Source organism: Triticum dicoccoides, chromosome 3A (genome assembly GCF_002162155.2).
Source record: "Triticum dicoccoides isolate Atlit2015 ecotype Zavitan chromosome 3A, WEW_v2.0, whole genome shotgun sequence".
In the NCBI taxonomy this organism is placed as follows: Eukaryota; Viridiplantae; Streptophyta; class Magnoliopsida; order Poales; family Poaceae; genus Triticum; species Triticum dicoccoides.
The window spans coordinates 668,693,613-668,765,701 of record NC_041384.1 but is presented as its reverse complement, the minus strand read 5'-3'; the positions used below and the strand labels follow the sequence as shown (position 1 = coordinate 668,765,701).

Sequence of the window (72,089 nt, the reverse complement as noted above, 5' to 3'; positions counted from 1 at the left end):
AGCTCCCAGATCTCCTCGGTCCTTCCGTAGTATCTGTCCTTGTCGTTACTGGTGTAGGATTACATCGTTACCCCGGAGTTCTGATAACCATTGCTCTTCATGCCCTTGTCCTCGGTGTAGAATGTGTAGCCGTTGATATCGTATGCTTCATAGGTCATCAGGTTGTGCTCGGCGCCCTGTGACAAGGCAAATATGAGTTTTTCTTCCACAGAAGAATCCTCATCTAAAGGGTACAATAGAAGCTTCTCCTTGAACCAACGCGTGAAACATGAGTTGTGCTCTTTGATTATATCTCCTTCCGTCCTCTATTGGCCTCGGTCATTGTACGTCTTCTCAATAAAGGTTTTGTGCTCTACCACCCAAGGATCGACCACATCTATGTGTTGTAGCGCGAATAGGTTTTCTATTTCAAAGTCGGCGAGTAGACCCTCGAAGTCGACATGCATTTCGCGGCGACCCTTGCGGTGACCCCATCCAGCGAGCCTGCTGAGGTGCCTATTGACGGGCAGACCGACGGGGTTCTCGATGCCTAGATAATTCATGCAGTAGGAGATGCACTCTTCGGTCACAAAGCCCCTGGCTATGCTTCCCTCTGGACGTGACATATTGCGAATGTATCCTTTGATGACACCATTCATCCTTTCAAACGGCATCATGTTATGCAGGAACGTCGGCCCGAGTTGGATGATATCCTCCACGATATGGACCAGCAGATGCACCATAACATCGAATAATGCGGGTGGGAAGTACATCTCAAGCTCGCATAGTATCACCACGATCTCGTCCTGTAGCCTTCTGAGTTGCCTCACGCCAACCGACTTCTGAGAGATGACGTCGAAAAAGTTGCATAGGCCAAATAGCGTTTCACGTACGTGCACGTCCATGATCCCACTGATTGCAACTGGAAGTATCTGCGTCATCAGCACATGACAGTCGTGAGACTTCATCCCGCTGAACTTCTGCTTCGCTGGGTCTAGGTATCTGCTTATCTTCCCCGCGTAACCGTAAGGAAGTTTTACTCCTACGAGGCAGGTGAAAAACTGCTCGATCTCCTCCTGACTTAGAGTGAAGCACGCGGGAGGGTAGTCATTTCTGGTCTTCTTGGCCTTTTTGCCTTTGCGACGACTTTCCGTGTCCTGCTTCGCCTCATCATCATCATCATCATTAGCGTGAAGCTCCTCCCTGATGCCCATTGATTTCAAGTCTGCCCTTGCTTTCGGCCCATCTTTGGTCCTCTCTGGCATGTTGAGCAGGGTACCAAGCATACTCTCGCACATGTTCTTCGTGATATGCATGACATCAAGGCTGTGGGGCACACGGTGGATCTTCCAGTACGGCAAGTCCTAGAAAACAGACCTCGTTTTCCATACCTTCAGCAGCGGCTTTGGCGCCTTTCGCTTCTTTCCCGGCTCTGGCGCCTTTTGCTTCTTTCCCGGTAGTGGGCAATCTTTCCAATTTTTCAACAGCTCGTCTATTTCCTCGGCGCTCCTCGTACGCGGGGCGTCTTTGGGGTTCGGTTTCACCATCGAATAGATCCTTTCGTTTTCTCCATGGGTCATCGTCGTGAAGACACCTTCGATGTCCCATGAACACGGTTTTCGAAGACCCAGGATCTCTATCTAGCTGGCGATACATTGTGTCATCCATGCACCTGACGCATCCAGAAAATCTGTGGACCACCTACCCCGCAAGATATCCATAACCGAGATAGTCGTGCACCGTCATGAGCAGTGCGGCTCTCATAGGGAAATATTCTTTCTCTACGGCGTCCCACGTATTGGCTGGCGTTTTCTACAATGTGTCTAGCTCCTCTTTCAGTAGCCCCAGATACAGATTGATGTTGTTCCCTGGTTGTTTCGGCCCTTCAATTAGCATACTCATGTGAATGTACTTCCTCTTCATGCACATCCAGGGGGGAAGGTTGTACATCCACACAAACACAGGCCAGGTGCTATGTGTGCTCCTCTGGCTGCCAAACGGATTGACTCCATCGGTGCTCGTGCCCAGCATGATGTTCATTGGATCGTCCCCAAATTCTGGGTGTTCGAAGTTCAACGCTTGCCACTGGCTCGCATCCTTAGGGTGACTCGGCATCTTGTCTTTTTTATTTATCTCCGGATCATTTCCATCATCTTCTCGCTTCTTCTCCTCCCTATCCGCGTGCCAATGCAGGAGCTTTTCTAGCTTAGGGTCCGCAAAATACCGCTGCAGACGAGGAGTGATCAGAAAGTACCACACCACTTTTCGAGGAGCTTTCTTCCTCTTCTTGTATCGAGTGACGCCGCACACCGGACATATGTTAGACTCCGCGTGCTCGTCCCGATAAATGATGCAATTGTTCATGCACACATGGTATTTCACGTGTGGTAAATCCAGAGGACACACAATTTTCTTCGCCTCCTCGAAACTGGTCGGGCACTTGTTCCCCTTGGGAAGACGTTCGTGCCAGAATGACATGTTCTCGTCGAAGCATGCGTCGGTCATTTTGTGTTTTACCTTCATCTCCAGAGCCATGAGTGTTACTTTCAGGCGGGTATCCTCGGGCCTGCATCCTTCATACAATGGAGTAACCATGTCTATCTGCAGTTGATCCAGCTTGGCTTTCTCTCGGGCGGCAGCTCTTGCGTTATCCGTCTGCTTGAGAAGCAGCTCTTGAATATGAGGGTCCTGCACCCATCCTCCATCATTGTCTGCTCTGGCATCTTCATCTTCATGATCATGCCCTTCGTCTTGATCTTCCTCATCATCATGTCCGGCATCTTCTACATGATGATTGTGTACAGCATCACCATTGTGATCATGTCCTGGAGATTCTTCGTCTTCTCGCCCGCCCACGCCGCGGTGGTTGTCTTGCTGCCCTTCCTCATTTCTTGCCCGGCCCCCATGGACGACTTCATAGTCATCTTCATCACCTTGCCACCGATAGCCATCCATGAAACCACGCAACAGAAGGTGGTCCCGCACCTGCCCGGAATCCAGGTCCGCAATAAGGCTCTTCAGCTTGCATCTTCGACACGGACATCTTATCTCCGTCTCGTTCTTTTAAAGCATCTCAGCCTTCGCGGAGCTCAAAAACCTATTCACGATGTCTTCGGTCATCATGCGGATCATGGTCGCCTACGGGGTAGAGCAAAACGATATTTTAGAACCAAGAAAAAATTTGGCATGACTTTCCCTAAAAATAGGACCAAAAAGAATGCATAGTGCCAAAATTCTCGCCGAAACGGAAATGAATCAACATTCCGGCAAAATATTGGCAACTATCGCATTTCAAATACAGGTACCTGCAAACACAAACATATGCAACACCACAAACATACATAGATCTAGCTAGGCCATAAAAAGTGCATGTGCACGTTGTTGGAGGGAGAAAAAAAGTAGATCTACAACATAAAGATAGCTTTCCCCTTTCTTACCTCTCAAAAATGGTAATTTAACCACTTAATTTGGATGAATATATGGTGCAAATGAGGTGAGGAGGAGGAGGAGGAGGCAGCCGAGACAAGCTTGGAGGAGGAGGTGGAGAGAATGAAGTGGGGAAAGTGAGTGTGTAGGTGTGGCTGTCCAAAATATCTAGTTGGTCCCAGGTTACTAATGGCGCACCACCCACAAATGCGCCATTAGTAACCCTGGTACTAATGGCGCACCAGCTTGTGGTGCGCCATTAGTAGTTTTTCAAAAAAATGATGGTAGTGGCGCACGTGGTGAGTGGTGCGCCATTACTAGTTAAACTAGTAATGGCGCATTGTTCCCTGGTGCGCCATTAGTATTTTTGGAAAAAAATATGTTAGTAGTGATAGACACTAATGGCGTACCAGCACATGGTTCGCCACTTCTATATAGTAGTAGCGCACCACATGTCTGGTGCGCCATTAGTGTCCATATTATCTATAGCTCTTTTCCTAGTAGTGTAGAGTTGCAACGAGAGGAGGTAAAATGGCTCGGGAACCACTTTATCTTGAGGGACACCCTAAAAGAATTGAACAAGATTCACAAAGAGCTAACGCTAATGCACATAGTTCTTCTAGAAAGAAAAAGAAAAAGAAGAATGATAGGACTTCACATGCTTCTAGTGAACCTGAAATAGAAAAACCTCCTGATAATGAAAATGAAATTTATATCTCTGATGCTGAATCTCAATCTGGGAATGAACACTCACCTAATGATAATGAAAAAGATAATGATGAGGTTCATGAAGACACTCAGCCAAATGATAAAGAACTAGGTGATGATGTGGAGATAGAACCACATGTTGATCTTGATAACCCACAAGCTAAAAATAAAAGGTATGATAAAAGAGACTTCATTGCTAGAAAACACGGTAAAGAAAGAGAACCGTGGGTTCAAAAACCTATGCCTTTTCCACCCAAGTCAACTAAAAAGAATGATGATGAAGAATTAGAATGCTTTGCTGAAATGCTAAGGCCAGTCTTTTTGCGTACTCGCTTGACTGATATGTTGAAAATGCCTCCCTATGCAAAGTATATGAAAGACATCATCACTAATAAGAGAAAAATACCGGAAGCTAAAATCTCCACTATGCTTGCTAATTATACTTTCAAAGATGGAGTACGTAAAAAACATGGAGAGTCGGGAATACCAACTATACCTTGCTCTATCAAAAAGAATTATGTGAAAGCTGCTTTCTGTGATTTAGGAGCTGGTGTTAGTGTTATGCCTTTCTCTTTATATAAAAGACTTGACTTGAATAAACTCACACGTACTGAAATATATTTGCAAATGGCTGACAAATCAACTGCCATACCTATCGGTATCTGTGAGGATGTAACGCCCTCGATGCGGCTATATCTCCCCCGTGTCGAAGCACGACTTAGAGGCATAACCGCATTGAAAGCAATTTCGCAAGTGAGGTAATCTTCGCAAACAACCCATGTACATAAATAAAGGGAAAAGGTAAATGGTTGGCTTACACTCGCCACATCACACAAATACATAAATAAGTCATTACATTCATCCAATACACTCAAGGTTCGACTACGGAACCAAAATAAAGATCAACCCCCAAATGCGACAAAGTTCCCGATCATCCCAACTGGGCACCACTACTGATCATCTAGGAAAGACATGTAGTAACAACGAGAGGCTTCATCGAACTCCCACTTGAGCTCGGTCATATCATCTGGAGCGGTATCATCGGTGCCTGCATCTGGTTTTGGAAGTAATTTGTGAGTCACGGGGACTCAGCAATCTCACACCCTCGCAATCAAGACTATTTAAGCTTATAGGAAGGGTAAAGGTATGATGTGGAGCTGCAGCAAGCGACTAGCATATATGGTGGCTAACATATGCGCAAAAAAAGAGCGAGAAGAGGAGGCAAAAGCACGGTCGAACAACTATGATCAAAAAGTGATCCTAGAACAACCTACATCAAGCATTACTCCAACACCGTGTTCACTTCCCGGACTCCGCTAAGAAGAGACCATCATGGTTACACACGCGGTTGGTGCATTTTAATTAAGTTAAGTTTTAGGTTATCTACAACCGGACATTAACAAATTCCCATCTGCCCATAACCGTGGGCACGGCTTTCGAAAGTTCAAATCCCTGCAGGGGAGTCCCAACTTAGCCCATCACAAGCTCTCATGGTCAACGAAGGATATTCCTTCTCCCAAGACAATCCGATCAGACTCTACATCCCGGTTACAAGACATCCTCGACAATGGTAAAACTAAACCAGCAAAGCTACCCGAATGTGCCGACAAATCCCGATAGGAGCTGCACATATCTCGTTCTCAAGGCACACTTAGATGAGCCAGACGTCGGGTAGGCCAGTCCAGAGTTGCCCCTGGTAGCCCCGGACATCGCTCAGTTGGACCAACACTTAGAGAAGCACTGGCCCGGGGGGGTTAAAATAAAGATGACCCTTGAGTCCACGAAACCCAAGGGAAAAAGGCTAGGTGGCAAATGGTAAAACCAATGTTGGGCCATGCTGGAAGAGTTTTATTCAAGGCGAACTGTCAAGGGGTTCCCATTATAACCCAACCGTGTAAGGAATGCAAAATCTAGGAACTTAACACCGATATGACGGAAACTAGGGCGGCAAGAGTGGAACAAAACACCAGGCAAAAGGTCGAGCCTTCCACCATTTACCAAGTATATAGGTGCATTAAGATAAACAAGATAATATTGTGATATCCCAACAATAAACATGTTCCAACAAGGAACGATCTCCAATCTTCACCTGCAACTAGCAACGCTATAAGAGGGGCTGAGCAAAGCGGTAACATAGACAAACAACGGTTTGCTAGGACAAGGTGTGTTAGAGGTTTGACATGGCAATTTGGGAGGCATGATAAGCAAGTGGTAGGTATCATAGCATAGGCATAGCAAAATAGCGAGCATCTAGCAAGCAAAGATAGAAGTGATTTCGAGGGTATGGTCATCTTGCCTGCAAAGTTCTCAGAGTTGCCTTGATCCTCGTAAGTGAACTCAACGGGCTCCTCGATCACGAACTCGTCTCTCGACTCTACCCAAGAAAGAACAACAAGCAAAAAGGAACACAATCAACCACGTGCAATGCTCAAGCAACATGATGCAAACATGGTATGATATGCGGGATGCGGTATGTGATGCATATGCATGATTTGAAAAGGAATGATTGAACCTGGCCTCAACATGGAAATCGAAGAGTGCCACTGGAAAGTTGAGGTGATTTCGGATGAAATCGATATAAAGAACACCGGAATCGGATGCACGGTTTGGAAATGGCAAGCAAAATAAATATGGCCCCGGTCTGCGATAATCAGCAAGTGACCATCTAAATGCATCAAGAACAAAATGCTACAGCACTCCAACATAGCAACAAAATACATGGCAGGGATCCACTCGTGATGCTTGACAAAAGATGAACACTGAGCTATGGCTAATTCACTCATTAACAGGTTCAAACAAGCATGGCAACAGTGCAAAAGATTACTGGTTACAGACTTCGTGAAACTAACATCATGTCAGGAATTTATCATCAGCAAGCAATCTTTAGAGCATGAAAACTACATGCTACAGGAACATATCATGGCAAAGTAAGGCATGGCATGAAGCTACTCTAAGCATATAAAAAAAGTACCTTAGTGACCATGAGCCAAAAGGGATCAGAAAATACAATTGCAAGCATGTGAACATAGCAAAAAACATAAACAGATTAAGACTTGGTGAAAAACTGGAGCATGCAAAATAGTTAACAAATAGGCATGTTTACGAGCTCGATGCACTCACTACGAGGCATTGCATGACAAACTAAGCATACACCCATCAAGAAGACATGGCATAGAAGCTAGATATGGCAAGAACAACAACATAGAATTCACGGATCAACAACAACAAGCTCGGCAAAATCGCTAAACATGTTAAAAATCTGCCAGGAACATTTTATAGCAAAAGTAGAGCTCGATTGACTCAAGCTAGGGTGCTCCATAATTGAAAACAAAGATATGGATGGATAGAGCATCACAGTATTAAAAAAACATCCTTACTGATCATGCTCAAAAGAGGCACGGATCACTAGGAAACAACATGAACATATGGCATAAAAAGAAAGACAGGGCAAGGACTTAGTGAAATTCTAAGTCCCTGAAATCAGCATCATTGAGTAAGCTACTTTGCTTGCTTGTGCTAGTCACCACAAAGATCACAAAAATACATGGCATACACCCCTGTAAAGATGGCATGGCATTCTATAAAACACATGTAGAGCTCAGGATCATAGCATGCACACATTAATCATGGCAAAAATGGCAAAAGTCTATTTGTTGAAACATATCTGAAATAATCATCGCGTATCCCTCTTCCAACAGCATTTCGGGCATCAACATGATCTCAAATGAAAATGATGCAATGATATGAAATGATGTACTCGTCGAGATGAACATTTTGATATGCTACACGCACGAATCGGAGCTATGATGACAGAGTTATGACATGACAAAGTATGCAAAAAAATAACAGGAGGAGAGGGAAAAGTCAACCGGATCTAGGGTTTGCATGCACCCTGAGGTCAGGTTCGAGCTCGCCAGAGCACTGTTCGCCGGAGAGAGCAGGCGTCTCCGGAGTGGAAGAGGAGCTCGCCGGGGATGTCGTGGGTCGCCGGAGGAGGAGGCGCGGCGGAGGGCGGCGGTCTCGGGCGGTGCTTGCGCGGTGGTGCGGCGGCCGGAGCTGCTGTGGCGGTCGCCGAAGATGGGGAAGTGCGGCGGCACCGGCGGAGGTGCGGCAGGTCGGCGGCGAGGCGCGAGGAGGCGGGGAGGCGGCGCGGCGTGGTAGGTGCGGCGGTGGGCGTGCGGGCCTCGGGGGCCCCGACCGGGCAGAGCGGGCCGGCGTGGTTGCGGGTGGCGGCGCGCCACGTGGCAGCCCCCAGTTGGCGCGGACGGCGGCGGCTGCGGGTGTCCGGTGCGCCCGGGCGTGTCCGGTGCAGCGAGAGGGAGAGGTGCTAGGTTTAGGGTAGGGAAGACCCAAAAATTTCGGGGGATGCCTTTATATAGGGGTAGAGGGAGCTAGGAGGCTCCAAATTTAGCACAGTTTGCGGCCACGCGATCGTGATCGAACGGCCTAGGTGATGGAGAGGGTTTAGATGGGTTTTGGGCCACTTTGGAGGGGTGTTGGGCTGCAACACACACAAGGCCTTTTCGGTCCCTCGGTTAACCGTTGGAGTATCAAACGAAGTCCAAATGGCACGAAACTTGACAGGCAGTCTACCGGTAGGAAACCAAGGCCACATGACAAGTCTCGGTCCAATCCGAAAACGTTTAACACCCACACGCAAAAATAGGTAGAAAGGGACCACCAGAGGACATAGGTGCACCGGAATGCAAAACGGACAACGGGGAAAATGCTCGCATGCATGAGACGAACACGTATGCAAATGCAATGCACATGATGACATGATATGAGATGCATGACAAAGACAAAACACATGGAGACAAAAACCCGACAACGAGGAAATAATATAACTTAGGGCCGGAAACGGCAAGAGTTGGAATATAAATAAGGTAAATTACATCCGGGGTGTTACAACACTCCACCACTACGAAAGGATCTCATCCCAAGATCTAGGACTGGAAAAAACTCCGGGTACTCAGAACGGAGGTGATCCTCGCGTTCCCAGGTGGCTTCACCGTCGGAATGATGTGACCACTTGACTTTGAGGAATTTGATTGACTTGTTGCGAGTCTTGTGCTCAGTTTCTTCAAGAATAGCAACGGGGTGCTCATGATAAGACAGGTCTTCTTGGAGATCAATGTCTTCGAAGTTGACGGTGCGGTCAGGGGTCTTAAAGCACTTGCGGAGCTGAGAGACATGGAACACGTCATGCACGTTTGCAAAATTGGAGGGAAGCTCAAGTTGATAGGCGAGATCGCCTCTCTTGCTGACAATCTTGAAAGGACCAACGTATGTAAGGGCAAGATTCCCTTTGATACCGAAGCGACGAGTACCTTTCATTGGAGAGACGCGGAGGTAGACATGGTCTTCGATCTCGAAAGAAAAGTCATGATGCTTACTATCATAGTAGCTCTTCTGGCGCGATTGCGCGGCTTTGAGATTATCACGAATGACTTTGCACATCTCTTCTGCCTCTGTGATCAAGTCATTGCCAAGAAGTTGACGTTCACCAGTCTCTGACCAGTTAAGAGGAGTACGACACTTCCTGCCATAGAGAATTTCAAATGGGGCCTTGCCCGAACTCGCTTGGAAGCTGTTGTTGTAGGAGAACTCAGCATATGGAAGACAATCTTCCCACTTCATACCGAAAGAGATGACGCAAGACCTGAGCATATCTTCAAGAATTTGATTAACTCGCTCGACTTGGCCACTAGTTTGAGGATGAAAAGCTGTGCTGAAACGGATGTTGGTGCCCATGGCCTTCTGAAAAGAATCCCAAAACTTGGAGGTAAAGATGTTGCCCCGATCTGAAAAATCAACTACGGAATGATGTGTAGAGAGACAATCCGAGAGGTATATAGCTCTGCCAATTGAGCTGCTGTGATAGATTCTTTGATAGGAAGGAAATGAGCCACTTTAGTGAGTTTGTCGATGACAACGAAGATAGCATCATTGCCACGCTTGGACTTTGGAAATCCAGTCACGAAGTCCATCTCAATATGGTCAAACTTCCATTCTGGAATGGCAAGAGGTTGGAGGAGACCAGCTGGTCGTTGGTGTTCTGCCTTCACTCTTCTACAGACATCACATTCATTCACGAACTGAGCAATCTCGCGCTTCATTCGAGTCCACCAATACGACTGCTTGAGGTCATGGTACATCTTCGTACTTCCAGGGTGGATAGTGAGGAGTGAATTGTGAGCCTCGTTCATAATGACTTTACGAAGGTCACCTTTAGGCACAACAATGCGATCCTCGAAGAAGAGAGTATCCTTGTCATCGAGACGATAGCACTTGTACTTGGGTTGACTCTTGGCAATCCCAATTTTCACCTTCTTCACCATAGCATCAAGAAGTTGAGCTTCGCGAATCTGATCTTCCAAAGTAGGAGAGACCTGGAGGTTGGCCAGAAATCCTTGAGGAACAACTTGCAGATTGAGTTTGCGGAAAGCTTCACAAAGCTCGGGTTGGTAAGGCTTGAGAATCAGACTGTTGCATTAAGCCTTCCTACTCAATGCGTCAGCAGTTACATTAGCCTTGCCTGGAGTATATTCGATACTCGGATTATACTCTTGAATCATTTCGACCCGACGAGTCTGCCTGAGGTTGAGATTAGGCTGAGTGAAGATGTACTTGAGACTCTTGTGGTCAGTGAAGATGTCCACTTTTCTTCCCAATAAGAGATGTCTCCAAGTTAAAAGAGAATGCACAACTGCCGCCAACTCGAGGTCATGAGTGGGGTAGTTCTTTTCATTGGGCTTCAACTGGCGAGAGGTATAGGCCACAACTTTATTCTCTTGCATCAACACTGCACCAAGACCTTGAAGAGAAGCATCACAGAAGACCTCAAATGGTTTGGATTCATCAGGAGGAGTCAGAACTGGAGTAGTGACTAACTTCTCTTTCAGGGTGTTGAAAGCGATGTCACATTCAAGAGACTAGACATACTTCACATGCTTTTGGAGAAGGTTGGAAAGAGGCTTTGTGATCTTTGAGAAGTTCTCGACGAACCTTCGATAATAGCTTGCGAGCCCAAGGAAGCTGCGGAGTTGCTTCACGTTCTGAGATGGTTCCCAATTCACAATTGCAGACACCTTCTCAGGATTCACCGCTATGCCCTTGGCAGAAATGATATCCCAAGGTAGAGAACCTGATCGAGCCAAAACTCGCACTTTGAAAACTTGGCATAGAACTAATGTTCTCTGAGCTTATCCAGCACCAAATGCAAGTGCTTGGCATGATCCTCCTTGTTCTTGGAAAAGACCAAAATGTCATTGAGGTAGACCAAGACGAAGTCATTTGTGTAGGGGTTGAAGATGAATTTCATCATGCGAGAGAATGTTGGCGGAGCATTGACGAGGCCGAAAGACATGACAGTGTATTCATATGAACCATAGCTTGTTCTGAATGCTGTCTTAGGGATATCTTGCTCACGAATGCGAATCTGATGATAGCCCATGCGGAGATCAAGCTTGGAGAATACTTGAGCACCTTCTATTTGTTCAAACAACTCGTTGATGTTGGGAAGTGGGTACTTGTTCTTTATAGTCTTCTTGTTCAATGGACGGTAGTCGACACAAAGTCGGTCCATTCCATCCTTCTTCTTCACAAAAGAACACCACAACCCCATGGAGAAGAACTTGGTCGGATGAGACCCATCCGCTCTTGAATATCGAGTTGCTTCTTCAGCTCCTTCAACTCTTCAGGTCCAAGCTTGTAAGGACGCTTGCAAACAGGTTCTGTGCCAGGCTCAAGATCGATGACGAATTCAACTGGCCGGTGCGGAGGCATTCCTAGAAGCTCTTCTGGAAAGACGTCCTGATATTCGCAAACGACTGGAATTTGAGATATGGCATCCAGCTCACCCTTCTCATTGATAGAAAACAGACGAATGGTATCATCCCTTGCGGCAAAGACAATTACATCCTCAGACGAATGAGTCAACTGAATCTGCCTGGCAGCACAATCAGGGTGAGCCTTGTGCTTAGAAAGCCAATCCATTTCGAGAATAAGATCAATATCCAAGTTACCAAGGACCACTAGAGAGGATAGAAACTTATAGTCACCCAACATGATAGTAACATCCGGGGCCATAGCGCTTGCATTCATGAATTTACCCGGAGAAACAACTGATAACTGCCTAGGCAATTCTTGTAAAGACAACTCATGCTTAGAAACAAATGGTCTCGAGATGAAACAATGCGATGCACCAGTGTCAAAAAGAACTTTTGTAGGAATATCGTTCACAGGAAGGTTACCCATGATGACATCTGACGAGTCCTCTGCCTGAGCTGCATTCATCAAGTTGACCTTAGCAGACTTGGGGTTATACTTCACCACTGCGGTGCTGGCAGATCTCATAGGAGGAGGAGGAGGTAGACGCCTCTGATTGAAGCATTTGTTGGCATAGTGACCCTTCTACTGACACTTGTTGCACGTGACCTCCGAGAGCGGACGGTGATACGGAGCACTTGATATTGGAGCTTGAGACGAAGTCTTGTTCTCAAAGCCTGGGTTGGGTGGGTGGGAAGATCCATTGCCACCTTTGCTCTTCTGCTGATAAGGCTGACGGAACGGAGGAGGAGGCAGCCAATACTTTTGCTGCTTAGCCACTTGAGTTCAGGAAGAAGGAGTTGCATCTCTGACTCGCTTCTTGGAAGCATCGCACTTGAGTTGAGCAGTCTCTTGTTTCAGTGCCATGTTGTAAAACTCATTGTACTTCTGAGGCTCAAAAAGGACGAGAGCTAGTTGGAGATGTTCTCTGAGGCCACCCCTGAACTGATAAATCATGCTCTTCTCGTCAGGGACGTCTTGCTTGGAGAAACGAGCGAGCCTCTGGAACAGAATGTAATACTGGTAAACAGACAAACTTCCTTGCTTCAGGTTGTGAAATTCCTCACACTTGCTTTCAACAACACTCTGAGGAATGTGATGAGCTCTGAAGTCTTGACGGAATTCATCCCAGGTAATCACACGGCCTCCTCTGGAATCTTTGTATTGCTGAAACCATTCTACAGCTTGGTCTTTGAGTTGGAAGGAGGCAAACTTGACAAAGTCCTCAGGCCTGACATTGCTGCACTCGAAATGCTTGCATATATCCATGAGCCAATCATCAGCGTCTGAGGCCTCGACATAGTTGCTGAAGGTCTTTGGCTGGTTAGCAAGGAACTGGTTGAGTGTAGCAAACCGATTCTGATTGTTGCCATGGACATGATTCCCTTAGTTGCGCTCTTGCAGAATTTGCATGATCAGCTGCGGGTTTGCTTTGGTAGCGGCCATCACAGCTTGCCATGCCTCCGGAGGTGGAGGTGGTGGTGGCGGGTCCTGATTCTAATTCTGACCCTTAGCAGGAGCCATCCTGAAGAGGTGACATCCGTTAGCATCTTGACAGACATATATTGAAGCTAAATCCAATAGATAGAAATTGCAACATAAAGTCTTAACATCGGAACAAAATGAACGAATGCATTCCAATTGAAATGGTCACACTTCCATAAATTGAGAAGCCACTTAGATAGAGGTAGAATAATAAAACAACAAGGTACAGACATGAACAAATACTTCGTGAGGATTACCCAATCACAAACCAAATATCCACGGAAGAAGAACTAGAGCTACAAGAATTCCCACCTATGGAACTCCTGAACCTTTCCAGTTATGCAATCAAGTGTTGGGGATACAGGGGAAGCATAATATCTCACCCAAAGCTAGCAAATCCTACATCCAGCTGTATCCATCCTTCAACACATAACCAAGAAACCTTCGGAAATCATTTACCTCAACCTTCAAAAAGCATCCGCTATACAAGTTATGGCAATACTCCCGAACTCCCGCCCCAGTACTGGGTGGCATCGAGGTTATCTCACCAACAACTGCATAAAAGAGATTTTCGATGTCGGCGAAACTCAGGTATTCCAGAATTGCAACGATAAAATTGTGATGACAACACCTCGGAGCTCAACTCCCCGGGACACTGCCACAACCCCTAAATGATAGGAGGCACCAAGAACAATGTTCTCATCACAAATCGATCGGAACGATTCCAAGATACCCGCGTGATCCTAAATTTTTTTTAGTGAAATTTGAGAAGAGAAGAGTCAAAACTCTACGTTAGGATGCCTCACCAGAGCGTCGAAGGGACTGAGGAGTAAAAAGAAGTCCTACTCTCCGATATATATAATTCTAAATGACTCAAAACATTTTTCTAGACTCAACAACGTCAACGATTCGATCAAGCAGGGGGCTCCTAAGGTCGGGGAAGGCTCTGATTACCAACTTGTAACGCCCTCGATGCGACTATATCTCCCACGTGTCGAAGCACGACTTAGAGGCATAACCGCATTTAAAGCAATGTCGCAAGTGAGGTAATCTTCGCAAAAAACCCATGTACATAAATAAAGGGAAAAGGTACATAGTTGCCTTACACTCGCCACGTCACACAAATACATAAATAAGTCATTACATTCATCCAATACACTCAAGGTCCGACTATGGAACCAAAATAAAGATCAACCCCCAAATGCGACAAATTTCCCGATCGCCCCAACTGGGCACCACTACATTTTATCTGGGAAAGACACGTAGTAACGACGAGAGGCTTCATCAAACTCCCACTTGAGCTCGGCCATATCATCTGGAGCGGTATCATCGGTCCATGCATCTGGTTTTGGAAGTAATCTGTGAGTCACGGGGACTCAGCAATCTCACACCCTCACGATCAAGACTATTTAAGCTTATAGGAAGGGTAAAGGTATGATGTGGAGCTGCAGCAAGCGACTAGCATATATGGTGGCTAACATATTCACAAAAAAAAAGAGCGAGAAGAGGAGGCAAAAGCACGGTCGAACAACTATGATCAAGAAGTGATCCTAGAACAACCTACGTCAAGCATTACTCCAACACCGTGTTCACTTCCCGGACTCCGCCGAGAAGAGACCATCACGGTTACAGACGCGGTTGGTGCATTTTAATTAACTTAAGTTTCGGGTTATCTACAACCGGATATTAATAAATTCCCATCTGGCCATAACAGTGGGCACGGCTTTTGAAAGTTCAAATCCCTGCAGGGGAGTCCCAACTTAGCCCATCACAAGCTCTCACAGTCAATGAAGGATGTTCCTTCTCCCAAGACAATCCGATCAGACTCGGGATCCCGATTACAAGACATCCTCGACAATGGTAAAACTAAACCAGCAAAGCCGCCCGAATGTGCCGACAAATCCCAATAGGAGCTGCACATATCTCGTTCTCAGGGCACACTCAGATGAGCCAGACGTCGGGTAGGCCAGTCCAGAGTTGCCCCTGGTAGCCCCGGACATCGCTCAGTTGGACCAACACTTAGAGAAGCACTAGCCCGGGGGGGTTAAAATAAAGATGACCCTTGAGTCCGCGAAACCCAAGGGAAAAAGGCTAGGTGGAAAATGGTAAAACCAATGTTGGGCCATGCTGGAAGAGTTTTATTCAAGGCGAACTATCAAGGGGTTCCCATTATAACCCAACCATGTAAGGAACGCAAAATCCGGGAACATATAACCGATATGACGGAAACTAGGGCGGCAAGAGTGGAACCAAACACCAGGCAAAAGGCCGAGTCTTCCACCCTTTACCAAGTATATAGGTGCATTAAGATAAACAAGATAATATTGTGATATCCCAACAATAAACATGTTCCAACAAGGAACGATCTCCAATCTTCACCTGCAACTAGCAACGCTATAAGAGGGGCTGAGCAAAGCGGTAACATAGCCAAACAACGGTTTGCTAGGACAAGGTGGGTTAGAGGTTTGACATGGCAATTTGGGAGGCATGATAAGCAAGTGGTAGGTATCATAGCATATGCATAGCAAACGAGCGAGCATCTAGCAAGCAAAGATAGAAGTGATTTCGAGTGTATGGTCATCTTGCCTGCAAAGTTCTCAGAGTTGCCTTGATCCTCGTAAGTGAACTCAACGGGCTCCTCGATCACGAACTCGTATCCCGGCTCTACCCAAGCAAGAACAACAAGCAAAAAGGAACACAATCAACCACATGCAATGCTCAAGCAACATGATGCAAACATGGTATGATATGCGGGACGAGGTATGTGATGCATATGCATGATTTGCAAAGGAATGATTGAACCTGGCCTCAACGTGGAAATCCAAGAGTGCCACTGGAAAGGTGAGGTGCTTTCGGTCGAAATCGATATAAAGAACACCGGAATCGGATGCACAGTTTGGAAATGGCAAGCAAAATAAATATGGCCCCGGTCTGCGATAATCAGCAAGTGACCATCTAAATGCATCAAGAACAAAATGCTACAGCACTCCAACATAGCAACAAAATACATGGCAGGGATCCACTCGTAATGCTTGACAAAAGATGAACATTGAGCTACGGCTAATTCACTCATTAACAGGTTCAAACAAGCATGGCAACAGTTTACACACTTCGTGAAATTAACATCATGTCAGGAATTTATCATCAAGAAGCAATCTTTAGAGCATGAAAACTACATGCTACAGGAACATATCATGGCAAAGCAAGGCATGGAATGAAGCTACTCCAAGCATATAATAAAAGTCCCTTAGTGACCATGAGCCAAAAGGGATCAGAAAATACAGTTGCAAGCATGTGAACATAGCAAAAAACATAAACAGATTAAGACTTAGTGAAAAACTGGAGCATGCAAAACAGTTAACAAGTAGGCATGTTTACGAGCTTGATGCACTCACTACGAGGCATTACATGACAAACTAAGCATACACCCATCAAGAAGACATGGCATAGAAGCGAGACATGGCAAGAACAACAACATAGCATGCACGGATCAACAACAACAAGCTCGGCAAAATCACTAAACATGTTAACAATTTGCCAGGAACATTTTATAGCAAAAGTAGAGCTCGACTGACTCAAGCTAGGGTGCTCCATAATGTCAAACAGAGATATGGATGGATAGAGCATCACAATATTAAAAAAAACATCCTTACTGATCATGCTCAAAAGAGGCACAGATCACTAGGAAACAACATGAACATATAGCATAAAAAGAAAGACAGGGCAAGGACTTAGTGAAATTCTAAGTCCCTGAAATCAGCATCATTGAATAAGCTACTTTGCTTGCTTGTGCTAGTCACCACAAAGATCACAAAAATACATGGCATACACCCCTGTAAAGGTGGCATGGCATTCTGCAAAACAAATGTAGAGCTCGGGATCATATCATGCACACAGTAATCATGGCAAAAATGGCAAAAGTCCATTTGCTGAAATAGATCTAAAATAATCATCACATAGCCCTTTTCCAACAGCATTTCGGGCGTCAAGATGAGCTCAAATGAAAATGATGCAATGATATGAAATGATGTACTCCTCGAGATGAAAATTTTGATATGCTACACGCACGAATTGGAGCTACGATGACAGAGTTATGACATGACAAAGTATGCAAAAAAATAACAGGAGGAGAGGGAAAAGTCAACCGGATCTAGGGTTTGCACGCGCCCCGAGGTCAGATCCGAGCTCGCCGGAGCACTGTTCGCCGGAGAGAGCGGGCGTCGCCAGAGTGGAAGAGGAGCTCACCGGGGACGTTGTGGGTCGCCGGAGGAGGAGGCGCGGCGGAGGGTGGCGGTCTCGGGCAGCGCTTGCGCAGTGGTGCGGCGGCTGGAGCTGCTGCGGTGGTCGCTGGAGATGGGGAAGTGCGGTGGCGCCGGCGGAGGTGCGGCAGGTCGGCGGCGAGGCGCGAGGACGCGGGAAGGCGGCGCGGCGTGGTAGGTGGCGGCGGTGAGCGCGTGGGCCTTGGGGGCCCCAGCCGGGCCGAGCTGGCCGCCGTGGCTGCGGGTGGCGGCGCTCCATGTGGCAGCCCCGGTTGGCGTGGATGGCGGCGGTTGCGGGTGTCCGGCGCGCCCGGACGTGTCCGGCGCGGCGAGAGGGAGAGGAGCTAGGTTTAGGTTAGGGAAGACCCGAAAATTTCGGGGGGATGCCTTTATATAGGGGTAGAGGGAGCTAGGAGGCTCCAAATTGAGCACGGTTTGCGGCCACGCGATCGTGATCGAAAGGCCTAGATGATGGAGAGGGTTTTGGTGGGTTTTGGGCCACTGTGGAGGGTGTTGGGCTGTAACACACACGAGGCCTTTCGGTCCCTCGGTTAACTGTTGGAGTATCAAACGAAGTCCAAATGGCACGAAACTTGACAGGCGGTCTATCGGTAGGAAACCAAGGCCGCATGACAAGTCTCGGTCCAATCCAAAAACGTTTAACACCCTCACACGAAAATAGGTAGAAAAGGACCACCGGAGGACATAGGAGCGCCGGAATGCAAAACGGACAACGGGGAAAATGCTCGCACGCATGAGACGAACACGTATGCAAATGCAATGCACATGATGACATGATATGAGATGCATGACAAAGACAAAACACACGGAGACAAAAACCCGACAACAAGGAAATAGTATAACTTAGGGCCGGAAACGGCAAGAGTTGGAATACAAATAAGGTAAATTACATCAGGGGTGTTACAGAGGATGTGCCCGTTGTTGTTGGTAATGTTACTATTTTAACTGTCTTTGTTATAGTTGAGATGCCCGAGGATGACAACATGTCGATTATCCTTGGTAGACCCTTCTTGAATATTGCAGGGGCTGTTATTGATTGCAGAAAAAGCAAGGTCACTTTTCATATTAATGGTAATGAGCATACGGTGCACTTTCCGAAGAAACAATTCCAAGTGAATGGTATTAATGTTATTGAAAAATCTTCGACAATCACTATTGGAAGTTTTCAAATACCTCTACCTACTGTCAAAAAGAAATATGAAATGCTTATTGTTGGGGAAATGCATATCCCCACTGAGGTAACTTAGTGATTTACGTAAGTTCTTCGGTTTCATGCTAATTGAAATTGGTTGTTGATAAGACTTGATCAACCTTATTAATGGATCATTTTTGAACGATATGAAGTTGATGAATTTAGTAAGCACTACTTTCTGTCCCTACTTTTTATTCTCTGTTTTTATTAGTTAAATAAAATAAAATTCCATGTTTTGTTTGTTTTCTAAATTTCCTGTGCAATAAAAAAATGACCCAAAAATAAAAGTTCTCAGAATGCTCTGAAATTTAATACGATTTTTTCTGAATATTTGAGAATTTTTGGTGCAAATAACATCAGAGGGAGGTGCACCAAGTGGGCACAACCCACCTGGGCGCACCCTGGTGGGTTGTGGTCCCTATGTGGGCCCTCTCACTTATCTATTTGGCCCACATTGTCACCTACCTCCAAAAAAATCACTCTTGCTCTCTCTCTCCCATGTTCTTGCTCATTTTGATGCCATTTTTTATCTCTTTGCTCGAAGCTCCGTTTCCGAAACTGTTTCGAGGGATTGTTGCTTGGTATGTGACTCCACCATTTGTCCAATTAGTTTTTGTTTTAGTGCTTTATACTTTGAATAAATAGCTACTCTTGGTGCTGTTGTAGATGCGCTTACATGTTCAAATCTTAGTGTTCTAAGTAGTTTGAATGCTTGTTATGGCCTTTATGTATCCCTATTCGTAGTTGCTATCAATCTTACAAAGTTTTGTTGGAAAAAAATTGTGAACTAAAAATTCAGATTTTTGTTCATAGGAAAAATTGTATGCGGACATGAATATCTTTAGGAAATATGGCTCTAAGAAGAACTTCAAGGGTGTTATTGGGGAGTCTTCTAATAGTGATCTCTGCCCTCAGAGGTTGGCGGAGGTACGGCCGTGCGAATGGCCGCACACTCCGTTCTTACAAGAGGCTGGAATTCATGAGGAGATAATGCAATATTGCTAATGCCGGTCTCACCGACTTCATCGCAGATAAGTGTGACCAACATCAAATCCTCACAAACATGTTTGTTCAAAGTTTTACATTCATGCCTAAAAATAATCCTCCTAAAGTGAGCTTTGATTTATATACTGAAAACCATTAGATACCACTTACTGAATTTTGTGATATATGCTTGATCCCTTCTGATGGGAGCTTAGCTGAGTCTAGGCCGGCTGGGTTTGAGGATTTTTATCACACTTTGATAGTGGGAGATGAGAGGGGGTGTCAGCCACTACGACTGCTAGCATACACTTTCCTGTCGTACATTATTTTGCTTTATTTGTTGCTAATTGCTTGCTTGCTAGAAAGAAAGTAGGTGCGCTCAGTGCACCAGACTTTGTTGTTTTACACCGAGCACTAGCGGGCGACAACACCTATAGCTTGGGAGCTATTATGGCCCATCGCCTCCATCTTAATAAATCACAAGGTGAAATACATGGTGGGATTTATGCTACTCGCTTGGTGGCTCACTTTGAGGCTGAGATACGCCCTCATGATTTCCCTCTGACCAAAGTTTACCTAGATCTTGCAGCCATGGATCACCACCATTTTACTAATATCGAATCTCCTCACATCCCTATTCCGTATAACCTGGTTTTTAGTGTGAGGACTCGTGATTTTATTCCATCGCCTGCTCCTGCTTTGTTTGATTCTGTTGCCAGGGGCGGATATAGGATTATGCCTACAGACATCATCGTCTATCGGAACACTCAGGCTGCTGAGGAGGCAGCACAGGAGGAGGCTCCACGGTGGGATCAGTGGATGCCCGCTCCTCAGTACCCCAACTACTATCCGGACTACTGATCGACTACCAAGTTAGGCCAAAAGCCTAAGCTTGGGGGAGTACGCACTACAAGGATTCCAGTCTATTGCAATAAAATTTATTGCTACAACTACGTTTTGTTGCAATTAAACACAATATTACCACAAATTCTCCGATTGTGGTAGTAGGCTGCACATATTGCCATAACTTAGTTTGTTCACGATAAATACTAAATTTGTTGCAATAGAGGCTTCATATTGCAACGAAATGTGTCGGCGTTGCAATATGGTGGCGGTATTGCGACAAAAAAATCTGTTGCACGAGGGCAGTTATTTTGTTGTGATAGAGACTACGTATTTCAATAGAATAACTATTTGTGGCAATATTCAGAAAGATATTGCAACATCAGCGTGACATTGCATTAGTTACACATACTGTTGAAAGAAAGTGGCTACCTATTACAACAAACGGCATCGGCGTTGCAATATGGCGGCGATATTGCAACAAACACATTTCGTTGCACGAGGCAGTCATTTTGTTGTAATAGAGACTAGGTATTTCAACAAAATAACTAATTGTGGTAACATTCGGAAAGATATTGCAACATCAGTGTGACGTTGCATTAGTTACAAGTAAAACAGTGGGAAAATATATTATTTGAATTTACAGATATTAAGTTATGACTTTTGCCAGCTTTAAGGAGTAATTAAATATTTTTAACTGTACCAATTCAATTAGGGAAAATTTTGTTTTTCCCACTCTAGATTTTGTCAATTTTCCTTATACCATTCTAGATTTTGACATATCACTTTTGCCACTCTTAACTTTTGACAATTATCACAATTGTCATTCTGTGGCAAAAACAAAATAACTTTATTTCATTTTTGCCACTCTTAACTTTTGCAATGTATCACAATTACCACTCTGAATTTTTTTCTTCTGCCACGGGAATGGCAGTTGTGGTAATTTCCAAAAACTAAGAGTGGCAAAAGTGAAATGTCAAAATATAGAGCGGCATAAGGAAAATTGGCAAAATCTAGAGTGGCAAAAATAAAAATTTCCCTTTTAATTAACCAAAATAGTGGAAAAAGTTTATAAATGGATAGAACACACTTTCTTGATAGGAATACATATTTAATTTGTTAAATTTGGATTTGAAATGGGCAAGTTGTTGCCATTTTAAAACTACGGTGTTTTCTGCCAAAAACATGGACTTGTCAGATAGAACTCGACAATAGAGGATCCCTGGTGTGAAAATTGCCAGATCCATATCTGGAGCTAAATCTGATCGAGGACTTCTTTAGTTGCAGCCACTGACCTACGGGCCCGGGGCCTCACTGGGGCTGACTAGCGCGGGTGACAACCACGGCGACCTCTAGGGGCGATGACAAGTGGGGCCAGCGAACGTAGTAAACCTAAAAAAAATTGGAGGCTCTCGCTTGGGCAGGAATTCGAACGCCCATCCACCATGTTGCACATCAAGGTTCAGACCACTGGGTTGTGCATGTGTTTGTTAAATTTTAGGGGTCACATTTTAAATATGTTGTACCCGTGAGGTTAACTGCGCGAAACTTCAGAGTTGCAGCCCCATCAAGAATTCAACCACCGAGGACTAGTGTCTCTTTCCCATTTAGTGGTTCGTGTCATTAAGTTGATTTAAAAAGGTTGAATCATATGGTTCGTTAAACTCTGAATAAATTGTGTCAACAAACAGCCAGGTCATGTCATCACGACGGCAGGACAGCATCACTATCTTAGTCTTCGCTTTCCAGCCCACCGGACCAATGAAGTTCTTCCAACAACAAGAAACTTTCACACATCCAGTGTCTCCAGGGAGCACATTGTAGGATCCTACAATAGTCACATCCAGATGGAATACAACAGTAACAGGTCCACTTATCGCCAAGTCATCTGGAACCGCACGCCTAGGTATGAATACATTTTTTCTTTCTTATAGCAAATGAAAGAATAGGTTGTTTTTAACAAATTTGTGATATGCCAATAAGTAAATCTCAAAACTAAATTGGTTTGGTAGATACTCCCTCCATTTCAAAATAAATTTCTTTACATGGTTGAATCTCCATGATTTTTGTTAAAAAAAGTGACATAATTGGATTTATAGTTGCTTGTGTTTTGGGTCACTTGGTGAACCAGCTCGGTCACACTGACGGCTACTATGCGACCGACATGCCGTGTTAGTCTGTCCTGTCATCACGACAGCAGAACAACATCACGATCTTAGTCTTCGCTTTCCAGCCCACGGGACCAATAAAATTCTTCCATCCAGTATCTGCAGGGAGCACATTGTAGGATCCTACAATAGTCACATCCAGATGGAATACAACAGTAACAGGTCCACTTATCGCCAAAGTCATCTGGAACCGCACGCCTAGGTATGAATACATTTTTTCTTTCTTATAGCAAATGAAAGAATAGGTTGTTTTTGACAAATTTGTGATATGCCAATAAGTAAATCTCAAAACTAAATTGGTTTGGTTGATACTTCCTCCGTTTCAAAATAAATTTCTTTACATGGTTGAATCTCTATGATTTTTGTTAAAAAAAGTGACATAATTGGATTTATAGTTGCTTGTGTTTTGGGTCACTTGGTGAACCAGCTCGGTCACACTGACGGCTACTGTGCGACCGACATGCCGTGTTGGTCTGTCCTGTCATCACGACAGCAGAACAACATCACGATCTTAGTCTTCGCTTTCTAGCCCACCGGACCAATGAAGTTCTTCCAACAACAAGAAACTCTCACACATCCAGTATCTGCAGGGAGCACATTGTAGGATCCTACAATAGTCACATCCAGATGGAATACAACAGTAACAGGTCCGCTTATCGCCAATTCATCTGGAACTGCACGCCTAGGTATGAATACATTTTTATTTCTTATAGAAAATGAAAGAATAGGTTGTTTTTTGACAAATTTGTGATATGCCAATAAGTAAATCTCAAAACTAAATTGGTTTGGTTGATACTCCCTCCGTTTCAAAATAAATTTCTTTACATGGTTGAATCTCTATAATTTTTGTTAAAAAAAGTGACATAATTGGATTTATAGTTGCTTGTGTTTTGGGTCACTTGGTGAACCAGCTCGGTCACACTGACGGCTACTATGCGACCGACATGCCGTGTTGGTCTGTCCTATCATCACGACAGCAAAACAACATCACGATCTTAGTCTTCGCTTTCCAGCCCACCGGACCAATAAAATTCTTCCAACAACAAGAAACTCTCATACATCCAGTATCTACAGGGAGCACATTGTAGGATCCTACAATAGTCACATCCAGATGGAATACAACAGTAACAGGTCCACTTATCGCCAAGTCATCTGGAACCGCACGCCTAGGTATGAATACATTTTTTCTTTCTTATAGCAAATGAAAGAATAGGTTGTTTTTGACAAATTTGTGATATGCCAATAAGTAAATCTCAAAACTAAATTGGTTTGGTTGATACTTCCTCCGTTTCAAAATAAATTTCTTTACATGGTTGAATCTCTATGATTTTTGTTAAAAAAAAGTGACATAATTGGATTTATAGTTGCTTGTGTTTTGGGTCACTTGGTGAACCAGCTCGGTCACACTGATGGCTACTGTGCGACCGACCTGCCGTGTTGGTCTGTCCTGTCATCACGACAGCAGAACAACATCACGATCTTAGTCTTCGCTTTCCAGCCCACCAGACCAATGAAGTTCTTCCAACAACAAGAAACTCTCACACATCCAGTATCTGCAGGGAGCACATTGTAGAATCATACAATAGTCACATCCAGATGGAATACAACAGTAACAGGTCCGCTTATCGCCAATTCATCTGGAACTGCACGCCTAGGTATGAATACATTTTTATTTCTTATAGAAAATGAAAGAATAGGTTGTTTTTTGACCAATTTGTGATATCCAATAAGTAAATCTCAAAACTAAATTGGTTTGGTTGATACTCCCTCCGTTTCAAAATAAATTTCTTTACATGGTTGAATCTCTATGATTTTTGCTAAAAAAAGTGACATAATTGGATTTATAGTTGCTTGTGTTTTGGGTCACTTGGTGAACCAGCTCGGTCACACTGACGGCTACTATGCGACCGACATGTCGTGTTGGTCTGTCCTGTCATCACGACAGCAGAACAACATCACGATCTTAGTCTTCGCTTTCCAGCCCACCGGACCAATAAAATTCTTCCAACAACAAGAAACTCTCACACATCCAGTATCTGCAGGGAGCACATTGTAGGATCCTACAATAGTCACATCCAGATGGAATACAATAGTAACAGGTCCACTTATCGCCAAGTCATCTGGAACCGCACGCCTAGGTATGAATACATTTTTTCTTTCTTATAGCAAATGAAAGAATAGGTTGTTTTTGACAAATTTGTGATATGCCAATAAGTAAATCTCAAAACTAAATTGGTTTGGTTGATACTTCCTCCGTTTCAAAATAAATTTCTTTACATGGTTGAATCTCTATGATTTTTGTTAAAAAAAGTGACATAATTGGATTTATAGTTGCTTGTGTTTTGGGTCACTTGGTGAACCAGCTCGGTCACACTGACGGCTACTGTGCGACCGACATGCCGTGTTGGTCTGTCCTGTCATCACGACAGCAGAACAACATCACGATCTTAGTCTTCGCTTTCTAGCCCACCGGACCAATGAAGTTCTTCCAACAACAAGAAACTCTCACACATCCAGTATCTGCAGGGAGCACATTGTAGGATCCTACAATAGTCACATCCAGATGGAATACAACAGTAACAGGTCGCTTATCGCCAATTCATCTGGAACTGCACGCCTAGGTATGAATACATTTTTATTTCTTATAGAAAATGAAAGAATAGGTTGTTTTTTGACAAATTTGTGATATGCCAATAAGTAAATCTCAAAACTAAATTGGTTTGGTTGATACTCCCTCCGTTTCAAAATAAATGTCTTTACATGGTTGAATCTCTATGATTTTTGTTAAAAAAAAGTGACATAATTGGATTTATAGTTGTTTGTGTTTTCGTGTTGGTCTGTCCTGTGAAATTTATAATTTCTAAAAATGGGTGACGCGGGGAGGCACTCGAACCCACGACCTCATGAGTGGGGTGCATAGTCCTTGCCACTAATCTACATCACTAGATGTGTGATGATCCTATTAGTACTGTAGAATTTCAGCCTTAAATGGGCTAGTTGTTTTAGTTGGGCCTTGTGTCGCCGCAAAGACTGTTTATCGCATTAAGCGATTCTACAAGGTAGTCTAGCGTCGAGGAGAAGCAGTGTCGGGCAGGCCCATATTTGCGCGAGGAGGTTGAAAAAAAATCTAGAATACAGAGAGCACACCAGGTATCGAACACAGGTCGCCAGCATAATAGCCTACGCCACTAACCAGTCCGCCCAAAAGTAGTTACACGTTTGAAGTAGGACCGCAGCCTACTAGATGCAGCTGGAGGATGTCTTCTCTGGTTTTCTTTGTTTTCTTGTTTTTTTTCTCCGGTTTTTTCATTATTTTCTTTTTTTATTCTCCATTTTGTTTCATTTTTTCTTTCTTTTTTGTTTTTTATTCTACACTTTTATATACATGTTCATCATTTCTTCAAATATTTGTTCAACATTTTTTAGTACATGTTCAACATTTTTATATACATGATCAATTTTTTTAAAATACTTGTTCAACATTTTCCTTTCTTTTTTTCATTCTACATTTTCTTATATGTCAATGACATTTTCTGAATAAGTGATCAACATTTTTGTATAGATGTTGAACACTGTCCCAATGGTTATACAACATTTTTCAAATATTTGTTCAACATATAATATGTGTGTCAACATTTTTCAAATACATGTTCACATTTTTCAAATACTCGTTCAACATTTTTTAATACTTATTCAACATTTTTCAAATACATGTTCACATTTTTCAAATACTCGTTCAACATTTTTTAATACTTATTCAACATTTTTCAAATACTTGTCCAACATTTCAAAAAACACATTTGAAAAAATGTTGAACGAGTATTGAAAAAAGTTGAATAAGTATTGAAAATGTTGAACAAGTATTTTAAAAATGTTGAATAAGTATTAAAAATGTGGAATTAGTTTTTGAAAAATGTTGAACAAGCATCTAGAAATTGTTGAATAAGTATTTAAAAAATATTGAATAAGCGCTCGGACAATTTTAATGTGCATACAATAAATGTTGATCGCTTATTAAGAAAATGTTTTTCACATATACAAACATATAGAATGAAAACAAAAACAAACATAAGAAAAAAGAAAAAATGAAGAAGAAAAAAGAAAACCAAACAAAAAATGAGAAGAAAAAATAAAACCAAACAAAAAACAAAAGAAAAGGGGGAAAAGAAAAAACCTAGAGAAAACCGAGTAAAATGAAGAAAAAGAAAGAAGATAAAGAAAAATAATAGTTGTGGCATGCACTGCTTTGAAATTGGCCATCTTTGAGGAAGAATCTATGTTACGAGAAGGAACAGGTCAGTTGTGAAGGTAAAGCGGTCATTGCATCATATGTCGACCTTAAAATGTTTCGTACACTTAATATACACCGTTGTATGATCCATGTCAAAATTTGAGATTTTTCAGGGTTCATTTGCCATATTTAAGTCATTTCATGCATTTCTTGGCATTTAATGAATACAATTCAATTTTGAATTGCAAGTGCATGAAAAAGTTGGCCAATTTGGTTTGAAAAACTCTACTTGTCTTACTGAGTCTATATTTGCGTCTTATCCAATGAAATAGAAGGAGTTACACACATGAGGGTGGCAGACTCGACATTGAACATGGAGATTATTTATTTTGTTAATTCTATAAAATGCAAACGAAATTAGAAAAAAATTGAACTTGGCATGGTGCCCCGTATAACACTAGGAGGTTGTGATAAAAATTTGATATGGTTTCATAATAGTTGTGACTTAACCTTCTTAGAAACCGGGCCATCTTTGAGTAAGCATCTAGGTTTCAGGAGGGAATGAGTTTGATTTGAAGGCAAAGTGGCCGTGCATGAAAAGATTGGCAAAAATTGTTTTAAAAAATCCTATTTGTGTTCAAGAGTCTATATTTGGGTCATATAAAAGAAAAGAAAAGGGGTTCAAAACCTGAGGTTGCCTAGACTTGACCCCGAACATAGAGTTTGTTGATTTTATTTTTAATTCTGAAAATGCAAACGAAGTCTAGAAAACATGAAGTTTGTCCTGGTACCCTCATATGACACCTAGAGGTCATGGAAAAGATTTGAAAAGGTTTTGCAAAAGCTATGGCGTCCGGTGCTTAGAAACCAGGCCATCTCCAAAGAAGAATCTATGTTTCGAGAGGGAACGAGCCATGTTTGAAGGCGAAACGACATATGCTTCATCCACTAGCCTTGAATTAATTATTTTCATAGAACTTAGTACATTTAGTACCTCCACTCTCACGTAACAACACATAAGCAGTATACACAAAAATTGCTAAATTTCTAGCAAGTATTTCCTACCACCGCACATCGTTGACAATGCCTAGGTCACTAGTGAGTTGATTTTTTTATTGATTTAAGTAAAATCCATACAATACATAAATATTCACTAAAAATATGAGTAATATATGAAAATATTTACCAGTTATAATGGTCTACTTTAAATGTGGAAAAAACATAATTAGATTTTTTATTCATTTCTTCTAAAAAGATGTACTAATTGGAAATATAGCTTTCAGTATATGACCACATTTAGATATTTTTTTCCCTTTATTGGTTGCGAATAGAACTTTGAATTATCCCCAGCATAATTTTAAGTTATGATAGGGGAGATGTTTCAACTATTTTAAGCTATGAGAAAGAACAACACATATGTTCCTAATTGTTGGTTTGTGATTTTATGTTAACCTTATTTGATTTACATGCACCTCAAATTAACTTATTCAATAAGGAGACATAAATTCATTTAACCTATAACAAGTATTAAACAAATTCTAAGTTTATTGAAACTCCAATCAAATGATAACAATGTATTAAATCACTTTGAAAAAAATCAAAACTTCTAAAAACAAAATATATGTGGTATGTAGATGTAAAAAGTGTGCTAGGGTAATATGGTCATTTTTTGCAAATTGTTTTAGAACGGTGCCTTACTTAGGTATTTGCAAAACAGAAAAAAAAATCTGGACTACCTTGCTCGTTGGTGGGCCGAGAGTCAACAAGATCCCATTAGGTTCCTAGCTGAGTATGCATGTATCCTAGGTGAAGAAAGCCGTGGCTTCTGATTGGTTCACTCTGCCCTCACACGGATTGCCGGTCACAGCCGTCAGATCCTCTCCAATCCAACACTAGCAGACTGGTTCCCGTCTCCCGTGTTTCTTCTCCACCCATGAGGAGACGTATCCGTCGATCCTTTGATCCTTCCCAGATCCTCGCAGCGCCTTCCTTCCTCCTTCCCCTAATCCACATCTTCCTTCTTCCAGCATCTCCCTTCCACCATCCCCTCACCGAAGGCAAGCACAGCCCCGTCGAGTCTACGACGCCTAGGCCGACATCGAACCCTTTGCGGGTACCATGCTGGGCCGCCGAGGGGTCTCCATCCACCGATCGACGGGGAGCAGCACCATGGAGGACGCACGGCCGAACGGTGCGATGGCCTTCACTTCCCGAGCGTTGGCAGACGGGGTCTATGGCGCCAACGGGATGTCTTCCCGTTCAGACGCGACCGGTGCCCATGTCGCTGCAAGGCGCTTGCCGCCTCGATGACTGGCTCGTCCATATAAGCAGTGAGGCCCCTAGTATAGGAAGGCATGGAAGGTTGTCCTTTTTTGTTCTATTCTTTTAATTTTTCCGTTTCTCTTCCCGACCTAGACATGTTGAAGGCTCTATTTTTTGCAGGTGCTGCTCCAATGAGGAGAAACTGCTGCTACAGGACGTTCTCCTCCTCTCCTACCCCCACACGTGGTGAGCTCCAACCTCTCTTTCCACCCCTTGAACATCTGATCTGAAGTGGACATCAATTGCAATTATTATGAACACAACATAACAGCAAATATTGGTTTAGTTTCTATGTGCAATTCAATTGTGATTGTGCTGGTTTGATGATGCTTGCTTCAAAAAAAGGAAATCATGGGTAATAGAAGAGGGAAACAGCGAGCTTCCTTTCAAATTATTAATATTAATAATCATTTGGTTCATGAAACTTTCATTTTTTGCGTGAAATCTGTACGTACTATAAATGCCACCATCAAGTTAGCTCAAACACAGGCAGCTTGATTGATTTCTATATATGCTAGCAGCAGTAACTACATGTCTCCTATACTAGCTCGATTCAATTCCATACTAGCTCAAGAACACTAGCTATTACATGTTTGTTCGCTTCGGAGTAGCAGGCATCCTCCATGGACGATTCGGAGCTGCAGCATGCACATATTTATTCTGTTTGAACTCTGCATGACATGAAATAATTATTTTCAGTGTTTTTCTCAACTTGTTTTCATTGTTACTTGATATATACTTAGCTTGTACTTGAAGCTATGGGTTAATGATGATGATTTTGTTCTATTTGGAGGCATTGGTGCCCCATCATCGAGTGCATGGATGCAACAACAGCAACAAGATCATGGCCATGCATATCATCAATCACACCATGGAGATCATCCATCTCCTCACCGATGCTAACTCAATCCAGATCACCGCCGATGTTATCGTCCACATGTATCTCTCTTGGTTTCCTTTATTCTCTCCTGCCTTTGTGACGTTAGTATGTGTGCGCTGACTAGTATTGTTGGATCTTGCCAGTTGAATGGATGATTGTGGTAGTAGAATGGCATTTTTGCTTAGGTACAATCATACTTATGGAGTAGTAAATAACATGTCATGTCATTCTCCAAGTCTGCACATAGCATTGTTATTTTAGGAGCAGATTTCTCATCCTTAAGAAACCTGAACTTGCTTATTTCTGGTATGCAATCATATGACATGTCTCATGTAAATGAATATGGGTTCTTTTAATCTACAATTGATCTAGTGTTTTTTACATGGTAGTTTAATATCCTCCTTCATTTTCTAATATGCAAACTTCTAATATGTGAGGTGCATAAGTGCATGAAGTGCGGTTTGCATTAGGCTGCTCCTGCTTGACAGCAGCCTGGTCCAGCGTCACTTGACCATTGTGACCTAGCTAGTTTGGTTTAGCTTCGAGCTGCGCACCGCGAAGTGGGAGGCAGACACGCTCGTGAACATCAAGGCCGGATCAAGTACGATGGTGAAACTATAGATTGAGTCACAACTTAAATCAATAGTGGATGCTTTTAGTACATGTACTCGTGCTTATGCTTTAGACATTTACACTTGTAAAACTGTTCTGATCCCTGAGTTACATGCTTGTTGACACAGTATTATCTCAAGTTAGTTTGGCGATAGTTATTTTTAACAATGGGGCTAGAATAATTGTATGGCGTATGTTATGTTGGGCTCATTAACTAGAACTATTTTTTTATTTCTTGATTGCAGGATCCAAAGGTCTAACTCCATTGGACTCTAGATCATGGATAGTTTAGTCTTGGCCCTTAATTAGGATGGCTAAATTACATTTGAGTATCATTTGTTGGATATTTGCTATGAGAATTATGAATTTTATGAATCGACATATTATACATATGGTTTTGAATATTGTAATTGAATACCTGTATTTTTTATGGTTGCAATAAGCTATTACCACAACCCACTTTTGGTTGCCACATGTTAGCACCATGAAAAGTTTAAATTGTTGCAATTGTTTCTCGCAACAAACATTTCACCCGTTGTGATATCTATTTATCACCACCAAAACTAGTATGTTGCAATTTCTTGTTACGATGATTGGAATATTTGTTGCCATAAGTTAATGCCACAAGTGTAGTGGTTCGTGGCAAAATGCCTAATACCACGAAAACAAGGATTGTTGCCATAGTTTATTGCCACAATTGACTATTGCCACGGAAGAGTATGCGCCACAAAATGAGCGTCGTTGGCATAGGTTGTTTCCACAAATGTCCTATCGCCACGAGCTATTAGTCGCCATGATTTGTTACATGTTGCATTAAAGCTATCTCCACAATGTAAATTGTGGCATCAGGTGAGTGTTGCCATGGGAAAACATGTGGCAACTTCGCACATAGTTGTTGCAATAGCAGACTTTATTGCCACGGTTTTTTTGTGTGGCAATAACCTATTACCATGTGTCCAGTCGCAATGGCTGCCAACGAATGTTGTTTTGTGGCAATAGGTACTTATCGCCACAAATCGGCATGTATTGCAATGATCGATTTTGTTGCAATAGAACCGGATCCTTGTAGTGATGTATGTCTCACCGACATTACATTCAAGTCCACTTGTTTCATTTGTCGGTGTTCACATATTTTCATTGTATTATCCATGCTTAGATTTATTTTCTTGCTTTCTTCTTATGTGTTTGAAAAACTTTAGAAAAACCAAAAAAAATTAGTTGTAGTAATTTATTTTCTATGCATGCTTAGTAGTAGTGCTAAAAGAAAATCCAAAAAGATTTCCTTGTTCTTATTTTACTTGTTGGGAGCTTTCCCGTGTAAATAGTTTTTCTCGTTTTTGCTTTTTATTTGCTTGTTGAAGAAAAACCAAAAACTCCAAAAATATTTCAATGTGTTTCTCTGAATTTCTTTTCTTTTATTCGAGTTGTACCAAGGAGAAGACCACGATGAAAATGTTGAGTGGCTATCATATGAATAATTGATGAACTAATAAAGAGCCCATTTTACCTTGCTCCTGTTGAATAAAATGTTTGCAGATTCCAGCTTAGTCCATGGCACTCTTGCACTATTATTATTTTCATATCATTCAGTCGTGCAAGTGAAAGGCAATAATGATGATATTTGATGAGCTGGCCGTGGCAAGGAGAAACTGGTATGAACTCAACTTGTCTTGTTTGTGTAAATATGTTTAACCTAGTGCCCATGATTCAGCCCGTTATGATTAAACAAGTTTGCAATGACAATTAGAGATTATAGTTTCTCATGCCATGCATAAGTAGCTGGGAGTGGATAATGATTTATCTTGGATATCAACATAGCATTAAAATGATTGTGATGTAGTATGATGATATGGCATCCTCCTCCGAATGTTCGAGTGGCATGCTACCTCTTGAGCACTGCGTTGGTTTTCCCTTGAAGAGGAAAGGGTGATGCAGCAGAGCAGCGTAAGTATGTCCCTTAGTTCTTGAGAACCAAGGTATCAATCCATTAGGAGGCCACGCACGAGTCCCTCGCACCTACCCAAACAAACTCCTCGCAGCCAACGCGATAAAGGGGTTGTCAATCCCTTTACGGTCATCTACGAGAGTGAGATCTGATAGAAATGATAAGATAATATTTTTTGGTATTTTTATGATAAAGAGAAATAAAGATGCAATTAAAATAAATGGCAAATGAAATAACTAAGTATTGGAAGATTAATATGATGGAAAATAGACCCGGGGGCCATAGGTTTCACTAGTGGCTTCTCTCGAGAGCATAAGTATTATGGTGGGTAAACAAATTACTGCTGAGCAATTGACAGAATTGAGAATAGTTATGAGAATATCTAGGTATCATCATGTATATAGGCATCACGTCCAAGACAAGTAGACCGACTCCTGCCTGCATCTACTACTATTACTCCACACATCGACCGCTATCCAGCATGCATCTAGAGTATTAAGTTCAAGAGAACAGAGTAACGCTTTAAGCAAGATGACATGATGTAGAGGGATAAACTCATGCAATATGATATGAACACCATCTTGTTATCCTCGATGGCAACAATACAATACGTGCCTTGCTGCCCCTACTGTCACTGGGAAAGGACACCGCAAGATTGAACCCAAAGCTAAGCACTTCTCCAATTGCAAGAAAGATCAATCTAGTAGGCCAAACCAAACTGATAATTCGAAGAGACTTGCAAAGATAACCAATCACACATAAAAGAATTCAGAGAAGATTCAAATATTGTTCATAGATAAACTTGATCATAAACCCACAATTCATCGATCTCAACAAACACACCGCAAAAGAAGATTACATCCAATAGATCTCCACAAGAGAGGGGGAGAACTTTGTATTGAGATCCAAAAAGAGAGAAGAAGCCATCTAGCTAATAACTATGGACCCGTAGGTCTGAAGTAAACTACTCACACTTCATCGGAGAGGCTATGGTGTTGATGTAGAATCTCTCCGTGATCGATACCCCCTCCGAGGGTTTTGGCTCCGTATCTGGTAGTTTGGGGTACGTAGGTATATATAGGAGGAAGGAGTATGTCGGTGGAGCAACGTGGGCCCCACGAGGGTGGAGGGCGCGCCTGGGGGGGTAGGCGCGCCCCCCTACCTCGTGCCCTCCTGGTTGCTTTCTTGACGTAGGGTCCAAGTCCTCTGGATCATGTTCGTTCCGAAAATCACGTTCCCGAAGGTTTCATTCCGTTTGGACTCTGTTTGATATTCTTTTTCTATGAAATCCTAAAATAGGCAAAAAAACAGCAATTCTGGGCTGGGCCTCCGGTTAATAGGTTAGTCCCAAAAATAATATAAAAGTGTATAATAAAGCCCAATAATGTTCAAAACAGGATATAATATAGCATGGAACAATCAAAAATTATAGATACGTTGGAGACGTATCATGGCTTGACTTGGTACATGTGCATGCACGTAGTTGAATCAAATCCAACATAGCCTCTATAATATGTATGTTCATGGTGTTCATATCCTACTCATGCTAGTGTCCAATGTTACTTATGCATAATGCCTGGTTATGATCGTTGTTGCTCTCTAGCTGGCCGCTTCCCAATCTTAAATTGCTAGCCTTCGCCTGTACTAAGTGGGAATTCTGCTTGTACATCAAAAATCTTGAACCCAATGTTATTCTAGATGAGTCCACCATACCTAGCTATATACGGTATTACCCTGCCGTCATAAGTAAATTTGCATGTGCCACCTCTAAAGAACTTCTAAAAAATTATCCCCTTTGTGTGCCTGGATCGTTCATGGAACGACAGGAGGTAGTCGATATCTTCCGTGCTAAGCATATTATCCTCAGGTCGAGTGTTTATTCACTCACCATCACATGAGGAAATGGGCGGTAATAGGGATGCCCAGTCCCAAAATGCAAAATACAAAAAGAGTTCATCTCTTAAATAATCAAACAAAAACTCCCAATGGAGTCAAAATCTTTACTTTCCGCTTGGGAACCGCCACTAGCGTGCTTAGCATGGAAGATGTTGATAATTGATGGTCATGAAGTGAATGAGAAGGGTGCATGTCTCAAAATTTCATTTATCTCTGTTTAAACAATTGAGCTCTGGCACCTCTGCAAATCACTACTTCCCTCTGCGAAGGGACTTTCTATTTAATTTTATGTTGTGTCACCACCTTCTAAAAACAAGCGCCAGAAACTGAGTAGAGCACAGCGGTCATGATTTATGCATTGTGTATAGCTAATGTTGGGTGCATCATGACTGGATCTTTTCTATCATGAATTACAATGTTTAGTCGCTGCTTGAACTTCGGAGGTGCTCTGCATTTATGTTTTGCGGCGAGATACCATTATTGTCATATTATATCATGGTTGTTTTGACAACGTGTTGCTGTTTGAGATACCTTATTATTGCCCGCTAGCTGATTATGTCATTGATATGAGTCATTATAATCTTTAAGAGTTATTGTCGACATGGTTAGTTATAATGTTGGCTGAAAATCTGAGTGTTGTTTAAGCTTATTTATGCAAACAAGAGCAAAAGAATTCGTAAAAGTTTTTTTTCTCACTTTCAGTTTATCAATTGAATTTCTTGAGGACAAGCAAATGTTTAAGCTTGGGGGAGTTGATACTTCTCCAACGTATCTATTTTTTCTCACGCTTTCCTCTTGTTTTGGACTCTAATTTGCATGATTTGAATGAAACTAACCCTGGACTGATGTTGTTTTCAGCAGAACTACCATGGTGTTATTTTTGTGTAGAAATAAAAGTTCTCGGAATGGAACAAAACTTTGCGAGGATTTTTTCTACCAATAATAAGAATTTCTGGAGCCAAGACCCACCAGAGAGCGGCCCCTGGCTGGGCACAACCCACTAGGGCGCGCCTCCTCTCCTGACGCGCCTAGGTGGGTTGTACCCACCTGATGGCCCCACTAATGACCCCCTGATACTATAAAATCACATTATTCCAGAAAAACTCAAGGAGAAAGAATTATTGCGATCCATGAGACGGTGCCGCCGCCAAGCCCTGTTCTTCCTCGGAAGGGCAGATCTGGAGTCCGTTTGGGGCTCCAGAGAGGGGGATCTTCGTTCTTCGTCATCACCAACCCTTCTCCATCGCCAATTCCATGATGCTCCCCACCGGGAGTGAGTAATTCCTTTGTAGGCTCGTTGGTCGCTGAGGAGTTGGATGAGATTCATCATGTAATCGAGTTAGTTTTATTAGGGCCTGATCCCTAGTATCCATTATGTTCTTAGATTGATGTTGCTATGACTTTGATATGCTTAATGCTTGTCACTTTGGGCCCGGGTGCCATGATTTCAGATTTGAACCGTTTATGAATTCATCATTATATCCATGTTTTAGATCCGATCTTGCAAGTTATAGTCACCTACTACGGTTATGATCCGGCAACCCCGGAGTGACAACAACCGGGCCCACTCCCGGTGATGACCGTAGTTTGAGGAGTTCATGTATTCACTATGTGTTAATGCTTTGTTTCGATTCTTTATTAGAAGGAGGCCTTAATATCCCTTAGTTTCCAATATGGACCCCGCTGCCACGGGAGGGTAGGACAAAAGATGTCATGCAAGTTCTTTTAATAAAGCATGTATGACTATTTACGGAATACATGCCTACATTATATTAATGAACTGGAGCTAGAGTCGTATCGCCCAAGGTTATAAATGTCTCATGATGAATATCATCCAACAAGTCACCGATCCAATGCCTACAAATTTATCCTTATTGATCTTGCTGCATTACTATTGCTATCATCACTGTTACACTGCTACAAATTACTGCTATCACTGTTACTGCTACCGTTACTGTTGTCACTACTATCAAAACTATCAAACTACTTTGCTACTGATCACTTTGCTGCAGATAATTAATCTCCAGGTGTGGTTGAATTGACAACTCAGCTGCTAATACCTTCAAATATTCTTTGGCTCCCCTTGTGTCGAATCTATAAATTTGGGTTGAATACTCTACCCTTGAAAACTGTTGCGATCCCCTATACTTGTGGGTTATCAACGTCGTAGCCGGTGCCAGAGGGGATACGACCGCCAGCGACGGATATGGACCACGGCAGCTTCCGTCGGGTGCTCCAGAGCGGCCAGTAGCCGGCCACCAACCACCCATGCTGCATCGAGGTGATCATCGCGGCCTCTTTGCCACCACGACCGCAAGATGGCGGATTCAGACATATTGATGTATTGCTTTATAAGGTCCTTGTGAATAATTAATAAAGTGGTTGTATGCATCTCCAAGATGAAGAGGCCAGTTTCATCCTCTCTTTTTTAAATGCTATCCTCATGATATGTTGATGGTTACTATCAGGTTTATCTGAAACAAATGTTTATTCTGCTATGCACCATCTAAAGTGTTTGTTGTATGCTTTGTTGCTGCAATCGGTGAAACTCAGTTGGTTGTCGGTTTGTGGCGGGCTCATGTGGGCAGGCCGGGAGTTGTTGGCACCCGCTTAGGTGTTTGGCATGCAGCCGCATCACGCCTGGCTTGCATCCTGACTTCTAGGAAATGTTTAGTCAATGGTACGTCTCCAACGTATCTATAATTTATGAAGTATTCAGGTTGTTATATTATCATTCTTGGATGTTTTACAATCATTTTATAGCAACTTTATATCATTTTTTAGGACTAACCTATTGAAATAGTGCCAAGTGCCAATTGTTGTTTTTTGCATGTTTTTTACATCGCGGAAAATCAATATCAAACGGGGTCCAAACACCGTGGAAGTTTTTGGAGAATTTTTATGGACCAGAACACCCAGGATGGGCCAAAACAGCACCTGGGGGTGCCCCGAGGGGGCACAACCCACCAGGGCGTGCCTGGGGGCCCAGGCGCGCCCAGGTGGGTTGTGCCGACCTCGGTGGCCTCCCGCACCCCTTCTTTACTCTATAAATTCACAAATATTCCGAAAACCCTCGGGGTTAACCTAGATCAGAAGTTCCGCCGCTGCAAGGCTCTATAGCCACCGAAAACCAATCTAGACCCTTTCCGGCACCCTGCCATTGGGGGGAATCATCTCCGGTGGCTATCTTCGTCATCCCAGCGGCCACCATGATGAGGAGGGAGTAGTCCACCCTCGGGGCTGAGGTTTTGTATCAGTAGCTATGTGTTTAATCTCTCTCTCTCTCTCTCTCTCTCTCTCTCTCTCTCTCTCTCGTGTTCTTGAGATGTCACGATCTTGATGTATCACAGGCTTTATTAATATAGTCGGATCATGTGGTGTTTTCCCCTCTCTATCTTGTTGTGGTGAATTGAGTTTTTCCCTTTGAGATTTCGTTGTTATCGGATTGAATACTTTTATGGATTTGAGAACACTTGATATATGTCTTGCAATTAAATACTCGTGGTGACAATGGGGTATCGTATTGATTCACTTTATATATGTTTTGGCACTCAACTCGTGGATTCCCGAGGTGACATTGGGGTAAGCTATGCATAGCGGTTGATGCACATTCTTGTCTTTGTTTCTCCGGTAGAAATCTTGGGGCACTCTTTGAAGTTTTTTGTGTTGGACTGAATATTATGAATATGGATTTGCTTTGGTGTTATTTTAGTACGAACTCTTGGTTAGATCGATCGGAAAGAATAGCTTCGTGTTATTTTAGTACGATCTCTAGGATAGATTGATCGGAAAGAATAGCTTTGAGGTGTTTCGTACCCTACAAACAATTCCGTCTAATGTTCTCCGCTAGATAGGAACTATGGAGTGATTCTTTATCGCACTTTGAGGGGTGGTTATACGATCCAATTATATTAGCACTATTGAGAGATTGCACTAGCGAAAGTACGGATCCTAGGCCTCATTTTCAAGCATTGCAATATCGTTTTTGTGCCCATTTACTATTTGTTATCTTGCTGTTTTTATTTATTCAGATTCTAAAAATATATTTCTACCTTCCATACTACACTTTTATCACCATCTCTTCGCCGAACTAGTGCACCTATACAATTTTCCATTGTATTATGTGTGTTGAGGATACAAGAGATTTCATGTATTTGATTGCAGGGTTGTTTGAGAGAGATCATCTTCATCCTACGCCTCCCAAGGATTGGTAAACCTTAGATCATCCACTTGATGGAAAATTGCTACTGTCCTACAAAACTCTGCGCTTGGAGGCTCAACACGTGTCTACAAGAATAAAATTGCATAGTAGACATCAGTATAGTATGGATTTGTCTGACAAGGCCCCACCTGACTTCTAGGAAATGTTCAGTCAATGGCATAGTAGTGTTCCATTGTTTTTGTCAAAGGGATTATAAACTTCGTGTGTACCTTACAATGTTCGTTCTCGTACGGTAGCTAGGTTCATGAATTATGAACGTGGGCAAATGTCAAGCTTATTCAAGACTGCACCCATACCTCCGTCTGACTAGTTTGCACAACAAAACCTCAAAACAAAAACGACCAGAAAAACTAAAATAGAAGTTTAGATAAAATACTAAAAACTATACATGAACCATGATTTAAGCCATGACCGAGTAAGGTTTAGATGAGAAGTCTGGGTATTCGGCTCACACTTTCTGCACTCCTTCATCAATGGATAGGAGTAGCGACAGATATTGCCAAGATGGCAAATTTAGACATATTTCTGTATTGCTTTATAAGGTCTTTGTGAATAATTAATAAAGTGGTTGCATGCATCTCCAAGATGAAGAGGCCAAGGGTCATCCTCCTTTTTTTGAAAAATGCTATCCTCATGTTATGTTGATGTTTACTATCAGGTTTATCTGAAACAAATGTATATTCTGCTATGCACCATCTAAAGTGTTGTTTGTCGTATGCTTTGTTGCTGTAATCGGTGAAACTCAGTTGGTTGTGGGTTTGTGGCGGGCTCATGTGGGCAGGCCGGGAGTTGCTGGCACCCGCTTAGGTGTTTGGTGTGCAGCCGCATCACACCTAGCCTGCATCCTGACTTCTAGGAAATGTTTAGTCAATGGAATAGTATGGATTTGTCTGACAAGGCCCCACCTGACTTCTAGGAAATGTTCAGTCAATGGCATAGTAGTGTTCCATTCTTTTTGTCAAAGGGATTGTAAACTTCGTGTGTACCTTACAATGTTAGAGTCAAGTCACGTTCTCGTACGGTAGCTAGGTTCATGAATTATGAACGTGGGGAAATGTCAAGCTTATTCAAGACTGCACCCATACCTCCGTCTGACTAATTTGCACAACAAAACCTCAAAGCAAAAACGACCAGAAAAACTAAAATAGAAGTTCAGATGAAATACTAAAAACTATACATGAACCATGATTTAAGCCACGACCGAGTAATCGCACCCCTTCATGTTTCTGTATTTATGTTTGCATTATGTAAAATTTCTAAATAAAGAACTAGCTTATCTGTTTTTTGCATCCCTAAAGCATACACAATGAATTCTCAAAAACTCAGCATAAAGAAATTTCACCTTTTTTCAGAGTCGCATAAACAATTCTTGAACCAATCACCATAGTGTGGCGTGCCGCCGCGCACTACCTGCTAGTGATGTACAATGGGTTATCTCTTATTATTATCTACAATATACAAGATATATACCTAAAAATATGATGAGAGATATTGTTACTAAGAGATCATTTCTTAACATGTATTCTGCCTAGTCCTTTTCATGGCTCCATGCTTCAAATCAAGTGCAAATGTCCATGCAACACTTCGTGTCAACTAAACTTCTAGTTCAATTTGGTCGATTGGATCGAAAGGAAGCAGAATCAAATGGCAGTTAACCTTTTGTGGGCCGATGTTTGAATGCATGAGGCCATGAAAATAGGATCATGGAACCACACAACATGCAAACGGAACTCATCAACTGACAAACATTGAAGTATTTCCAAATAATATAATATCACAGACAATATACCTAGAAATCATTTCTGGACTCCTTGTGAACATAAGAACATCAGTTAAGCTCACAACACCATCTCATATATACAACTCTAACTGCTAGGATGAAGGTGCATTATTTCTTCTTCGGGCCATGAGGTAAAGATCTAGCCATCATTGGATGAACCGACGATGGTGAGATCTGCCTTCACAGCGCAGCTCGATCCCACAACATAGCCTCCAGACGGGTCCTTGAGTTCCTTGAGTCCAAAGAAGTCAGACGATCCCATTCCCTGTACACATACTAATTTATGTCCTTGTCCACATACCCAGAGACCTGCGATTCACCACAAAAGTAAAGATCAATTGTAATCATCATGAGGTTACATATACTCGCTGCTTGAATCGCACATATCAGCTGCACTGATACTTGCTAAGGAGAGCTGAACCTGAAGTTACAGTCCGGTGTTTCACATTCTTTTGGTCCAGGATGGATAGTGTCAATTCAACCACCTTGGCAGACTCCAAAGGGAGCTCAACCGAGTCATCCAGGGATAAGTACAAGCTGAGGCAATCATTACTGTGCTTGTCACCACGTGGATACATACGGATGTACCTGTTGACAAGAATGGGAAGTGACTCTTCAAATATACTAATTGGGTACCCGGGAAAGTGGTTGGTTACTGAAAGCAGAAACTTTGACCACAACTTGGTGGCATTACAATTGTACACACAAAAAAAACAAAGCAAAGCATGACTACAGTACAATAACAATTCGAGAAAATAATTGATATGGTATGTGACACTACTATGATAATGAAATTTCTGGATTTTGTTTCCTCCTAAACAACATACAGCCATGAAATTTTATACGCCAACATAGATTTTAGTACTAAATTGTTTCTAATTCGTTCCTGAATTTTCTGTACGCCATGCAAAAATCCTTCTGTATTGAAAGATTGAAACTGGGATGTGCTACCATGTCTGTAAATATCTTGGTTGCACGCTTAGAGATCAAGCTAAAATATCCGGTTGGAATATCTGAAGAACTGATAAGCTAAAGGATACATATAAGCTAAAATGTTGGATAACACATGCATGCTATTTATATAAATCATCTGTGATGTAACTACCCAGATGTATACCATTTAAGTCCGCCAACTTCAAATGTAGGAGAGCGGACGGAGTGCTTCAGGTCCAATTCAAGGAAATTATCCATGGTCCAAGTGTATGTCCCTTTAATGAACCCTTTCTTCTGGATAAAGAGATTCTGAACTGTGGTAGCCTTCTTCTGAACCACAACATCCTTCTTTTCAGGAGAAGAGACATCGATTTTTAATATCTCCACACCAAAGACACAGCTATCATCAACTAGAAAAGCAGATGATTTCAGTAGCTCCTGAAGAGGAATCAAGCAATGCGGCTTCGAGTAGGTATTCTTGACATCAAAGTTGTAGCTAGCTGTATTTAGGTAAAGGTTAGAACTTATAGAAGATTAGAAAACGAAGAAGTTGTAGCTAGCAGTGTTTAGGTAAAAGTTAGAAAATTAGAGAAACAAGAACTTGTATGTAAGATGAAAATATCCCAAATAACATATAATCAACTTTTCCGCGAAATAAAACATTTAATCAGCTTTCCCCCTGGTTAGCATTTAAGGAGAGGTCATCAAAGTAAAAGAGAACATGCATGTGTACTTTGGAACGTTGTTCCAATCAGAAGAATAATCTCAAGTGTGTGACGCACAGTACAGAAGGTCGACGGACAAACTTAACAGCAAAGAAAATATGAAGCGACTTGCTAATGGAAAAAGCAATCGATTATGTTACAGAACTTGTAGGTATTGATTTGTAATGATGGAATCTATAGCTCAAACTTGTGATGCACACAAGACTGTGTATGGACTCCCAGCTAATAGGATGGATGCACTCTTTTTTGCGGGGAAATTGGATGGATGTACTTGAAGAAACACATTCACGAGTCTATATACCTTTGCATCCACAATACTCTCCTTTTGAATGGTTGAATATTGACAACTCGAATACTGCATGCACTGTGTGAACTTGCTCCAACCATGCGTGGTATATCTCGAGAGAAAGAGCCACATATGGATTTCCCATAACACCTTGTTTGTGCTTTGGAGTCACTCGCAGGAACCTGGGATGGGAATTGAAGGAAACCAAGTAAGTCTATACAAGTCATAACTGAATCAAGCTTAATATCTTCACTTGATAAATCCTATATATATCCAGCTTCATCGTCTGGCTGTTTATATGGGGTTGTGAGATTGTGGTTGCTATTTCAACCTGACTGAAACATGATTTCTGAATAATCAACACCCCGAAATATTAGGTATTTAGTTAACAGACAGTTACTTTCTCCACTAGGAAAACCCAGATGATATTTATACATCTAATACGTTAATTCTGTGTTGCTATTGCGAGTATGATGCATACGTACCACCTGTACCCAGAGCATTCAAAAGCAGAGGAGACCGCCGATGCAGCGTTCGTCTCAAGTAGCGCTGAGAAGTCATGAACCTTCCATTTTAAATGTGGAACATGGGTCTCTCCTAAACTTGCAGGAGCTGAAATTTTCACCAAAGGAGGCAACAACTCAAAATTATATTTCCTTGGGAAAATGTAAGGGTACAGAATAATTGTCTATGTTAAGATTATATGAATGAGAATCTTGCATACAGTGTTTTGTTAGAAGTGGCCACTAATATATTGCAGTAGTTACCACTTCACCAGTCACTAGTCAGGGTACACAAACGACAGAACATGCGTTTTTTCCCTTGTTTTTTTTTAATACAGGAGGCCACTTTTGCCTGTATAGATAGTACTATCTACTATTGGCTCTAATGAATAAGCATTGCGACCAACAATGTGATGCATTCACAGGGATTCAGTTCATCAACGTGATGGTGACGAGGGCAAGAGCTTCCTCAATTTAAAGCTATTTGAAGTACATATAGTCTGAAGTTTGAATTGTGCAGAGAAAGATACCTGTGCTCCCGGCGTTGCCCATATTGGTCTGCCCCTTCCTCTTGTCTCCTACTGTATTGGTCTGCAAGTGAAATTAATCATGGCGCCTTAGCAAAAAGGGCATAATGGACAAGATATCTAATTAATCTAGATCAACACAGTTACTGCCAGGCAGGTATACAAAAACCATGCGTATGTGTTGGGACTACCGTATGTATTGCCACAATGCGGAGGTACAAAACAATTTTGACGGTTCGCGAGAATGTTAAACCCTAATCAGATCGGAGAGATCAAAAGGTCTAAGGGGGGAACACGCCACAGGTTGGGAGACTAGAAAGAAGGGGCCCGAATCTTGTTTCTCAAACGATGACGAAGAAATACTGAAAGCCGTCGAAACGTAGAAGGCGAAAGCAAAAGTCAGAGAGAGAACAAATACCTGGATTTGGCGCAGGTTGCACAATGGCTGACTTCCTGGGACGGCGTTTGTTGGAGCTGCGAGAGGGGTTATGCTTTTATGGACTAGTATACCGCTAACAGACAACTACAGCAAACTCCAATACGACTACACTACGTACAGAGGGAGGACTTTGACTAACTAATCAACCTAAGCCTAATTAGTAATTACTCTAGGACGCGCGGGCCGAGTTTGAGGAACTGAACCATGACTCTCTCTCTTCTTCTTCTTCTTCTTCTTCTTCTTCTTCTTCTTATGAAACCATGACTTGTTCCTTGAAGTTATGGCATTGGTGGACAGTGACATGAGAAAGGCTCAATTGGGCAGGAAGGAGCTGATTGCTGAGATTGTGCTAGTTGGTGGAAGCACCATGCATGATCCCCAAGATTCGGAGCACACACGCACATCTGCCATGCACAGTCTTATTTTTGCAGATCGTCTTTTCTTGTGTTTTTTTCGTTTCTTCTCCAGTTTTTTCACATATTTTTCCCTGGTGTTTTTTTTATCATTTTTTGCTTTATATTTTTAAAAGTTTTCATTGTTTTAAAAGTGTTGTAGCACTGTAAAAATATTGTCAAACATGTATAGAAAAATGATTCTGATTTATACAAAAATGTGTAACATGCATGTAGAAAAAAATAGATGTCAAAAACATCTATTTTAAAAAATGTTAATCATGTATCTAATGCTATATGTGTATAATTAAGTGTTCCTAATGTGTACAAAATGTACAACGTGTATGAAAAAAGTAGACATCACAACATATATTTGAAAAAAATGTTAATCATGTATTTGAAAAGTGTTAAATGTGTATCAAAAATTATTTCATATGTATATTAAAAGTATACAACGGGACGGAGTGGAAGAAGGGCGGAGATTCTCGACGAATATGGGAGCCTAGAAAACGAATATGGAAACCCAGAGAACGAATATAGGACTTTAAAGAAAGACTTAGAAGAGGAATATCGGAAATAAGCAGACATCAAAACATGTATATTTTAAAAAAAAAATTAATGGTGTATTTGAAAAATATTAAACATGTATACAAATAATGTTTCAGATGCATACAAAAAATGTACAATATGTATGAAAAATAGACATCAAAACATGTATTTGGAAAAAAAAGTTAACCATGTATTTGTAAAAATGTTAAACTTGTATAAATAATATTGGTGATGTATACTAAAAATGTACATTGTGTGTGAAAAAAAGTAGATGTGTGTTAGAAAATGAAAAAGGAAAAAGAAAAACAGAGAAAATAAAATAAACCGAAAAGAAATATAAAAACTGAAAGAGAGCCAAAGAAAAAAAGAAATGAAAAGGAAACCAGAGAAAACCCACGTAAACCGCTGCAAACAGCGAAAACAGATAAGCAAAACCGTAGGGAAAATACTCTCGCGTTGTAGCTACAGTAATGAGCTGGCCTGATTCAAAGGCTCCCAGCTTCCCACATCCGCTTTCTTCATTCCGCCCAGCCGCTTCCACTCCCATGGGCTAAACAAAGCCCGCTTTCCCACAGACACCGTCACCATTGTTGCTTCCTTTGTTCTGCCCGGCCGCTTCCACACCCACGCGCTAAAAAAAGCCCGCTCTCTCACAGACGCCGCCGCCGCCGCGAAAAATAAAAGAGGCGTCCGCTTCATTTTTCTTGTGGGAAGTGTTTGCTTCTGCTCTTTCTTTTACCTAAAAGAAAAAGGCGCTTCTGCTCCGCCGCTGCCACTTCGTGTCGACAGACAGGCGTCCATTTTTCCTTTTTTATTGGGGGAGCGTTTGCTTTGGGAAAAAAAGTAGGATGTCCATCCATCGCCGCCCAACAAGCGAAGGCCATCCGCCATTGCTCATTAGCGCCTTCGCACGTCTGGCCCCCTCGTCTCATGGGCTAGCACGCTCGCATCCCCTCTCCCCTATTGCTTCTATGTCCTTCCTCTTCCCGCCACCTGAGCTAACCGCCGCCTCCATCCTACAAAAACCGACCTCCTCTCGCGGCTCCCCGCCAAGTCCATCCACCGAGTGCGCCTCCAAGCCACCTCATCTCCCACCGTAACCACCGCAAAAGCTAGCTGATTATGTATAGTTAGATTGCTTCTTTGATGCAAGTAATTGTCTATCTATTTATCACTGATCCTATCAAAATGTGTGTGCTTGCAGGCTGAACTAGAATTCGGGCCGCCGATGTCAGAGGTGGTGGAGGCATTAATCCGGCTTGTGCACAAGGCCAACATGACCAAGTGGATGCTTGACAGAGACAACTCCCTGCAAGGCGACGACCAAGACCAGGATTTCATATGATGCTATCGAGGGAACCCTTGCATTGCATTTGAGATTGTATTAATTTTTACATATTTCCTGTAGCACATAGTCTGAGAGAAAAGTGGAAGAACAAAATAGAGATAGTGTCTGGTTCCATCTGTACATATGACATAGGTTTTTGCTTGATATACCCAAGTAAAGGTGTTGTTTGTGGGTGTTGCTTGAAGAACACGTCGCTTGCCCCGAGCTTTGTCGTGCAGTTGTATTACACAAACACCCACAAGCTAACTACTTCCTCCGTCTCATAATATAAGAGCGTTTTTTACACTAGATAACTAAAGCACATGCCTGAGATGACGATATTTGTCAAGAAGAACAAGAAATCAGTTTAAAATCTATACCTACTATTAAAGGAAATAGATATTTTTAATTTGGTTTAGTCCTTTATATTTAGTTTACACACGTTAAGCGATCTGGGCCAGCTACTTGTATGGTGATGGGCCTTTTATGGGCTTTCATAGAGAGACCGCGAAAAATAATTGGGTCAAAATAAATCAACATTGTGGGAATTGAACACAAGACCTCCTGTCTATCTCTTAGATGTAACAACCAAAAACTTATGCACCTTCCATATTTACTAATCCCAACTCACTCTAAATATACGAGTGGCAGTCATCATGTTTATTTATTTATTTTTGTGAGAAAATGAGTTGATATTAAAACGGCCAAATTACTGAAAGGCCCACACAGAAAAGGAAAATTACAACCAAGCCCCTCTGCAACCCGACTACGCCGGCGCCGTGGACGAGCCGGTGACGCGCCGTTCGCCGCTCGCTGACGCCTTGGATCGAAGCATCCCCTGGGCGAAACGGAAAGTCTCTGATCAACGGTCCCTGAGGGTCTACACCCATGGCCGTCGTCGTCGTCGCACTGCTCAACATCGCCTTCCTTCTCCAGATCTTCAACCGCCGGAACCGCCATCCCTCGATCTCCGGCACGGGGGAACCGTGCACGGCCTCTCCACCGAGCAGCGAGCACGAAGAAAGGAGCTGGTCCACGGCGGAGCTCCACCGGAACTTTGCCGTCGAAGGGGAGACCAACACCTGCAAAAAGCTGATCCAGTCACACCGCCGCCTCCACGACGCCATCGGCTGGCTCCCTAGGCTATGTACACATTGCAAATCCGGCCTCCCCCGTCCTCCCGTCGCCGGAGCGTCCGGCGGAGGGCGAGGGAGCCGCCGATTCGGCAACGGCGAGGTGGAGAGCCCGGGGTTCGCACAAATCGCCCTTCGTTCCTGTAGATGGGGAAGGGTGAGGTCCAAGGCTCATGTTTAGAGAGAGCTAATTAAGCGAATGAGCTAATAAAGAAAGGATTGTGGGCTTAAATATAATATTTAAATGAATGTGGCTAATTAAAGAAAGGATTATGGGTAAATCGGTGGAATAACTACTAGAAAGATTATGGTATTAATAAATCCTACATCAAGGATTTGAGGTAAAAAGGTAGGATAATTAAAAGAAAGGATCTATAAGCCTTAATGTGTTGGGGCTACTAAATTAGAAAAGAAAGATTTGATTCCCGACTAAAACGGGTAAGGACTTCATGATAATTAATGAAAGGATCATACTTAAATGCCATTAAAAAGGGATTGTATTTAAATGAAATCAGTGGGACATTACGCCCCGCAAAGAAAATATGAACACGACTAAATTGCGATGTATTTTTTTATGTTCATTTTGTAGAAGGACGATGTTGCCTTGCAACATGTTCTTCATAATGAATCCAATGCTGTTGGACATTATGCTTGTGCAAAACATCAATTTTCCCCGTTGCAACGCACGGGCATATGTGCTAGTTAATAGATCAAGAAAAGAAAGCAAGCAACATCATCATCGATCGGTGCGCGTAATCCAAAACCAAAAGCAAAAGATTCTTCTCTAGAAAAAACCGGAAGTTCAAAACAACCTCCACGCAACAAGAACTTGATCAAAAAGTCATCCAAAAGTATATTTTTTAATATCAATACAGGCACAATCACTCATATACTCACCCCTACAAACACACACACGCACAACCCACCTATATAAGCACCTCCAAGAGATTGAGTCAACATGTCATCTTGAAATTTACGTAGTCATCGTATGTGCTACATCCAAAAGTAAATGAAGCCCACAATATGGACCGGGCTAGCAATAGAACAGAGGACGACAAAAATACGGAACAGACTCAATATTATAGGTGTATTGATGAATGAAGGATATAAAACGAGAACAGGGCAGTGTCCAAATGGTCCGGGTCGCAGTAGTTCGACCCCTGCGTGGAGCGAATTCCTGTATTTCTCTCGCTAAGGAGTGATCTCGAAAAGGAGTTAAGGAGGCTCCTAAAATTCCTTCGAGTGGCATTTTTTGTCCGTCGCGACGTCCCTTTGTTGTTTTTTTTGGAAAAAATCCCCGCAATCACCTCCTCGCGTCTCGACGTCCTCCTCCTCGCTCCCGATTCCTTCTCTCCTCGCCGCAGCCCCCGTCCCTGTCCCCTTCTCAAAAGCTCCGCCATCCACGTCCCGTACTCCCTTGGAAAAGCTGGATTTTTTCGACGGGAGAAGCAATTCCGGCTTCATCCGGGCGTGGCGATGTCGGATCCTGCGACGACGCCGATGCAAGCCACCAAGGGCATCGCATGCCCTCTGCCGGCCGCGCTTCCGCGAAACCCTAGCGTCCCGGCGACCATCTCCGAGGCAGTTTCTTTCTGTAGCAGCCAACTCGAGGAGAAGGCCGGCCCGGACAAATTCTCGGAGCAGTACGCCCGCCGCTCCAGCAACTTTCCTCACCGCCATCGTCATCAAGGTCACCCCCATCCTTTAAGAATTGTGATTTTTATTTCCCATAGGAATTTTGACTTTAACTAGCAAATATGCCTGTGCGTTGCAACGGGAGACAAAAAATTATGGCTAACCAAATAAGTATGACTCAATATCTTGATATATGAGCGTACTCTATTTTCACATAGTGGTTCACCATGTTGCTATTTTTTTTCTCACCTTAGCCGATGATGGCCGCGATGTTCACGTGATCACAATGCACTCGACGTGATAAATTCCAAGGCTATGAGTTTGCCAGTGCATGCCACACTTGTCACTATGTTGCGCAAGGGATCGTTTAAAACTTTAAAAACAAATCTCATTGACCACGAGCTACTCCCAACGCCAAGACATATAAAGACTTTCGAAAGACTAACCAAATCCTAAACATAAAATACTTTTGAATCAGTGAACAGTTTTTTGTAACGACAATTTTTTTTTTTAATTTTTGATTTTCTCAAAAAATTCATGAACATTAGTTTTGTTTACATTTTTTTGAATGTATGAACCGGTTTCGTATTGATTAACATTTTTGGACTCGACAAACATTTTTTGAATCGATGAACTTTCTTTTAAATTGGGGAACAAAATTAAAAAAACAACTATTTATTATTATTATTGTGAACATTTTCTAAAATTTCAAGGACATTTTTTTCCAGATTCCCGAATATGTTTTGAATACATGTTCATTTTTTCAAAATCATGAACATGATTTTATTTCCCGACCATTTTTTACAAATTTTGTTTTTTTTATAATTTTGCGAACAGTTTTGCAAAACCACCAACATTTTTTGAATGTGCAAACTTTTAATGATTTTCTAAACATGTTTGAATTCACATATATTTTCTGTTTTTTTATCAGACTTATTTCCAGAATTAATTTTTTTAACTCGCAATTTTTAGAATATTAAAATCCAGAATTAATTTAAAGATGAAAGAAGAAAGAAAACAGAATGAGAAAAGAAAAGACAAAAATGAAAAATGAAAAAACTCAGGGGAGTGAAGCCCCACACATGGGCCGGCCCATAAACGCATACATGAGTAGGACATGTGTGAGAAAAGAAAGATAAAAATTGTGACCCCGTCTCGCCGATAAAAGAGCGATCGGCCAACCTCTCCGCTGCTCCTCATTTTGTGACCCCTACTCGTCGCGCCCGTATAAAATAACGAATGAGGTGACGTTTTTGTTCCAAAAAAACGAATCGTTTTTTCACTTACGGGTGGCATTGGTGGGTAATTTTAACCAACTTGAAGGGTAATTTTAATGACGGACGACCAGATAGCCGCTTTATTAATAGGTAAAGATTGGAAGAAGGATAGGAATGTCTCGTTACGAAGTTGGAACGTTCATCCTACTACCTTTAGCAGTCAAGTGGTGCCCTTGTATTTGTAGCCAGAAGTCACAATGTATTCTGCAAAATCCACAGTACGGCTGTTGGTATTTCTTGGATAATGAACCAAGAGTAGTGAAGTTCTGTGAAGCTGTAGTATTATTCAACCTCACCGTTCAGCTAGTAATTTATTTGCATAGAAAGGCTCAGCGGTTCTTCCGTATTAACCTTAACATTCAGCTAGTAATTTCAATTTGTATTGCCAACAGAAAGGTGGGTGGTTCTACTTCTTTGCTTTGCTATTCTAATATACTGTGATGTGTGAGCTGACAATTAACTCGATGAAACTGATGATATACCAAACAACCACATATACTAGATGGCTATCGTTTAACGACATGCGGTGGTTCAGAATCCACCGAGTGTCTGTTGCTGAACTTGGTCATTCTGTCTGAAGCGGCATGCAGCTGTTTATTGAGGTGAGTCCAAGACTCCAAGTCGAGTGAGGAAGCAGAGTAGAGAGAGAGATCAGATGAATAATTCAATTTAGTCCGATGGGATCCTTGGACCATGGCATCTTATGTTGTTATGACAATGCGATGTGTCTGTGTTGTTTTTTCAACAGTCACATGAAGTTTAGATGCCGTTGCACCTGATTTATCTGGTATATTCATGTTTTACAATCATCTCCAGTTTAGTTTCAGGTTTCAGATAACAAAGCAAACGATCTGACTTAGGTGAGTGTTTTGTTTTCACAGGGAAATCTAACTTACTGGCCGTTATCTGTCTGAGAAAAACTCCCTCACCACTACTACTTCTCACATAGCAAGGGGTATCTACCTAGCTTTTTCCACTGGAGCAAGTCTGCAAGTACCACTCGGTGCTCACCACCACTTCTCTCAGGGCAAGCTATACAGAGGACTAATTTTTATTTGCGTGCTTGTTGTCAGTACTAGGTCAAACCTGAGCGAACCCTGCAACCAATGGCGGGGGTTCTGAGATTTGGCATCCTACGTGACCAGCATGCTCGCCGAGATGGCCAAAGAGGAGGTGGCCATGCTAATCGGTGTGTCCAATGGGATCAAATACCTGGGCATCAAGCTTGGGGACCTCAAAAATTTCCTTGCTGATGCTGATTGGATGAACATCATCGATGAGAATATGCGGGGGTAGGTGGGGCAACTGAAGCGTGCCATGTACCTTGCCACTGACATCATCGACCTATGTCAGCTCAAGGCCATGGAGCAAGGTCAAACCAAGGACAGGGGGTGCCTCAACCCTCTGCTCTTTTTCATGTGGAATCCCCTCCACGCTCGCGACATCGGCACCCGCATCAAGATGCTCAACCAAAATTTGGATGATATTTGCAAGAGGGACAGCAGTTTGAATTTCATCAAGATAGAAGCCTATGAAGACCGAAAGATTACTCAATCTCTCGCCACTAACCGCAAAACTGATTCATTGGTGGAGCAGTCAGGTGCAGTTGGTGAGAAGACCAAGCAGGACATGAGGGCACCTGTGGAGGTGCTGACAAGGGAGGCAACTGGTGACAAGGGATTCTGGTTCTGTCAGTATGGACAAATCATATGAGAAGAGAAGGCGCAAGCCTCGGAGTTCTCCTCGGTAGCCTTATGCAAGTGAGTGCAACAAGGAAGCTCCATGTATGGCTTATGCTAAGTGAGTTCTCCGAGGTGGCCTTATGCTCGTTCTGCTATCTATGGCACCCCCAGCCTCCATATGTATGGCTTGGCCCTCCGCCACTCAGCGTTTGTACCTCCAGAACTATTGCCAATTAATAAGGTTGTGACTTGTGAGACTCAAAAAAAGGTGACAACGCAAGACCAAATCTTCAAATATGTGTCAGGCCATACTGCAGAGCGCGCAAACAACCAAATATACCTTAACGATCAGAATATATATTTTCAAGGTGCCAAGCACAGGTTTTGATTTCCCACAGGAAGAGACTACGGTTTATTACAAGCGGCGGATGCAGATCGGTAACACGCCCCCGGAGTACCAATAGTTGAATGGTAACGATAACCCTGTGAATAATAGTTCAGATAGGATGATGAAATGCCAGCGACGAGAAGGGCTGGATCAGTTTAGTCCATGGTAGCAGGGAGGTAGACGCGGTGGAAGCTGTTCATGGTGAGTCCCCTCCAGCAGGCAGGGCACCTGTTCTGAGCCTGGACGGAGAACTTGATGCACTTGTGGCAGAAGATGTGGCCGCAGATAGTTGATGACGCATCGACCAGCTCGTCGAAGCAGAATGGACAGCTGAACTTTGGTTCCTCTGAGACCTCCTTCTTAACAGGTGCACGGATTGCCTGCGTTTCCATATATAGGTAGTAGTGATGAGCTGATAAAACTAGCGTAACACGTTACCATGGGTGAAGTCCAGTGTAGTGTTCTTACCAAGTTGCTGTTCGACACTTTTGAGAGGTCATCGCTAGAGTTTATCCCCAGAGATAGTAGTGTGTTCACAAGCTCGTTGGAGGTATCCCCTGGAAAGAAAGCAACGCAAACCAAGCTAATAAATTGGAAGCATGATTTACAGGGCACACTAGCTAGCATAATGCTCTATATAAGATTAATAGCATATAGATGGTCACTGACAGTGAACATTTTGATATCTCAGCTCTGCTCTGGTTCATACGTTATGCTAAGCAAAAGGGAAATTAAGAGTCTGAAGGAAGAAGATACGTCAAGCTAATTCCTAATGGTGGATCTTTAAGGTTAAAATTTCACTTTGATCTTTAAGCTAATTGCAGAAGCTCAGTAAATAAAACATCATGTGCAAATTGCATTGAGGTAACTGGATGGAGAACCAGGATTATTGCAGCAGATGTTGTTGTCTGCCACAAAAAACATTCAACGATTTGTAGTAAGCACCTTGCGTGACACCAGGTGCCGGTATCATGCCCCCATGAGCATACGCAGTGGAAGATGCTCTCTGCCTCTGAATCTGAGCAAGCGAGGTCACAGCAAACTCGAAATGTGGCTCAACTGGTCCATTCGTCATGTTGTAGTACTCCCACTGCCGAAACAACAGGTGAAAGGTGATATCATCAGAAAAAATGATGAGACAGCGATTTACATGTCGGGTCTAAACCCTAGCTCTCTCTCTCTCTCACACTCGTGCTTGAACGGAGGAAGAAGAAAGAGGGGGCAGTGGTGGTTTTCGGCGACGAAAGCCTCGCTGCACAGACAGCATTTCTTCTCAAGTTCAAACTCCGGCACCCTGCCGTTACAACGAACAGAACACGTGAATATGGTGAATCCTAACGCTTTGCGCGCACAACGCGAATTCCTAGCGTTGCTTATTCATGTGGATGCGTGCCCCTTGCATGTGCATGTTTCTTTCCTCTCTCTCTCTCCCTGCACACACGCTGCACATACTGACACATGCATGCCTACTTTATCTTCCCTCTCCCTTCTAATTAAATCACCTTTTATTTTGCTCTGACAATTTAGATGATCCATATCTTTCAAAGCAAAATTGTGTTTTTTAAACTTTTTACATATTTGAACTCGTGGTGCCAAGCCCTTTAGAACAAGATCTGGTTTGGATACATTTGAAAAATATTTTTGTTTGAAACAGTGAAGAACTTTATAGATTGTAGGTCCGCACTTTGTTAGAAATATTAAAGAACTTTGCTAGAAATTTTATCTGAAGCCGAAGAACTTTGTTAACACAGTTTCTGAACTTTGCCATAAAAAATAGAAGAACTTTATATACACAGTGTGATTGTTAGTTCGTGGTGTGTGAAAGAAAGGAATCCCAAAATATTAATTCTGAATGTGAGATCTTAATTAGCATCCAGGTTGGTTAGGCGCCCAACTAAAAAGTATTGCAGTCTAGTATTACCACCTCAAAACGTGATGAATGCAGCCACTTCTGACAAAGAATATAAAGAACTTGCATGGCTGACACGGTGGTGGCCCATGTCGATTGGACATCACGCTTGATGAGTGGCAGCGATTTCAGTTGTGTGCGCATAGAGTTAGTAAAAATCCATGTCCCAGAACACGGGCTTTATACCCGCGCCAGTACTAGGGCACGACCCTCACGCCTCCTACCCACTCGAGCGCGCGATCCGGTCGCTCTGGCCGTGCCTACGACGCGCTCCCACGTGTGCGTGACGCGGCGGGCCCGCAACAGATCGCCACGCTCACCCCGCTATCTACGTCAACGACCTAGCCCTACGCTGGCGGACTCGAACGCGAGCCTAGCTCACGCACCACCACAACACGCACACACGCACGCCTACGGACACGACACGGCCACGCACCAGTGCCCGGCTCGACCAGCACGCGCGCGCACACTCACACACGCCTATGGACACGACGAGGCCACTCACCAGCGCCCGGTTCGACCAGCACGCACACACACGCACACTGATCACTACCACGGTGGCTTATTCCTAACATTACTTCCTAGTCAAGAGATGGACGAGGGATATACTTACATACAAAAGAATAAGTAAAAAGATGCTTATTCCTAACATTACCTTCCTAGTCAAGAGATGGACGAGGGGTACATACGTACAAAAGAACAAGTAAACAGAGCGCACCTTGTTTGGGTGTTTCTCAAACAAGACTTTCTCGACCCGCCTAGCAAGTTCCGGCAGCCCCCGCTGCCAGTCAGCAGGTACCCTCTTTCCTTCATATAATCTCGCAATTCAAGAACAAGGAAATAGAATCAAATAAAGAAGGCTTTCATGTGCCCCCACCTCGCGTGTTTTGGAAATTATGTCAAACAAGACCTTGCAAAATAAGGGAAGGTTATCAACCATCTTTTTTTTGAGAAAAAGGAAGGTTATCAATCTCGGTGCTGTGTGAAAGTTGATTCTAATTCAGTGCATATATACACTTGAAACCCCTGATTGAATAACTAGTGGGCACCACCACATCCTACATAAATTTCTACGGAGATAGAAGTAGTAAAGCACTTACATCCTCTGGCGGTAATTGTTGCGCAGCGCCACTAGCATGGGATCGCCAAGGCCCATCACATCCTCCCTCCGCTGATGCTGCAGCGGTGGCACATCGGCGCCGCCAATGCCACTGCCGCCCAACCGATTCATCTGCACCGCCTTCCCCTCGCTCACCTTCGCAGCCAACCGCAATCAAAACGTGGGGTCGACTGATGTGGCGAAGGTTTCTAGAGTAAGGATGAGCACTTGTAGTGCCTCGTCTATGATGAGATCGTGTTGATTTGTATCAGGGACTGGAGAATTCGGGGAGAGAAGAGACGCTCAACAGGATGAGAACGCGGGGAAGAGGCGAGGTGTTCACAAACGCTTTCATTCAGCATCCCTTACACACACGCGCTTTTGCTGCATAGCCAGCTCATACCCATCCCAACTACCCCTTTTGTTTATTTTGTATCCGGATAGCTCCTTCTCGTCGCCTTTAGCAAGGGAGGCGTGACACTCATCGCAAAGCGGCGCTTGAGTACGACGTGATCTTCTCATGTCACGACACCAACAGATAGGGTTGACATTGGACCTTGACAAACATCATCGCCTCATTGCCTTTGGTCACGATGCGGAGATAGGTGGGCCCAATAACACATACACACTTACCTTCATGTCCCACAAATTTTCCCGTTTTCTTTATATTTTTTTAGTGGGTGACCTCATTTTCATAGGCGGTAGCATGGGATGTGTGACACTTGTCTCCCTTGAGGCGAAGCCCCTCCCGAAAATGCAGATGCCGGAGAGCGACACTTGAGAAGATCGTTATCTTCCTATGTCATGACAATCCTCTATTGTTCGATCTTGTTCGTGTGTGTCTTCCTATGGTCTTTATCTTGATATGTGTTTGAAAGGACACGCGCCTCTAATAAGGATTTTGGTGTTAATTACATTATGATTAGATGACAAACTATGTTTTGAGTGTGTGCTTTTAGTATACACATCATTGGAAACGGAACATAAAGTTGGCTGGCGGCCCTAAGCTATAACGATGAAATAAGACAACACACTAATTTTTTTTAGAATAACCTGAATAAACATCATTCAGAGTTATGGGTACATTCAGCGAGCCATAGCTCACGTACATCATCCGAGATGTTATCGATTTTGTCCTGGTTGCCTTTTGTCTTTGTCAGAGCCGCTAGGGAATTGGCTAGGCCATTGCGGCCGCGTTTAACAGCAATCACCACCGTAGACTTGAACCATTTCTGCATGAGCTTAGGGCCCGTTCGGGAACACTCCGGCTCCCAACTCCGTGGAGCTGAAGTGGCGGAGCGGAGCAGAGCGCAGTTCATTTTGGTGGAGCTGCCATTCTGCCGCTTCGCATTTCAGCGCCGAGCGGAACGGAGCAGCTGGAGCGGTTCGTTGCCGAACATGCACTTAATATCATGGATCAGTGGTAAGCACTCCGAGGACACTGGCTCATTGGACGTGAGGTCTTTGACCACCGCCGCACAGTGTAGCTCTAGAATCAAGCCCCCCGGGTACAACTTCGTTAGGGCAGCCACTCTGACGGATGCATGCATTGCTTCAGCCTCCTCCACTGAGTCACATTTCTTGATTTGACGACTGACAGAGACAAACACTCTGCTAGCCAATCTCTGGCGACTGCACCTTCCACCGATTTGTCACGGCTAGTTCTGCCTATCTTAGCTGTTCAATGAACAGGGACCCCTTTTCCTTGTCAGGTTACCGAAAAGGCTGATACGTCCATTTTACATCATACTTTTATATTGATATTTATTGTATTGTGGTAGAAGAGGATTTTAAGACAAGCATTAATATTTCATTCATGTGGGTGTTGACTCAGAATATGATACATCCAACAACGCTAGCCACATGCCAGTGCCGGTGGTAACGAGAGGACTTCATACTTTTTTGGGTACTTAATACATTTGCAAAAAGGTCGAGGGGAAACTCCAACGAGGATTAGCAAATCAACCGCAAATCCCGGTCCGAACAATTTTGGTCATCCAACCAAGGTCACTTAAAATATCCGAACATATTTGGACGTCCGCCACTTCGGAATCTGACAGCACGACCCAACCAAAACCCTTCTTTCTTTGCGCCGTCTTGAGGACCCTCTGTGCATTTTGAGCGGACGTGGCCGGCCGACTGCCCGTATTCGCGTCTCGAATGACCGGTCATTTGCCAACCCTGCATTCACAAGGGATGAAGCCCGAGAAGCCCACTCCGACGCTCTGCATTCAACCCTTGCTCTACCTGACCCGGTTATTTAAGCCGGACGGTACCGGCGAGAGACATGAAAATAGACCCAGTTCGGACCCCCCATAAGACAAGTGTGGTTACACTGGTTATCTGTCATCTCTATTTTATTAGAAGCCACACAGCAAAATTAAGGATTCATTTAAATTACTCACATCAATATTTTATTTTTTGCAGGGTTGACGAGAAGGGCTCATGGTCGTACAGTGCCGCCATGGCGTCCGGCTACAACGCGTTGAAGGAGTTAACCATGAGGCCGTCGGCTTGGGCGAGCACGCGGCCGTTGGCGACGAAATGTTGGGTGAAGAGGTGCTCTGGGTCGTGCAGCTCCTGCGCGAGGGAGGCCCTGGGGACACCCCCACCGCGTCGACGTCGTCTTGCTCCTGCGCCTGGCGCCAGCGGGCACGTCGCCGCGGAGGCTGGTCTCCTGCGCCTGGCCCTCCTGCCGTGTTGCACAGCCTGGTGCAGCGGGGTGTCGCCGGCCTTGTTGGCCATGAACAGAGGCCGCTGCGCCTCCGTTCTTTTGGCGCCGAGCTCCACGGCGCGCCGCATCAGGCCCGTCCTCGCCTCCTACGACGGCTCCCCGTCGCCTTCCCCTTCCCGCGCTGCGTCGGGCCTACCGCCGCATCGGGGACGTTGGGGCAGCACGGGAGCACATTACTCATGACCCGCCGCAGCACGGACGCCGGGGCCGGGAACGTGACCCGTGGCGACGCCGCCCCGGACGGCGCGCGGACCGTGGAGAAGACCATGAGCAGGGACATGCATGTGAGCAATGCGAGGAACACGACGAGCCAGAGGCGGCGGCCAGAGATAGACGTGGCTGTCGCTGGCGACAACACCCCGTTCTTGTTAGAATTAATGGGCTAGGCCCATAGCAATTTCTGAAATCTCAAAGCCCATGTGTAAAATGGCAAGTGGTGGTGCTAAGTTTAGTCCCACCTTGGAAGTTGAAGAAGAGTTGGACCTCTTTATATAGTGGGTTCTCTCCACCACTCTAAGTGGTGTGTGAGAAGAGAAAGGGAAAACCACACGCGCGCGCTCGCTCGCCTCGGGGCGTACATGCGACATGCGCGTGAATGGTCCGCCGAAATCCGGTCCGTCTCCTCGCAGGAGCGCATCTTCCTTTTGCCGTTTTATTTTTATGTCTTGGCAGACAAGTTTTTGATTTCACCGAGTCGGTTTGGGATTGTGGTCGCGACACAATACCGCCTCTGGTCCTAATATATATACAGCTACCGGCTACTGCCAGAGATACACCGAAAAAACACCTAGGGTTTTGCCTCATCTCACAACTTGCACCGCCATCGTAGTCTACTCCATCCCAAACGCCGGCGTGCATCGGCGCGTGGGAGAGCAGGTCTCCAGAACCGTTCGTCTTTGCGATCCTGCACCGGGAGAGGACGAATTAGGTTTTTGGGAAGCGCTGTGCGCGACTGCTCAAATTCGTCATCACGGGTCGTCTTCCGTCCAAGTCGGGCGGTGCTACTCATCGTCGTATTCATCGCCGTCAGCAGCAGATCGTCGCCAACATCGTCATCAACACTGTCGCACCCATAATAGCTAACGATCAGTACGTCCAACATCCTTTGTTCATGTCTGTTTCTACAGCTATTGTTACCTGCTTGCTGCTGTTATGCATGTCTTGCTGTTCTTCTAGTTTGCTAGATTATTGCATGCTAGTATCTCTTCTAGTCATGAATTATTTACTGGAATTAATCATGAACTTGCCTAATATTCCAACAATCCAAAAACCTAATTATAGGCAATTTCCTGAGTTAACTATGGCTGGATTCGCTGATGCACTGAGGCCGGATAAGTTTACCGGTGTGCACTTTAAGAGGTGGCAGGTGAAGACCACGCTCTGGCTTACTACTCTGAAAGTTTTCCACGCTAGTGTTGGTGCTCCAGAGGGAATGACCGACGAAGATCGGAGAAAATTCCAGGAAGCCAATACTATGTTTGTGGGATGCATTCTGAGTGTTCTTGCTGACCGTCTGTGTGATGTGTACATGCACATAAACGACGGAAAAATTCTGTGGGATGCACTGAATGCAAAATTCGGTGCAACAGATGCAGGCAGTGAACTGTACATCATGGAGAGTTTTCATGACTACAAGATGGTGAATAACCGTTCTGTGGTTGAACAAGCTCATGAGATACAGTGCATTGTGAAGGAACTTGAACTCCTTAAATGTGTTCTACCCGACAAATTCGTGGCTGGGTGCATGATTGCAAAGTTGCCTCCTTCATGAAGGAATTTCGCCACAACTCTGAAGCATAAGAGACAGGAGATATCAGTTGAAAATCTGATTGCATCTCTTGATGTTGAAGAAAAAGCTCGGGCTAAAGATACCACTGAAAAAGGAGATGAGGTTCAGCCTACTGCTAACATGGTGCAGAGGTACCCACAGAACAAGAACAAAGGGAAGAACAAACCTGTTTCCAACAAGCCTACCAAGACTACTACCTTCAAGAAGAAGAAGTTCAACAAGGCTGAGCTAGAGTGCTACGCCTGTGGGAAGCCTGGACACTTTTCCAAGGAATGCCCTGAACGTGCAGACCGTAGAGGGAAAACAAGCTCCAAGACTGTCAACATGGTGACCGCTAGCAATACTGATGGGTATGGTAATTTACCTATTGTGCTTTCAGTATTTCAATCATCTTCATGGTGGATTGATTCGGGTGCTAACGTTCATGTGTGTGCTAACATCTCCCTGTTTACTTCTTATCAGGTCGCAAGGGATTCTTCCGTCCTAATGGGGAATGGTTCACATGCTTCTGTTCGTGGCATTGGCACGGTGGATCTGAAGTTTACTTCGGGAAAGATCGTGCAACTAAGGAACGTGCAGCATGTCCCTACTATGAACAAGAATCTAGTTAGCGGCTCCCTTCTATGTCGAGATGGTTTTAAGGTAGTTTTAGAGTCCAATAAAGTAATCGTGTCAAGATTTGGACAATTTATAGGAAAAGGCTATGAGTGCGGAGGCTTGTTCCGCTTTTCTCTTTCAGATTTTTGCAATAAGTCAATAAACCAAATTTGTGCTAGTGTTAATGATGATGCAAGTATTTGGCACTCTCGTTTATGTCATATTAATTTTGGTTTAATGTCTCAGCTATCCAGCATGAGTTTAATTCTGAACTTCACAGTTGCCAAAGGTTCTAAGTGCCATAGTTGTGTGCAATCTAAGAAACCTCGAAAGCCTCATAAGGCTGCCGAGGAGAGAAACTTGGCACCTCTAGAACTCATACATTCTGATCTTTGTGAGATGAATGGTGTGTTGACAAAAGGTGGAAAGAGATATTTCATGACTTTGATTGATGATGCGACTAGATTTTGCTATGTTTATTTGTTGCAAACTAAAGATGAAGCATTAGACTACTTTAAAATCTATAAAGCTGAAGTTGAAAATCAACTAGAGAGAAAGATCAAGCGTCTTAGGTCCGATCGTGGTGGAGAGTATTTTCCAAAAGTTTTTGATGAATTTTGTGAGGAACATGGTATTATTCATGAGAGGACGCCTCCCTATTCACCTCAATCAAATGGAGTGGCCGAGAGGAAAAACCGCACATTGACTGACTTGGTGAATGCCATGTTAGACACTGCTGGTTTATCTAAGGCATGGTGGGAGGAGGCTCTATTGATTTCATGTCATGTCCTGAATAGAGTTCCCAACAATAATAAAGAGAAAACCCCTTATGAGGAGTGGGTTGGGAGAAAACCATCACTTTCTTATTTGCGCACTTGGGGGTGTTTGGCAAAGGTCAATATTCCTATTCCTAAGAAACGCAAACTTGGACCAAAGACAGTGGATTGTGTCTTTCTAGGGTATGCTCAACGGAGCATTGCTTATAGGTTTTTAGTGGTAAAATCTGAAGTACCTGATATGCATGTTGATACTATAATGGAATCTCGTGATGCAACATTTTTTGAGAACATATTTCCTATGAAAGATATGCATAGCATTGCTAGATTTTCTTCTGAGATAATTCCTGAATCTAGTACAACTGATGAATATTTCGAACAATCACATGAGGAAGTCCTTGAGAAGGATAACAATGAAGTTCCTAGAAGGAACAAGAGACAAAGGATTGCAAAATCCTTTGGTGATGATTTCATTGTATACCTTGTGGATGACACACCCAAGACGATTGCAGAAGCATATGCATCTCCGGATGTAGATGATTGGAAAGAAGCTGTTCATAATGAGATGGACTCAATTCTTTCTAATGGAACTTGGGAACTAACTGATAGACCATATGGTTGTAAACCTGTGGGCTGTAAGTGGGTGTTCAAAAAGAAGCTAAAGCCTGATGGTACTATTGATAAGTACAAGGCGCGGCTAGTGGCCAAGGGCTACACTCAGAAAGAAGGCGAAGATTACTTTGACACCTATTCACCCGTTGCTAGAATGACCACCATTCGAGTGTTACTTTCCTTGGCTGCCTCTTATGGTCTTATCATTCATCAAATGGATGTAAAGACAGCTTTTCTCAATGGAGAGTTGGAAGAGGAGATCTATATGGATCAGCCTGACGGGTTTGTAGTAAAGGGTGAAGAGAGAAAGGTGTGCAAGTTGTTAAAATCTTTGTATGGTCTGAAACAGGCACCTAAGCAATGGCATGAGAAGTTTGAAAGAACTTTGACTTCTGCAGGATTTGTCATTAACGAGGCTGATAGGTGTGTTTACTATCGCCATGGTGGGGGCAATAGTGTCATATTATGTTTGTATGTGGCCGACATACTGATCTTTGGTACAAACATTAATGCAATTAATGAGGTCAAGTCTTTTCTATCAAAAAGTTTTGACATGAAAGATCTGGGAGAAGCCGATGTAATTCTAAACATCAAACTTATTAAGGATGAGAGTGGGATTACATTAACGCAATCTCACTATGTTGAGAAGGTCTTGAACCGATTCGGTTTTATGGATAGCAAGCCTTCTCCAACACCTTATGATCCCAGCGTGACACTCAAAAAGAACAAGAAAGAAACGAGAGATCAATTAAGATACTCTCAAATTGTCGGTTCACTCATGTACTTAGCTAGCGCTACAAGACCAGATATCTCTTTTGCTGTGAGCAAACTGAGTAGGTTCATGTCCAACCCGGGTGATGATCATTGGCATGCACTAGAAAGGTCTTGCGCTATCTGAGAGGTACTATGAGTTACGAAATTACTTATTCAGGGCATCCTGCTGTGCTAGAAGGATATAGTGATTCAAATTGGATCTCCGATGTTGATGTAATTTACGCAACAAGTGGGTATGTATTTACTCATGGTGGTGGCGCAGTGTCATGGAGGTCTTGTAAGCAAACCATATTGACGAGGTCAACTATGGAAGCAGAATTAACTGCTTTGGACACAGCTACTGTTGAGGCAGAATGGCTGCGTGAGCTCTTGATGGACTTGCCGGTTGTTGAAAAACCTGTACCGGCTATTCTTATGAATTGTGATAACCAAACGGTTATCACTAAAGTGAACAATTCTAAAGATAATGCAAAGTCATCAAGACATGTGAAAAGACGTTTGAAGTCTGTCAGGAAGTTGAGAAACTCTGGAGTAATAACTGTTACGTATATACAAATAGACAAAAACCTGGCAGATCCCTTTGCAAAGGGACTATCACGAAATGTGATAGATATTGCATCGAGGGAGATGGGTATGAGACCCATAGATGTTACACCATAGTAGTAACCCAACCTTTGTGATCGGAGATCCCGTGAGTTAGGATCTGGGAAGAACAAGCTATTGGTTAACTGAGGAGAGTAATAACTTATGATCGTCTCCAAGTGAAGATGCAAAACTCTCAGAGCTGTAAGGCTCAGATCTGTAAGGCAGGTCGGCAACATGCCTTAATGTGGTTCTATTGGCTATAATTAGCAAAGATGCTTTCCTACAGAGCAGTCTTGAAAGAACACACCTATATGAGTTCTGACTGTAAACGTCGCAGTCTATGAGATTTGGGTGATCTCTAGTAAACTCACGAAGAGACCAGGGAGTATGACGTATAAGCTCCAAACCGCGGGGTAGCCTACTGGCGGTCAGGTACTGGTTAAGACTTTGAGTGAAACTTGTTCACACAAAACTAGCAATTCAAGGCATAGTCCATTGTCAAGTTGTGAATGGATGTAGCTTAAAGTTCTAGGCAGAAGTTCAACTTAACAGTCTCTGCTGAAACACTGGTATATTAAACAAGTGGTGAGAGAAGGCAAATCTCTAAATGGGTATTTGAGATCTGGTGGGGGATTGTTAGAATTAATGGGCTAGGCCCATAGCAATTTCTGAAATCTCAAAGCCCATGTGTAAAATGGCAAGTGGTGGTGCTAAGTTTAGTCCCACCTTGGAAGTTGAAGAAGAGTTGGACCTCTTTATATAGTGGGTTCTCTCCACCACTCTAAGTGGTGTGTGAGAAGAGAAAGGGAAAACCACATGTGCGCGCTCGCTCGCCTCGCCTCGCCTGGCCTGGCCTGGCCGGGCCGGGCCGGGCCGGGGCGGGGCGGGGCGAGGCGAGGCGGCGCGTACATGCGACATGCGCATGAATGGTCCGCCAAAATCCGGTCCGTCTCCTTGCAGGAGCGCAGCTTCCTTTTGCCGTTTTATTTTTATGTCTTGGCAGACAAGTTTTTGATTTCTTGTCCGGTAAGTATACGGATTAGAAACCGAGTCGGTTTGGGATTGTGGTCGCGACACAATACTGCCTCTGGTCCTAATATATATACAGCTACCGGCTGCGGCCAGAGATACACCGAAAAAACACCTAGGGTTTTTCCTCATCTCACAACTTGCGCCGCCATCGTAGTCTACTCAATCCCAAACGCCGGCGTGCATCGGCGCGTGGGAGAGCAGGTCTCCGGAACCGTTCGTCTTTGCGATCCTGCACCGGGAGAGGACGAATTAGGTTTTTGGGAAGCGCTGTGCGCGACTGCTCAAATTCGTCATCACGGGTCGTCTTCCGTCCAAGTCGGGCGGTGCTACTCATCGTCGTATTCATCGCCGTCAGCAGCAGATCGTCGCCAACATCGTTATCAACACTGTCGCACCCATAATAGCTAACGATCAGTACGTCCAACATCCTTTGTTCATGTCTGTTTCTACAGCTATTGTTACGTGCTTGCTGCTGTTATGCATGTCTTGTTGTTCTTCTAGTTTGCTAGATTATTGCATGCTAGTATCTCTTCTAGTCATGAATTATTTACTGGAATTAATCATGAACTTGCCTAATATTCCAACAGTTCTCGTACTTGTTCGAGGGCTTGCGGACGAGGAGCAGCTTCGGCCCGAGCATTGCCTTTATCTCTCCCTACCCTGGGTAACCAACCAAGCTAATCAACAGAGCAGGCAACTGGAGTGGTTGGTGCTCGAGTTCTTGTGCCCCTGTTTTTCTTGTGCTTCGAGGGAAGAGCTCCTATTGGCGTGCTTCAGCGAGCCTAGCTTGGCAGGCTTGCCACTTGACAGTGAGCAGGGAGCAGGAGAAGGAGGAAGAAGGTCACCGGCGCCACGGGCTGCCTCTGCTCGCCGGCGTCGACAGTGTCACGGTGGTGCAGCCCGATGCACATAAGGTGCTTGTTGAAATGTCAAACAGAGAAAGAGAGGGAGGAAGAAGAAGGTTGATGCTGACATGTGGGCCCCATCTGTCTTAACGGTCAACTTAATAGTCCGGCGTAATGGCCCCGCCACGTTAGCCCTGACAAGAGGGCCCCTCATGTCATTATCGCGTTTAAATCATCTAAATCGGTCGTCAATCTTTTTCGGTAGTTTTTGGGGACGAATTGAAAAAAAAATGGTAGTTTTCGATCAAAAATTTGAAAGTGGTAGTTTTGTGGGACGGTCACCCCAATTATGGTAGTTTTTTTCTCAAATACTCTAATTGTGGCCGCAGTTGTTGGCGGCAGCTTGGCGGAGGTTCTCGGCATCCTCAGAGTCGGAGTCGAAGTCTTCATATTTTGGTTTCTCTTTGATTACTTGCTTATGAGTTGAAGTATGGTATCCAACACATTGGACAAAACCCTTTTTCTGCCTTTTCTTATTGCTGACACTTGTATTGAGCAGTATTATGTGAACTTGTTGAGTACCTCATATATGTGTTGTTGTCAATAGTAAGGGCTCATCTAAACTGTATTTTGATCAATGGGAGCAGTGCTACCATCAAACTGCATTTTGCTGTTGGAAGAAGGAATGGATCTCCGGTCAGATCTGTTCTAGCCGGTGCGGCCTGCTCCATGCGCGACGACGGTGATCGGTAGCGATCCCGTGCACACGAGGCTGGATGGAGATTCCTGTTGGGGAACGTATGATCACGCAAGATCTAACTAGGACATGCATAGCTACGAGAGGGGAGAGTGTGTCCGCGTACCCTTGTAGACCGAAAGAGGAAGCGTTTAGTAACGCGGTTGATGTAGTCGAACGTCTTCGCGGTCCAACCGATCTAAGCACCGAACGTACGGCACCTCCGTGTTCTGCATGAAGGAAATATGCCCTAGAGGCAATAATAAAGTTGTTATTTATATTTCCTTATATCATGATAAATGTTTATTATTCATGCTAGAATTGTATTAACCAGAAACTTAGTACATGTGTGAATACATAGACAAACTGAGTGTCACTAGTATGCCTCTACTTGACTAGCTCGTTAATCAAAGATGGTTAAGTTTCCTAACCATATAAATGAGTTGTCATTTGATTAACGGGATCACATCATTAGATAATGATGTGATTGATTTGACCCATCCGTTAGCTTAGCACGATGATCGTTTAGTTTGTTGCTATTGCTTTTTTCATAACTTATACATGTTCCTATAACTATGAGATTATGCAGCTCCCGAATACCGGAGGAACACTTAGTGTGCTATCAAACGTCACAACATAACTTGGTGACTATAAAGATGCTCTACAGGTGTCTCCAATGGTGTTTGTTGAGTTGGAATAGATCGAGATTAGGTTTTTTCACTCCGTGTATCGGAGAGGTATCTCTAGGCCCTCTCGGTAATGCACATCCCTATAAGCCTTGCAAGCAATGTGACTAATGAGTTAGTTACGGGATGTTGCATTACGGAACGAGTAAATAGACTTGTCAGTAACGAGGTTGAACTAGGTATGATGATACCGATGATCAAATCTCGGGCAAGTAACATACCGATGACAAAGGGAACAACGTATGTTGTTGTGCGGTTTGACCGATAAAGATCTTTGTCGGTGTCAAAACCGACGGATCTCGGGTAGGGGGTCCCGAACTGTGCGTCTAAGGCGGATGGTAACAGGGGGCAGGGGACATGATGTTTTACCCAGGTTCGGGCCCTCTTGATGGAGGTAAAACCCCACGTCCTGCTTGATTTATTCTTGATGATATGGGTATTACAAGAGTTGATCTACCACGAGATCGGAGAGGCTAAACCCTAGAAGCTAGCCTATGGTATGATTGTATATTGTCCTACGGACTAAAACCCTCCGGTTTATATAGACACCGGAGAGGGTTAGGGTTACACAAGGTCGGTTACAAAGGAGGAGATATCCATATCCGTACTGCCTAGCTTGCCTTCCACGCCAAGTAGAGTCCCATCCGGACACGAGACGAAGTCTTCAATCTTGTATCTTCATAGTCCAACAGTACGGCCAAAGGATATAGTCCGGCTGTCCGAAGACCCCCTAATCCAGGACTCCCTCAGTAGCCCCTGAACCAGGCTTCAATGACGTCGAGTCCTGCGCGCAGTATTGTCTTCGGCATTGCAAGGCGGGTTCCTCCTCCGAGTACACCCCGGAAGAATTTGAATACAAGGATAGTGTCCGACCCTGCAAAATAAGTTCCACATACCACCGTAGAGAGAATAATATTTCCACAAATCTAATCTGCTGACACGTTTCGGCAACATGACGTTATGTCATGGCCCGGTGATTATTTGAACCGTCTCCTTTAACTAACTCCGCACATAACGCGAGGCGGTTTCTTGACATGTCTTGTCAAAGCAGAGATCATGTTCTCCTAATTACGAGATTCTCATCAATACGGTCGTGGGTAACCCAACCATGCCTATGACTCCTAGATTTTAGGCAAGTCCCAAACGGCTACGGGGAGGACGCTTGATATTCACCCTCTTTATAAAGGGACAAGGCTTTTACTTTTTTCCTCCCGTGCTCAATCGAATCCTTCCCCCGCCTCGAGTTCTAACACCCAAAGCCCAGGTCAGGTGCTTCGGACCTTCAATCATGTCCGGATCTAGCCTTCAAGGCCGGTGGATGCCCTCCTCCGTTACGGAATATGATATCAAGAAGTTGAGGGAGGCCAGATACCTGACCGCCGAGGTTTCGCATCGGCTGTCTGCCCGAGGGCAGGTCGTCCCTACTCCCGAACCCAACAAGAATGTTGTGTTCGTCTCCCACTTCCTCCGAGGTCTAGGCCTCACTCTGGATCCCTTCATTAGGGGTTTGATGTTCTATTATGGGCTAGATTTCCACGATCTAGCCCCGGACTCCTTTCTCCACATCTCGGCATTTATTGTCATATGTGAGGCCTTCCTCCGCATTACCCCTCACTTCGGCCTATGGCTCAAGACCTTTGACGTGAAGCCAAAGATGGTTGAGGGGCAGCATGTAGTGTGGGGAGGTGCATTAATAAGCAAGATCGCTGGAGCTCCATGGCCAAAGGGTTCCTTTCCAGAGCTATCCGGATTATGGCAACGGGAGTGGTTTTACATCATAGCTCCCAGAAGTGCCAAGTGGGTGGCTGCCCCTGCCTTCCGCTCGGGCCCTCCACCACAACTGATGTCATGGATTAGCAGAGGGATGAGCTGGGGTCCAGCCAAGGACGTGCCTATACTGCAGAGCCGCATTCAAGATCTCTTCGAAGGAGATTTCGGTCTGGTTATGGTGGTGCAAGTCATGCTGGTTCGTCGAGTCCAGCCTTGCAAACACCGGCCCCTCCGCATGTGGGAGTTCAACCCAGAAGGACCGCACACTATCCAGAATTTCCTCGGCCTGACGCACGAGGAGATGTATAAATCATTCTTCGCACCCCAAATTGAGTGTCCGGATAGTAACGAGGACGTGGGCCTGAGCAACAACCGCACCGTCGACCAAGTAAGTAATCCTCTAGCCGAACACACCGTCTTTCATTTATCATGACGTCATTCCAAGAAATCGCTCTTTGACGAGGACTGGCTAACAAAGGCGAAGATGATTCGGTGTTCGACCCCCCTTCCTGAGGGTGTGGATAATCCTGAAGGAAATATGCCCTAGAGGCAATAATAAAGTTATTATTTATTTCCTTATTTCATGATAAATGTTTATTATTCATGCTAGAATTGTATTAACCGGAAACATAATACATGTGTGAATACATAGACAAACAAAGTGTCACTAGTATGCCTCTACTTGACTAGCTCGTTAATCAAAGATGGTTATGTTTCCTAACCATAGACAAAGAGTTGTTATTTGATTAATGGGATCACATCATTAGGAGAATGATGTGATTGACTTGACCCATTCCGTTAGCTTAGCACTCGATCGTTTGGTATGTTGCTATTGCTTTCTTCATGACTTATACATGTTCCTATGACTATGAGATTATGCAACTCCCGTTTACCGCAGGAACACTTTGTGTGCTACCAGACATCACAACATAACTGGGTGATTATAAAGGAGCTCTATAGGTGTCTCCAAAGGTACATGTTGGGTTGGCGTATTTCGAGATTAGGATTTGTCACTCCGATTGCCGGAGAGGTATCTCTGGGCCCTCTCGGTAATGCACATCACCTAAGCCTTGCAAGCATTGCAAATAATGAGTTAGTTGCGAGATGATGTATTACGAAACGAGTAAAGAGACTTGCCGGTAACGAGATTGAACTAGGTATTGAGATACCGACGATCGAATCTCGGGCAAGTAACATACCGATGACAAAGGGAACAACGTATGTTGTTATGTGGTCTGACCGATAAAGATCTTCGTAGAATATGTAGGAGCCAATATGAGCATCCAGGTTCCGCTATTGGTTATTGACCGGAGACGTGTCTCGGTCATGTCTACATTGTTCTCGAACCCGTTGGGTCTGCACGCTTAAGGTTTCGATGACAGTTATATTATGAGTTTATGAGCTTTGATGTACCGAAGGAGTTCGGAGTCTCGGATGAGATCGGGGACATGACGAGGAGTCTCGAAATGGTCGAGACGTAAAGATCGATATATTGGACGACTATATTCGGACATCGGAAAGGTTCCGAGTGGTTCGGGTATTTTTCGGAGTACCGGGGAGTTACGGGAATACGGGAGAAGAGGTATATGGGCCTTATTGGGCTTTAGGGGAGAGGGAGAGGCAGGCCGCGCGCCCCCCAAGGCCTAGTCCGAATTGGACTAGGGGGAGGGGTTGCGCCCCCTCCTTCCTTCTCTTCCCTCTTCTCCTTCCTTGTCTCCTACTCCTACTACATGGAAGGACTCCTAGTTGGACTAGGAAAGGGGGAATCCTACTCCCGGTGGGAGTAGGACTCCCCTAGGGCGCGCCATAGAGAGGGCCGGCCCTCCCCTCCTCCACTCCTTTATATACGGGGGCAGGGGGCACCCCATAGACACAAGTTGATCCACGTGATCGTTTTCTTAGCTGTGTGCGGTGCCCCCTTCCACCATAATCCTCGATAATATTGTAGCGGTGCTTAGGCGAAGCCCTGCGACGGTAGAACATCAAGATCATCACCACGCCGTCGTGCTGACGGAACTCTACCCCGACACTTTGCTGGATAGGAGTCCGGGGATCATCATCGAGCTGAACGTGTGCTAAAACTCGGAGGTGCCATAGTTTCGGTGCTTGATCGGTCGGGCCGTGAAGACGTACGACTACATCAACCGCGTTGTGCTAACTCTTCCGCTGTCGGTCTACAAGGGTACATAGATCACATTCTCCCCTCTTGTTGCTATGCATCATCATGATCTTGCGTGTGCGTAGGAATTTTTTTGAAATTACTACGTTCCCCAACAGTGGTATCAGAGCCTAGGTTTTATGTGTTGATGTTATATGCACGAGTAGAACACAAGTGAGTTGTGGGCGATATAAGTCATACTGCTTACCAGCATGTCATACTTTGGTTCGGCGGTATTGTTGGACGAAGCGGCCCGGACCGACATTACGCGTACGCTTACGCGAGACCGGTTCTCCCGATGTGCTTTGCACAAAGGTGGCTAGCGGGTGTCAGTTTCTCCAACTTTAGTTGAACCGAGTGTGGCTACGCCTGGTCCTTGCGAAGGTTAAAACAACACCAACTTGACAAACTATCGTTGTGGTTTTGATGCGTAGGTAAGATTGGTTCTTACTTAAAGCCCGTAGCAGCCACGTAAAACTTGCAACAACAAAGTAGAGGACGTCTAACTTGTTTTTGCAGGGCATGTTGTGATGTGATATGGTCAAGACATGATGCTAAATTTTATTGTATGAGATGATCATGTTTTGTAACCAAGTTATCGGCAACTGGCAGGAGCCATATGGTTGTCGCTTTATTGTATGCGATGCAATTGCGCTGTAATGCTTTACTTTATCACTAAGCGGTAGCGATAGTCATGGAAGCATAAGATTGGCGAGACGACAACGATGCTACGATGGTGATCAAGGTGTCGCGCCGGTGACGATGGTGATCATGACGATGCTTCGAAGATGGAGATCACAAGCACAAGATGATGATGGCCATATCATATCACTTATATTGATTGCATGTGATGTTTATCTTTTATGCATCTTATCTTGCTTTGTTTGACGGTAGCATTTTAAGATGATCTCTCACTAATTATCAAGAAGTGTTCTCCCTGAGTATGCACCGTTGCGAAAGTTCTTCGTGCTGAGACACCACGTGATGATAGGGTGTGATAGGCTCTACGTTCAAATACAACGGGTGCAAAACAGTTGCACACGCGGAATACTCAGGTTATACTTGACGAGCCAAGCATATACAGATATGGCCTCGGAACACGGAGACCGAAAGGTCAAGCGTGAATCATATAGTAGATATGATCAACATAGTGATGTTCACCAATGAAACTGCTCCATCTCACGTGATGATCGGACATGGTTTAGTTGATTTGGATCACGTGATTACTTAGAGGATTAGAGGGATGTCTATCTAAGTGGGAGTTCTTATGTAATATGATTAATTGAACTTAAATTTATTATGAACTTAGTCCTGGTAGTATTTTGCAAATTATGTTGTAGATCAATAGCTCGCGTTGTTGCTTTCAAATGTTTATTTTGATATGTTCCTAGAGAAAATTGTCTTGAAA

The 72,089-nt window shown here is 43.7% G+C and overlaps 2 protein-coding genes across 2 annotated transcripts; both read right to left on the bottom strand.

The window, feature by feature from the left end:
* Nucleotides 1–17,669: 17,669 nt before the first annotated feature.
* Nucleotides 17,670–43,782, bottom strand: LOC119272818. Its single transcript, XM_037554197.1, has 7 exons — nt 43,761–43,782; nt 43,213–43,339; nt 42,743–42,909; nt 41,901–42,216; nt 41,205–41,371; nt 40,943–41,092; nt 17,670–18,031 (listed from the first exon to the last, which is right to left on the bottom strand). Exons 1-7 carry the CDS (start codon nt 43,780–43,782, stop codon nt 17,670–17,672), a joined length of 1,311 nt encoding a protein of 436 aa, XP_037410094.1.
* Nucleotides 43,783–52,514: 8,732 nt separating this feature from the next.
* LOC119270086 (probable histone acetyltransferase HAC-like 1) lies at nt 52,515–55,966 on the bottom strand. Its single transcript, XM_037552050.1, has 5 exons — nt 55,589–55,966; nt 55,207–55,306; nt 53,525–53,669; nt 53,048–53,136; nt 52,515–52,959 (listed from the first exon to the last, which is right to left on the bottom strand). Exons 1-5 carry the CDS (start codon nt 55,717–55,719, stop codon nt 52,735–52,737), a joined length of 690 nt encoding a protein of 229 aa, XP_037407947.1. The 5' UTR covers nt 55,720–55,966; the 3' UTR covers nt 52,515–52,734.
* Between the last annotated feature and the right edge of the window lie 16,123 nt (nt 55,967–72,089).

Bases quoted from the DNA above. Each gene is read 5' to 3' on its own strand.
- LOC119272818 (XM_037554197.1), bottom strand. From the start codon at position 43,782: ATGGGCAACGCCGGGAGCACAG. The intron at 42,910-43,212 runs GTACGTATGCAT...TTCCCATCCCAG, and splicing joins GAATGCTCTGGGTACAGGTG to GTTCCTGCGAGTGACTCCAA. The intron at 42,217-42,742 runs GTATATAGACTC...ACCTAAATACAG, and splicing joins AGAGTATTGTGGATGCAAAG to CTAGCTACAACTTTGATGTC.
- LOC119270086 (XM_037552050.1), bottom strand. From the start codon at position 55,719: ATGAATCGGTTGGGCGGCAGTGGCATTGGCGGCGCCGATGTGCCACCG. The intron at 55,307-55,588 runs GTAAGTGCTTTA...TTGAATTGCGAG, and splicing joins AACAATTACCGCCAGAGGAT to ATTATATGAAGGAAAGAGGG. The intron at 53,670-55,206 runs GTGCGCTCTGTT...TTGTTTCGGCAG, and splicing joins TTGAGAAACACCCAAACAAG to TGGGAGTACTACAACATGAC.